This window comes from Arachis stenosperma, chromosome 6 (assembly GCF_014773155.1).
Source record: "Arachis stenosperma cultivar V10309 chromosome 6, arast.V10309.gnm1.PFL2, whole genome shotgun sequence".
Lineage (NCBI taxonomy): Eukaryota > Viridiplantae > Streptophyta > Magnoliopsida > Fabales > Fabaceae > Arachis > Arachis stenosperma.
The window spans coordinates 13,114,357-13,165,268 of NC_080382.1; the positions used below are offsets into that span (position 1 = coordinate 13,114,357).

The 50,912-nt window shown below is 27.9% G+C and overlaps 3 protein-coding genes, 1 non-coding gene and 1 pseudogene across 4 annotated transcripts; 4 read left to right on the forward strand and 1 right to left on the reverse strand.

Moving 5' to 3' along the window:
• The first annotated feature begins 1,290 nt into the window (after positions 1-1,290).
• On the forward strand, positions 1,291-2,481 carry LOC130933695 (uncharacterized). Its single transcript, XM_057863314.1, has one exon. The coding sequence runs from the start codon at positions 1,291-1,293 to the stop codon at positions 2,479-2,481; it is 1,191 nt and encodes a 396-aa protein (XP_057719297.1).
• A 165-nt stretch (positions 2,482-2,646) lies between these two features.
• LOC130933696 (ATP-dependent DNA helicase RRM3-like) lies at positions 2,647-4,299 on the forward strand. Its single transcript, XM_057863315.1, has one exon. The coding sequence runs from the start codon at positions 2,647-2,649 to the stop codon at positions 4,297-4,299; it is 1,653 nt and encodes a 550-aa protein (XP_057719298.1).
• Positions 4,300-9,985: 5,686 nt separating this feature from the next.
• Positions 9,986-11,108, reverse strand: LOC130936651 (maturase K-like; annotated as a pseudogene).
• A 16,476-nt stretch (positions 11,109-27,584) lies between these two features.
• On the forward strand, positions 27,585-27,656 carry TRNAK-UUU (transfer RNA lysine (anticodon UUU)). Its single transcript has one exon. It is a non-coding gene; the product is annotated as a tRNA-Lys (tRNA).
• Positions 27,657-46,991: 19,335 nt separating this feature from the next.
• Positions 46,992-47,892, forward strand: LOC130933236 (uncharacterized). Its single transcript, XM_057862789.1, has one exon. It carries the CDS (start codon positions 47,123-47,125, stop codon positions 47,705-47,707), a length of 585 nt encoding a protein of 194 aa, XP_057718772.1. The 5' UTR covers positions 46,992-47,122; the 3' UTR covers positions 47,708-47,892.
• The last annotated feature ends 3,020 nt before the right edge of the window (positions 47,893-50,912 follow it).

Sequence of the window (50,912 nt, forward strand, 5' to 3'; positions counted from 1 at the left end):
TTAAAAAAAATAATTAATATGATAAATTAGGACCCTCAATCGTTACTTTTTTTTAATAATAACAAAGTTTGAGAAAAAAAAAAGGCGCATGTTATGTATGTGTGGGGATTATCATTATAATAGCTACAATAGTTATACAAGCAATATTTAAAAAATATTATTAAAATTAAAATAATATATTTTTAATCGTTGAAAATACTTTACAATTTAAAAAATAAAAAAACATTGCAAAAATATAAAAAGAAAAATTACTTTAATTTAACAGCAGTTTTTAGGCGAGGGACGGATTCATATGTAAGTAAGTGGAGCCAAGTGTCCCAGTAGGGTTTAAAATTTTTTTACTTAATACATACTAATAAAATTTATTTATCCCCCTTATATAATTAAATTTGACTCCACTATAATTTTACTTCACTCATTAATTTTAATTATGTAAAAATAAATGATAATTTAAGATTTAAATAAATTTGTTACAATAACTTTTAAAAAAGAGTGAAACAATTATAGATTTGTTATTTTATAATTGTAATTAATAAATAAATTTTAAAATTTAAAAAAATTTATTTATATATTTGTGAATATCACTATTGTGTCGTGTATATATATTATACTAGTGTTAAACCCGTGCGATGCACGGACTTATATTTAAATTTGATAAGTTAAATTAAAAATAATATTTTATAATCATATATTTTTTAAATTTAGTATAACACTATCATCATCGTTATATAATAAACGTGTTAAATATGTTGTTTTATCTTTATTCAAAGTAAAATATGAATAGAAGAGTTCGAAGTTTATAATATTCTTGAACCATAAGGAGGGAGATAAAAAAAAGAACATATATAACTGTAATAATAACATGTTAATTTTACCCTAAATTTTATATCAAAAAGCTAATAAAAATTTATCGACAACCTAGTATCTTACTAACTTCATTAGAAAATCATTGGATGTTGTGCTCCTTGTTACACATTTCATTTCAAATTTGAAAAAAGAGTTATAGATAAATTAGTTATATCTATAGTAAAGATTTGTACAAAAGTGTAAATCATAACATGCTATTTAAATGAAAATAATATTATTCTTACCTAAATATTATTAAAAACCTCTTTGAACACGACATTTGTTGTTGATGACTTTGGATTGCCGTCTTCGTTTAGAATTAAAATCCTGAGGCCACTGCGACTCTTAACTCTTGACAAAGCAACATAAAGTTGTCTATGGGTGAACACTGATTTTGGCAAATAAAGCCATACATGTGATAATGATTGACCCTGACTCATGTTAATGGTCAAGGAGGGTATTTGCCAAAATCAGTGTTCACCCATAGACATTCTTTTATGGTTAAGTGGAGACCATAAGATAACAACGACAACTCAAATTGATCAATTAATATCTTCAGAGTTGCCAGATCCTGCTCAGCATCCAAAATTGTTTAGAGCTGTATCTACATATATGATTCATGGACCATGTGGTAGAGCATTCTCAAAATCTCCCTGCATGAAAGATGGGTACTGCACCAAATATTATCCCAAGACATTCAGTAAAACCACAGTTATCGATGATAGTGGATACCCATCATATAGAAGACGAGACACAGGGGTGGTTACTGAGAAGAAGGGAGTCCATATGAATAATAGGAATGTGGTTCCATACAATGCATATCTACTGATGTCTTATCAAGCGCATGTTAATGTAGAGTACTGCAACAAGTCGAATGCTATCAAATATTTGTTCAAGTATGTGAATAAAGGTCCAGACAGGGTAGCAGTTGGAGTTACAAAGGAAGCTTCCAGTGGAGAGGATGCTCAGGTTATTGATGAGATCAAACAATTCTATGATTGCAGATATTTGTCTGCATGTGAGGCTGTGTGGAGAACCTTAGCGTATGATATTCATCAAAGGTGGCCTTCAGTGATGAGATTAACTTTTCATTTGCCTGGAGAGCAAAATATCATCTTTAAAGATGATGACGATCATGAAGAAATTGTGGAAGAAGAGGAAGGAAAATGTACAATGTTCTTAGCATGGATAGAGGCCAATAAAAAATTTGAAGCAGGTCAAACTTTGACGTATGCTGAGTTTCCAAATCAATTTGTTTATGATAGAGAATCAAGGGTGTGGCATCCACGCAAAAGAGGGTATTCTATCGGGAGGTTAAATTATGTTCCACCGGGTACAGGTGATATTTATTATATGAGAATTTTGTTAGCTGTTCAGAGAGGTTGCACAACATATGAGTCTATTAGGACAGTTAATGGAATTACATATTCTAGCTTCCAAGATGCTTGCTATTCCATGGGACTACTGTGCGATGATAGGAAATTCATTGCAGCTATTAATGAGGTAGCTGAACTTGCATCTGGTCATCAATTGAGAAAATTATTTGCGATGCTACTGATATCTAATATCATTAGCAACCCAGAGCGTGTTTGGAATGCAACTTGGACATTATTGGCTACTGGAATACTATATTAGAGGAGAAAAGCTTTGAAAAACCAAGGTATTTTACTATGTCTTTTTTTATATCAAGATTGTATTCTCTTATTATCTTTATTTTTATTAAGAATATTAATAATTTTATTTTAGAATTATTTATTAAATATTTCATAAAACCACTATGTGCTTTTTCTAGGACTAAGCATGACTGATGACGACTTGAAAAACCTCTGCCTTATTGAGATTGAGAAGATACTCAACAGCAATGCGAGATCTTTAAGAGACTATCAATCAATGCCATATCCTGAGATGTCTCATGTTCGCCTTTTTCAGAATAAGCTAATAGAGGAGGAGTTAGCATATGACACAAATGAGTTGACTCATACAAACTTATATACAGAACAAAAGATGACTCATGAGCAAAGGTTAGTATTTGATGAGATACTCAATGCTGTTGTTACAGACTCTGGTGGTTTTTACTTCGTTTATGGGCATGGTGGGTGCGGTAAGACATTTATTTGGAATGGACTTTCTTCTGCTATTCGATCTAGAGAAAAAATTGTTTTAAATGTCGCATCCAGTGGAATTGCTTCTTTACTCCTACCTGGTGGCAGAACGGCTCATTCTAGATTTTCAATACCCATTACAATTACTGATGAATCTACTTGCAACATCAAGCATGGCAGTTTGAAGGCTGAGCTGCTCATCCAAAGTAGCTTAATAATTTGGGATGAAGCTCCAATGCTCAATAAAATGTGCTTTGAAGCACTTGATCGGACGCTCAGGGATCTTATGTCAGTTACCGATCAACATAAGATACATCAACCATTTGGTGGTAAGGTTGTTATTCTAGGAGGTGATTTCAGACAGATACTTCCGGTGATTCCGAAAGGAAGTAGACACGATATATTGGCATCCGCTATTAACTCATCCCATCTGTGGTCATTTTGTAAGGTTCTGAAACTGCATACGAATATGAGGCTTCTAATGTCTTCTTCGGATCAAGATGAAGGTGAAATGAAGAGATTTGCTAATTGGATACTTGATGTTGGAAATAGAAATATTGGCTCTGTTGTTGGTGATGAATCAGAAGTTGAAATTCCAAATGATCTATTGATTACAACTACTGATGACCCTCTCTCTCATTTGGTAGACTTTGCATATCCAAATTTGTTGCAAAACATGTCAGATTACAGGTATTTTCAGAGTAGGGCAATTCTTGCACCCACGCTTGAGAGTGTCGAGAAGGTAAACGATTTTGTCTTGACAATCTTTCCAGGGATGGAAAAGGAGTATTTGAGCTCTGACACAACATGTCAAGCTGATGAGAATGAAGATGTACAACAAGAGTGGTTCACACCAGAGTTCCTAAATGACATCAAATGTTCGGGACTACCCAATCACAAGTTGACTTTGAAGCCAGGAGTCGCTGTAATGCTACTGCGAAACATAGACCAGACTTCAGGTTTATGCAACGGGACAAGATTAATAGTTAACGAACTTGGCAGCAATGTAATTGGAGCGACAGTAGTGACCGGTAGAAATATTGGAGATAAAGTGTACATTCCAAGAATGAACTTGATCCCTTCAGATTCAGGATTGCCATTTAAGTTCCAACGGAGACAATTTCCATTGACAGTATGCTTTGCAATGACCATTAACAAGAGTCAAGGTCAATCATTATCACATGTAGGGCTTTATTTGTCAAAATCAGTGTTTACCCATGGACAACTTTATGTTGCTTTGTCAAGAGTTAAGAGTCGCAGTGGGCTCAGGGTTTTAATTCTAGATGAAGACGGCAATCCAAAGTCATTAACAACAAATGTCGTGTTCAAAGAGGTTTTTAATAATATTTAGGTAAGAATAATATTATTTTTATTTTAATAGCATGTTATGATTTATACTTTTGTACAAATATTTACTATAGATATTACTAATTTATCTATAACTCTTTTTTCAGATTTGAAATGAAATGTGTAACAAGGAGCACAACATCCTATGCCAATTGCTTTTCTAATGAAGTTAGTAAGATACTAGGTTATCGATCGATAAATTTTTATTAGCTTTTTATACAAAATTTAGTGTAAAATTAACATGCTATTATTACAGTTATATATGTTCTTATTTTTTTCATGTCTGCCTCCTTATGATTTAAGAATATTATAAACTTCAAACTTTTCTATTTATATTTTACTTTGAATAAAGATAAAACAACATATTTAACACGTTTATTATATAACGACGATGATAGTGTTATACTAAATTTAAAAAAATATATAGTTATAAAATATTATTTTTAATTTAACTTATCAAATTTATATATATATATTTGATTATTTGTTCAAAACAAAAGTAACTACTAATTTAATATTTAAAAGATTTAAATATAGACAAAATAATCGTTGAATGATTTAAAAATTGTGATAAAAATAATTAATAAATATTATATTTATTAAAAGTGACCAAAAAAACTTTTGTATTTGACAAATGACATATTTATTTAATCTAAATTGTTTTGCCAACGTTTGAATAAATATTTAGAAGATGCACAAAAATATTTAGAGCAAAATTTGATTTTTAGATTTTTTTATTTTTCAAAAAAAATTAATCATTCACAATAATAAAAATTTTAAAAAATTCAGTTGACATAAAATTATAAATTTTTGAGAATAAAAATATCTTATTTTTTAATATTACTTGCAAAAAATTACATCAAAATATGACATCTAAAGTTTTTTTAGAATATATATATTTAAAGTATATCTAGTTTTTCGAAACTTATTTGTTGTTAACATCTTTTAGAGTTATTTTTTATTATCAATGGAAAAATAACTATTAAATATTAATATTAAATTAAAAATGAATTATAAAAATATTAATTTTATAGTGACTATTAAATAAAAAATGGTTAAATCTATAATAATAATAATAATAATAAAATAAGAAATCAAAATAGTATTGTTTATTTATTGGTGTCTTATTTTTAAGTTAACTTTAGTTATTTTTGGAACAACATCAGTTGCAATTTTTTTTAAATATGAATATTATAAAGAATTAATTTTGTAATCGTATGAAAGATGAATTTTTAAATCGTTATTTAACGATATATATAAAAAGAGAGACATTTGATTGTATTGACAATGAAAATATTATTTAATCTTTCTAAAATATAAAAACTAAAAAAATAAAATTTTACTTTATATATTATTATTTAAATTATTATTTTAGTATTTTAATTTGTTGATTAAATAATTTAAAGATTAATTATATTTTATAATAACAAAATATAATGATAAAAATTATTATTATATTATATATATATATATTACCCTCACTCACAAAATTTTTTAAATTCGTCACTGATAACTACTGTATATTTGATGATCATGAAAGACTCTATACCTGAAAAAAATTGACATAATATATAATGTGGAACAGAATAAGAAATGTCAGTTAAACCATAAAAATAGATAGAGAGCAGCACATCTAATATAAATGTTTCATTTTAAAATTTGCTTTTATTAGCAGCATATGAAAGATAAAAATAGAAAAAGCCAAAATGTAAATATAAAAAATATATTAAACCTTTTTTAAATGATTTGATATTATAAACCCCAACAAAAATTTATAAATATTGAGCAATACAACTTAGATCTAGTTTGGATAAATAGTTAAATTAATTTTTTAAAAATAATTTAAATAATAAATGATTATATTAAAAAGTTTATAAATAAGTTATTTTTTGTTTGAGTTTTTAATTTTAAAGTATTTATTTTATAAAAATATGATAAAAAATAATAGTATTATGAGAGATAGAAGTCATTTTTTTTAATTTCTCTATAAACTCCTAAATAATTTCTTAAAAAACTGTAATCTAATTTTAAAAATTACACCGAACATTAATATTACTATTTTTTATAAATTTAAAACTCAAAAAAAGTTACTTTTAAAATTTTTCAAAAAACAGACTCTTTAAATATAGTTATTAAATATAGGTGTTAAATATAATATAATTTTAGGCATATAGCATGTTTCTAATTTCTAAACGGACAAAGGGAAACCTAACCCAATGACAAAGTTATTAGCAGTAATTTATTATGGTTATGCGTAATGATTCGGCTACCTCGTGTGCCTCTCTCAAATTATAATATATGGCCCTTCACGTAAACCCTCTTAATCATACCCTTTACCCTCCCATGCACGTAAAGAAGTAAATTCACACATGCTCTCTTTACCCACTCATTAATTACGATAGAGGGAAAAAAAAAAAAAAAGAAATGAAAACTAATTTTGTACGTCAAGCATTGAATCCACATACATTTTTCACTATTCTCTTTTAAATATTGATAATTATGTTGATTTTTAAATTTTTTATTTATAAATTAACATATTCAGATATATTGTGTTTATATTTAGGTATATTGATTTATAAATATTATTTAAAAAAAGTTAAACTAATTAATACTAAAAGATGAAAAAAGGGTATTAAATAGAGTATAAAATTTATGTGAAATGAGAATAGCGAAAATTTTAATTAGTACCTTTTAATAAGGTTACCAATTATTAAAAAATATTTAATAAACACGTTATTTTTTAGATTTAACTAATACATGTTCTAAAGTTATTAATTAAAAAATTATTATAGAAAATATGTAAAATTTAATTTTTAATGTAAATATTATATATATTTATTAAAATAAAATATTTAAAATATTTAATAATAATAATTTTAATTTATATTTTTAGGACACATATTAATTAAATTTTTATTTTTTTAATCTTTTTTCAATATAATTTTTTACGTTAGTAACTTTGGCAAATGTTCTTTAACAAATATTTTCTTTATTTTACAATTTATTCTTTTAAGATTGTGCACAAGGATTAAGGAAATAATTAACTGTTTTATTTAAAAAAAAAAGTTAAATACTAATAAGGTATTAAGAAAATTGTCTAGTTTTTAAGGTTATTAAGAAAATTTAGGTGACACTAATAATTTGTTTATTTATTTTTCAAATATTAACTCTATTAAATAATGAAAAAAGAGTAACTGTAAAGAAGGAATAAATAAAAAAACAATTAATAAAAAAATTTTAAACATTAAACTTAAATTTATAGAATTAGTTATTTAATTAATGTGAACTATTTATCTATAATATAAATTAGATAATTGTATAATAAAATATTTTTTTTATCTAAGAGGCGGCAAATTCAAAACTTTTTATCTTGGATAAAAAATAAAAAATAAAAAAAATTCTTTCCTCTATAATGAGATAATGACAATAACATGTATGACTATGAGTGGCATTTTTGTAGTTCCAACAACTAAGAGGGGCTAACTTTATAGCTTTGAAAAATGTGAAGCAGAAATAAATGAATTAATAAATAAATAAATCCAATGCAGTCTTCTTCCGCTTTCTCTATCGCGCCGCCTGCTTGGAAGTTGGAAGTTGGAACGATGCGACCCAAGTTTCGCTCGCCATATGAAATGACCATAGTACCCTCCATCGTTCTTTCAGAAAGTCAAATAGGTTACTTGGGCTCCAAAAAATTGGAATTAATTCACCACCCACCTGCCACTGCTGCTCTTCATTGAAATTTTCGATACCACCTTTTATCCCTCATCAATTATTGCTCGTGTTATTATGACTTCTTTTTTTTTATTCATACCCTTCTTTTTGGTTTTGTTTTGTTTCAACCTTTTTATTTTTTCATTGGAGGACAATCACCCCAAATCACATGCTTGGGATATAAACAATCATTAACTAAAACATCATAAGAAGTGATGATCCGTTTAAAGGGGAGTATATTCATAATTGTAATCAATTTAGATTTGGATGAATATTTTGTTCATAGAGTAAGTTATAAAAATTTAAATTTTATCTTATATATATAATGATTTATTAGGTTGTATTTATTTTTATAATAAAATAAGACATTAAAAATAAATTTTTTGATAATAAAATAAAATAAATTATACAAATTTAATTTTTTTTTATTTAAAAAATTAAGAAAAAAATATAATTATGAAAAATTAATAAGAATAATAATAAAAAAATAAGTTATGTTATTTGTTAGTATTTATGTGTTTTTTCTGTTAAAATAAACACAAAATACACTAATTTAATATCTTTAAATATAATATTTCTGTCCATATCTCATATGTCAAATACGATTTTATTTTTTGGTATCCTGTCCCTGTAAACAAATTCAATTTTAATCCACAACAAATCTTCAAATAAAACTAAAATTTGCAATGGATTAATTTTTGATATTTTAGACTAAAAAATATCGTGAAAAATAAATAAAAAAATAATTAATAATACTACTCTTTCTAGGCTAAAATTTTTATATATGAATAATTTAAATGTGAAATACAAAAATATTAGATTATTTTAGTGGTTTATACGGTTATGGTAGTAGCACAAAACGTCACTGACGTTTTACAATAAAAAAATTTTTAATCATGAAAAAATAAAACATCACTAACATTTTGTAATAAAAAAATATTATTTTAATTATTAAAATATAAAACGTCATTGACATTTTGTTAAAAAATATTATTTTACTCTGAATTATATGTATCTACGGGATTAATTTGGAAAAACAATAAGGATATCCAAGAACAAACAATTTTTATTGGAAATATTCCTCTAATGAACTCCTTGGGAACTTCTATAGTAAATGAAATTTATAAAATTGTAATCAATTAAATTTTGGAAAGCCCTGGTATCTATTATCGGTCAGAATTGGATCATAACGGGATTTTGGTCTATACTGGCACTATAATATCGGATTGGGGAGGGAGATTAGAACTAGAGATTGATAGAAAAGCAAAGATATGGGCTCGTGTCAGTAGGAAACAGAAAATATCTATTCTAGTTCTACTATCAACTTCGAGAGTCATGATGATATTACTGAGGAACGTCTTTATCAAAATATTTTTGTCGGACAATTAGCAATAATTTTTCTGTGGACTTCCGGAAATCTCTTTCATGTAGCTTGGCAAGGAAATTTGGAGACGTGGGTACAGGATCCTTTACATGTAAGACCTATTGCTCATGCAATTTGGGATCCTCATTTTGGTCAACCGGCTGTAGAAGCTTTTACTCGTGGGGGTGCTCTTGGTCCAGTGAATATTGCCTATTCCGGTGTTGGTATACAATCGGTTTACGCACTAATGAAGATCTTTATACTGGAGCTCTTTTTCTATTATTTCTTTCAGCCATATCCTTAATAGCGGAGTGGTTACACCTACAACCGAAATGGAAACCGAGCGTTTCTTTTTCGAATTTCGTATTTTTTTGAGTATATAAATAAATCGCAAATATGGTCCAAGTAATAAAGGCCCAAGTTTTCTTGGGATCCCAATTCCAATATGATCCCCATACCTCATTAGCCCTACTCCTGACAGAATACCTATCGTTAAAAAGAGAAAACCCAGACTAATAATACGATAACTCCAACGATCGAGTTGTTGAATAAACTGAGACCTGTAATAATTTCTAAAAGAAGAAAAAAAAGTTTTTTGTAAAACATTGTTCCTTTCATTCCTATTCATGTATTGGATCTCAACAAAAGAAAAGGATTCATTTAAAAAATACAAATTATTGCTTTTACCCAAAATTTGTATGACTTCTCCAAATGTAATAACTAAGATTCCTACAGATAATAACGATCCACATAAAAGAGCTGCATAGCCAAATATCATCATACTTACGTGCATCATTAATCAATGAGATTGTAAAGCGGGTACTAATATTGCAGATTGATGGATTTCGGTTAAAACACCCGAAATAGCAAAGCCTTGGGTAAAAATAACACTCGGTGCGATTATTGCACTTAAATCGTTTTTATGCTTTTTAAAACAAAAAACTATATGAAAAATAGAAAAATCCCAGGAAAGAAAGATTAGTGATTCATATTATATCAAAATCAGATGAATCGGCCCAAACGGGCTTACTAATGGGATGTCCTAGTATATTATAAAATTTCGCTTTATCTAAAGATCTAATTAAGGGAATAATTGGGACTATTGTATCAAGTTTTTCCATAACAATTTCTATTAGAAATGAATTTTCTAGCATTTGACTCCGTACCACTGAAAAGTTTAGCCGTACATTTGAAAGATAGCCCCCCAAAAAAATGAAATGAATTCTCAAATAATTTCTTTATATGGATCATTCGGGGTTGAGACCAAATATCAAAATAACATTGCCAGAAATAAATGAGATAGTATCTCCATTTATTCATCAAAAAGGCGCATTCTTTGAAGTCAGAATGGATTTTCCTTGATATCTAACATAATGAATCAAAGGATCCTTGAAGAATGATAAGGTAGACGAAAAATTATTCGAAAAGACTTCTACAAGATGCTCTATTTTTGTATAGAAATAGATTCGCTCAAAAAGAACGCTAAAAGAGTTTAATAGTAAAAAAGAGGTTTTTTTACGTAAAAAAAGGGAGATGGATTCGTGTTCACATACATAAAAATTATATAGAAACAAGAAAAATCTTGAATTACTTTTTGAAAAAGTCAAAATAAATTTTTTTTGAGTAATAAGACTATTCCAATTACAATACTCATAAAGAAACAATCTTAATAAATGAAAAAGGGGTGAATCTTTCACCCAGTATCGAAGAATTTGAACTAAGATTTCCAGATGAATAGGATAGGGTTTAGAAACAAATTAGTAGTTGTTATTAGTCGATTATAATATATGTTATTAGTCGATTGAAATATCAAATTTCTAAAATTCGATTATTTAATCTATTTAAAATTCTATCATGAAGAATTTCACTTATAATAATACAATATTAAAAAGAAAAAGTTCCTTTCTCTACAAGTGTTATTTATGAATGAAAAAATGGAGCATTATTAACATACAGTAATGAGTTTAGAAGTTTTAAATAATAAAATACAAGTAATACTTCTTCAATTTCAAAATATTAATAATTTTTTTAAGTAGGACTCTTTAAACAATCCAATAATAATTAATATTTTATCTTTTTTCTTATTTTAAAGGATAAGTATGCATTAATTAATATTTTTACTCAAAATTTTCACTTTTATATATGTGATATATGTATTTTACCTACAAAATTTTCAATATACTTTTTAGAAGTAAAAATATACAAATTTTTTAAAAATATATTTAAAAGTTTATTTATAATAATATTTATTAAATTTACATATTTTTTCTGTCAATTTAAATTTTAGAATAAATAATTTTATAATATAATATCAAAATTTTGATATGATAACAAAAAGAGTTTAATCTTTGTTATTATTTCTAAGAAAAAGAAATTCAGTATAATGTAAATTAAAAATGTCTAAGCATAATCATGCTTAAAGTTCAAAAGAAGTTTTTATACATTAAAAAATATTAAATATATAATTATTCATATGATTTTTATCAATTTAAATTTTAATGTTAAATAATTTTATAAAAATATTAGAGATAGTAAAACCCACGAAAAAAAAGTAGTAGGATTTGCTAATAATAGTGAATAGGGAAAAGAATTCTCGCAAGAGGTTGAAATAAAATAACTTCTATCTCCTAGGACTACACTAACAAAAAAGTCTATATTTTTTGCACGGGAATTAAAACTAGCAATCATGAAAGTGAATATACATTACCCCCACAGCTATAATTACGTAATAAGAATATGATTAATCTTTGAAACTATATATATTGTTCGATTATTAAATATTAAGTATGTATTAGTGGTTGATGTATGTTTGTGTATCGCAACTTCGCAAGCTAACTTTTAAAATTTAATTATTTATGGATTTTGGTCAAAAGAGTATACGTAGTAGATCAATGATTAAACCCTTAATTATATAATAATCAAGACAGTTCTTAAGCTTACGTTACTTATCATGAAAAGTTGTCATACTTTTTTTATATTTTTTAAAATTTTAAATTTTTAATATTTTTTATGTTTTTTTTTTTGTAATAATTTTTTCATGTTTCACACTTTAATATGTACCGTTAGCTAAGTTGCAATTTTTTTTCTTTTGAGAACTACGAAAAATACTCACTGTTTAAAAATCTTAATTGGTGTAGTATGGATCTTTTTATTTTTTATAAAAAAATTATATAGACATGGGTTTGTGTACTGTATGTGTTGTAATGGAAGAAACAAGACAACAATAGTTAAGGATTGGTTTAATTATTCTGTTAGTCTCTATAGTTTTACTAAATTTTTAATTATGTCTTTATATTTTTTTTTAATTGGATCTCTACACTTCTTTAATTTTGTAATTAATTTTTTTTAATATAAAAAATATTAGAATTAATTGAATATTTTTTTTACAAATTAAAAGTATTTATAAGTAAAAATTTAATTAAATGGTTGACTGTATATATTTTGATAAAAATATTATGTTAATTTTAATATTTTTAATATAAAAAAAATGTAATTACAAAATTAAAAGTAGTATATAAATTCAATTATAAAAAAAAGTATAAAAATCTAATTAAAAATCTGGTAAAACTATAAATAACAACAGAATAATTAAATCTTAAGAATAACATACACTTACTCCTATACAAGAAAACGAATTAGAAAATCATTAATGAGTATTATATTGGTTTACTTAATATATAAGATAAGATAAGGTGCCACGATCAAACAGCGTTAGTTGATATAAAAAATATTTAATTGTTTTCTAAATAATTCAGCGTTTATAAAGTCATATTTATTTAAAATTTATTATAATATTAATTAATAAATTGTTTTATATAGTAGTTAACTTATTGTTTTTTAAATATTAAGCATTTTCAATTTTAAAGTAACAAACAAAATAATTGTAGATGATTGAATAATCAAAAAACATATTATTTATACTAAAAATACTAAATCATTAACATTGCTATATTTTAAACGACACCTACCAATAATGGTAACTCGAATGTAAATTTCAATTAGTTTTTATATGTGGTCTCATAAATATAGCTTTAAAAACCAGTTTTGACTCGCTCATTATTATTGGAGTAAGAATTATAATTTAGAGTATGATAGTCTATAGTCTATACGTACGTACCAAAGTACATGAATTTCATGATCATATTCATAATTATTTCATACTACCATAAAGTTACGTTAAGGAAAGGGAAAAAACTGACAAAAAAGGTTCACCTAAAATTTGAGTACGATTCAAATGTTATAGGTATTGGATTTTAAGATTGAACTTTTTTTTTTCCGAATATCTTTTATAGTTTGAACTTTGAAGAGTCGATCCCAATAAAGTTCAATGTAGAACTATAACGAGTAGCCGATATCTAATTTATATTTACTATAGTTTTATACGTTATTATGTATTAAATGATAATTTAAATATATATAAAAATATTATTAATATAATATTTTTATGTATATCTAATTATGCATTTTAAATTATCTAAGAAAATAAAAATTAAAGACTCAAATAAAATAAAATAAAATAAATTATTTGATCTATGGAATAAGATAATCTGTTAATTGTTTAAATTTGAACAATTTTTGACAATGACACAAAAAATTTGGTGCACGAATCTCCACACTCCGTATAACTGTACCAACAAGTATATTGGGTCGTCCAAGTAATACCTGAGTGAGTCAGAGTCGATCCCACGAAGATTGTGGTTTGAAGCAAGTTATAGTTATCTTGCAGGTCTTAGTAAGGTGAAATCAAGAAGTCATTGGTTTGAAGTTGGTTGAAGGCATAAGAGGAATATTGTATAAATTACTTTTTATATTATATGGAATTAGTAATAGGAAGATGGTTAAGGATTGGAGTTGTTTTGTCTTTCTGAATTAACTCCGATATTACTTTCTCCTTTACTTGTGAATGACTTCTTCTATAGCAGGCTGTATGTGATCAACGCCGTTGGCCGTGATCATCAATCTCCTCTACTTCGGATCAAATGCCGTATGGCCGCGGTCATCCAATCTAAATGAGGGTGAAGTTCTAGCAGTTCATTTCCTTTGGTGATCCTACTCAAAACGCCACAGACAAGGTCGAATCTTCCGGAACAGAGAATGCTGCTTCTTTGAGTTCTAGCCTCTACCACAAAGACCCTAATATCCCCGTAAATCGGCTGAACTGGTGTCTTGAGAAGTCCCAACGAAGTTGTAGATTAGCCGTCTGAGAGATGTATAATCAAACTGGTTGTCAGGCACGCTGTCTTAGTATGATGAACAGAGCTGATTGTCACTGATCATCCTATTCACCATGTTGAAGAACGAATATATATCTTAGAATTAAATCAAACACATATCGAAGATAAACAGTAATACTTTTATTAATTCATAGAACTCAACAGGGCTCCTCCCCTCAACCTAGAAGGTTTAGAAACTCATACTGATAGAAAATACAATGATGGAATTCGAAATATGCTGGGAGAGATTGTAGAAGATGTAAATCTAATCTCTTAAATACTAAACAAATTATTAGTAAGGGTAAAACAATATTTTTAGTGCTAAAATCCACTTATGGGGCCCACTTGATAAGTGTTTGGGCTTAACTTTGATGAGATCCACGTGCTATGAGGCCTCTAGGGTGTTGAACGCTGGCTAGGGGGTCCTCTTTGGGCGTTTGGACACTGGTCTCTTCTCCTTGAGCGCTAGACATCTGAAAGGGGGCAGGAGACTGGCGTTGGACACCAATTTTGGGCCTTCTAATATGAAGCAAAGTATAAACTATTATACATTGCTGGAAAGATCTGGAAGTCAGCTTTTCATAGCCATTAAGAGCGCTCCATTTGGACTTCTATAACTCCAGAAAAGCTCTTCCGAGTGCAAGGAGGTCAGATTTGGACAGCATCTGTAGTGGTTTCTCTATCTCTGAATCAGGCTTTTACTCCAGCTCCTTAATTTCAGTCAGAAAATACATAAAATTGTACAAAAATACACAAACTCATAGCAGAATAAAAAAAATGTGAATTTAATACTAAAACTTATAAAAACTTAATAAAAGCTAAACAAAACTTGCTAAAAACTATATGAAAATGATGTCAAAAAGCGTATAAAATATCCGCTCATCACACATAAAAATATTATATTAATAATATTTCTATGTATATCTAAATTATCCATTAATATTATGTTATATAAACAAACAAACAAATAAAAAAGTAAGGCGACAATTAGATCTTTAAGAATTTTGACTTCGAATTAATTAATCTTAAAAAAAATCAATTAAGTCTTCTATGATAATAAATATTGGATATATATGTCGTTTTCTTAATAGATAACGTAAAACGAAATAGAGTTATCTAATGTTCATATATGTATTTTGTTATTTACAGTAGTGTGTATTTTGTTGTTGCCACATGAGATAGAAATTAAATAATGTAATTTTAGATAGTGAAACATTTATTATATTTTGAGTTTTTATATAACATTTATCAAGTGTTCTCTATTTATCACAAATCCTACCAAAACAAGTGAAATTTCGCTAAACAAGTTGTTATATATATGACGATCTTTTACAAATAAATTCGTCACAAAAAAAGTAACGGTATATATAAGCATCATTATTAAGTTTTACGTGATAAATTGATAGAATGACGTTACATGTCTACTGTTTACTATCGCAGATGACCAAATTAATATTTTTTTAGTAACTAATTAATTTGATGATGTCGAAATTTTCATAAATTTAATTATCATTTTACTCTAAATAAAAAGAAATGTTAAACACTAACATTTCTTTAATATTAGTTAATATTTTGGGTCAATATCTTATTTTTATATTATTATAATTTAAAATTTAAAATTTAATCAATAATATTTAAAATTTATTAAATATTAACATAAAAATGATAAATAAATGATGGCAGAAAAGTAAGAAAATGACAAAAGAAAAAAGTCGCCTGGATAAAGTATATCATATTTGTGTTTTAGCACATAGCTTTATTGGCATCCACTTCATTTTTTTTTTCAATTTTGAGTGAGCACACTCACTTCATCTTTTAAAAATTTTTAATTTGAGAAAATCTTGCAAGTTGGTATTGTAAAATTGGTATTGCAGTTAACATTTAGCGTAAGAAAAAAAAATATATAAAACTCTTAAAAATAAGAACATATAAAATTTAAATTAAAAGAAATATTCGAAATCCAAACTTAGCAAAAGCTAATTTTTAATGGACTTCATATGAGACTTACTTGATAACTTGCTACAGTATTGACTGAAATTAGTTACTACAGCATTAGGTCCCTATCATTAGTCTTTCAAATTAGATACTTATACCTCGTTATTTTTTTTTTTTTTTGGTTTTCCACGGTATCCCCCAACCCGATAGGTCAAGGACTAATCCGTCGCGGTACTGAGCTCCATTTAAGGGTTTACCGCTGGCCAATGGGTTGCTGCATGCACAAGGCGGGATTCGAACCCCCGACACTTGCTTAAGCGGACTAGTGAGCTAACTACTAGACCAACCCAACTTGGTTTATTTATTTATAGTTGTCACATGCATTTGTGAAAGCCTTTTTTTTTTTTTTGGTTTAATTGGAGCAAGACTTGGAGGTAATTTACTCTTTTCTTAGGGTTTGGGTTTAGAGCTTAGGCCTTAATTGTTTTTTGTCACAATTTTTAGGCCTTAAGTTCGTGGCACAATATGTTTTAGGTTTCCGTGTTTTCAGATTTGTTTCTTCGGCCCATTAATATTGGGCCTATATGTAAGCCCTGCTTTGTTCGAGTCTCATAATTATTAAGATGTGTTGATACATTTTAACATAAACTTACCAGACCCATGACCAAAAACAACTTACCAGACCAACCAAAACCGGAAAAACCATAGCAGATCAACACAAAATATAACCCGTTACCAGAAATACTTACATCCTCTGTGAATATCTATAATCCATAACTATGCATGAGTTGATGAGATCATTAACCCTCAACACAGATGGATCTCGGCAAAATGGGAAAGCTGGATCTGGTGGAGTCTTAGAAATGAGAATGGAAATTGGTAGGAGGCTTTTCATTATGTATTGGTAATTGTGCAGTCTTCAATGCTGAGATTTGGGGTATATATCTATTATATATTACTAATTTTATAATTAAAATGTGTTACATGTTATTTTTTATTGTAATTAAAATCAAATATTTTTTCCAAAATTAAAGATTTTTACCCCTTTTGCTATTAATTTTATAATCAAAATATGCCATATGTTATTCCTTGTTGTAATTAAAATCAAATATTTCCCTCCAAAATTAAAGAATTCTTTCTTTCTCCTACTAATTTTACAACTAAAATATGTTACTTGTTATTCTCTTGTTACAATTGCAATCAAATCTTTTCCTCTAAAATTAAAGAGTTCTCCCCTCCTCCCTCTCCCTTTTTTTATCCCTCTCATTCCTTCAACCACTCTATTTCTTTTATATATCATTATTAGGACTGACAATATATACTATACCCGCGGGTATTCAACCCGTTCGGGTAGGGTTGTCTACCCTATCCGTTGCGGGTAGGGTAGGGTACGGGTTTAGGGTATATCTATCCTACCCTACTCGTACCCTTAATATATTATATAATATATATGTAAAAGTTATGTATGTAGTGAAGAAAGTGAGTCTTGTACTCACAATCTTCTTCTTATAAAAACTTGAAATAATCACCAAGCTAGTTGATGATCATATTATTTGTAATTTTAAGTTGGATTTCTTTAAGATTGTATTGTTTTTATTTTTAATTTGAACTTAGTTTTTTATTTTCTATTTTATTAATATGTATGAAATTTGGAATGGTTAAATTTTATATTTATTTAAAATTTCTTTTTGTTTTTGCGGGTAGGGTCGGGTAGGGTTGGATTTAGAGATTTAGGGTGTGGGTAGGGTTAGGGTTGAGAGATTCTCAACTCGCGGATAGAGTAAGGTAGAGTTTTAAGAAAGTTTTCAATCCGTGGGTAGGGTTAGGGTAGAGTTTAAACCCTACCCTACCCTACCCTACCCATTGTCAGCCCTAATCATTATCAATGATTAATTACAAATTTAACAATCAAAATGTATGACATTCTGTAATTTTATTAAAATTAAAATATAACTATATTATATATTATATTATATATTATTATCTAATTTAATAACCAAATGTCTTACATGACATTCTCTTATTAAAATTAAGAGGAAATATTTTTCTCCAAAATTAATAAATTTTTTTCTTAAATTCTTTCATCTATTTCTCTTTCTTTTTTTATTTCTCTTTACTCTTTTCACTCTATATATAATTTATATTTTATATTAGTAATTTAAAAAATCAAAATATGTCACCCAATTTTTTATTATAATTATAATAATTTTTTTTAAATTAATAAACTCCCTCTCTTAGTCTTCATCTTTATCTTTCTCTCTCTTTTTTCTCATTCTTTATTTTTTATATCTTTTTATTTTACAAAAAATAAAATTAATAAAATAATATCATTTAAATAAAAAAATTATTATTATATATATATTTTTTAGTTTTTTATTTAATTTTAAATTTTTACTACTTATCTTTCTAATCTATATTTTTATTTCTCTTGTTTCAAATATTTATTAAATATAATTTAAAAAGAATAATAATATTATGATTAAAAGTTAAAATCAAGATTCAGTTGTTTAAAAGAAATTGATTTTGAGTTAATTTTATAACTATCAATATAGTTTTTTTATGCTAATATCTAATTATATTTTTATATACATAGAAAAAATATTATTTTTAAATAGTAAATATAAAAATTAATTATTTTTATTTGTACAACAGACTTAACACCTAATTAAAAGTATACAAGTTAAATCGTTTTAAATTTAGATAATAAATATTAAAATTAATTAATAGTAATAAATTAAACTATTTCATATGAAATAATAACTAAAAAACTTATTATTTTTATTTGCGGAGACTCTGATTTTTTTAGTCGATGAGACTTTTATCTTTTATTAATTTTTTTATAAAAATAGTTTGATTTTATAATTTTTTATATCATAATTTATATTTTTATAATGTAATTATGGATAAAAATATTAGTAAAGGTCTAAAGATAACCTAAATTATGTGCCTTAAAAGAATTATAATACAATATGTCTCAAATAAAATAATAATATTATTTTTCTTCGGAACAATCACAGAGATATGATCAATCATCCAAATACTTTAATCAGAGATATATTCACAGATTATCTCGGAAAAATTTAGAACTAAAACCTGATTTCTACTTTTAAGATATTCCTCTTAGAGACATAATTAGCATTTGGTGAAATATATGGTAAAGATGTTGTTTTAAAGATGTGCTTATGTGGCAAAATCTAAACCACACATTTTAAAACCACACTTTTAACTTAAAACCGTAACCCTTCACAAAGAAAAGCGTCACCTAATGGAAAAAAGTAAATTAGAAGATTTAAGAGAAGAAATAATTAAATTATCAAAACTAATAGATCAAAAATTAATGATTTTAACCAATGTTAATTGTAATGACACTGAATTCTTAAAATCAATACAAAATGATTTTTCTCAAAATCTTTATTTTACTATAAATTTTATTGAGGGACTTCAAAAACCTGAAAAAACTTATTTTTCACATGGAATTTCTAAAAAATGCTACCATGGAAATGATTCCCCACATCTTCATCATACTTTTAACCCACAATTAAATTCTATAGTAGATATGCTTGAAGAAATATTAGTATTTATAAAATTTCAAAGAAATAAGGAAAAAGAGAATCCCAAAGAAGAAAATTTTCAAAATATAATCAACATAACAGAGTTAAAAGTAAAACCACCATTGAAATTATGAATATTGAAGAAAAATTAGAAGAAGTTACAATGCTTTTTAAACAATTAAAAATGGCTCAAGAAAATAATATTATGGAACATGGTTTTCAAATAGAAGAAGAATTAGTAAATGATGAAAATATAGAAAATGAAGAACACATTCTAGACTATTCAAGTGACGAAGAACCAGCAATTCCAATACAAGTAAAAAATGAAGCTGGAACATCTAAGGATAATTAATCTCAATTTAAATGGGAAACAGGTTTTGATAATTATGCTTTTAAAAAAAGATTTATAAATAAAGATTCAAAATATACAAAAATACCATCAAAATACGTTCCTAAAATCCAGGAAATGGAAGGAGAAAGAATGCTCGATTTAGACTGCAAAAAGAACGAAAAAGAAATTTTCGAAAACTGGTTGAATTCCTTCTTATTAGAAGCCTTTACTAATCCAAAACTTAGTGAATTGTCTGGAAGAGACATTTGGAATTACATAGGATTTCATACTAAAGGAACTATAAGAGATTATATGACATCAATAGAAAACCAAATAATAGAAGAATTAGAAACAAAAACAACAGCTTATGATAAGATATTATATATAATGATGATTCTATATAAAGAATTTTTTGGAAAAAATATTATAGATCATAGACAAGAAGTCTATAATAAAGAATATCAAGAAGCAAAAAATCATTTAGCTAATATTCAGATATATGATTTATGTAATGTGGAGTCTTATATATGTGAATATAGAATACATTATTACAAATTAAAAGAAGAAGATAAAATCATTATCTCAGTATGTATATAACAAAACTTCCATATCCTGCTAATGAATTTATAATGGGAAGATTTATAAGAGAAATAAATAGAGGAACAATTGAAAATAATTTTGGTGGAGCAACCTCTGCAATAAGAGAGGAAATAAAAGAACGTTGTATGCAAGAAGCAACTCAAAAAAGATTTGCAAATATAATTAGAATTTGCTGTCAGGATAATGAAGAGATACCTCAAAAATATGGTCTTAATAAAAATTTTCAAAGAAAAAGAAAATATCAATTTAGAAGAAGAAAATACTATCCAAACTGGAGAAAAAAGAGATATTTTAGGAAAGAAAATAACAATAAAAACAAAAGACAAAGAAATAACTATTGCCCGAATAAAAAAGAAAATTGTAAATGTTGGTATTGCCAAGAAGGACACTACGCAAATGAATGCCCAAAAAAGAAGGATAAAAAGGATCTTACTAAACAAATAGAAATTGCTAAATCTTGTCTCATGGAACCATTAGAAGAATCTGATGATAACTTAGACTATATTTTTGAATATGTCTCAGAAACAGACTCAGAGACTGAGTAATAATGCTACATTTATTACTATAAAAATAACAGAAAAATTTATAAATGCTTTCATAGATTCTGGAGCAACACAATGCTTTGCTAGTTCAAATATAAAACTTGATTGGAAAAAATTAAAGAAACCATTAAGAGTTAGAATAGCTGACAAATCAATACATAAAATTGACCAAAAAGCAGAGATGGTTGAAATTTTTATTCAAAATTATAGATTCATTGTTCCATCTATATATATGTTAGATTCTGGAATGGATTTTATCATAGGAAATAACTTTTTAAAGCTATATCATCCATTCATTCAAGAATTAACATATATAGTTTTAAAAGCTCCACACGATTCTTCAATAAATCAAAAATCAAAACGTATAAAAATACCAACTACTACTATAGATAAGATCTTAAAATTTAAAATATTTTCTATATTAGAAACATGTTATTTAAATCTATACTTTCAGATAAATATTCCAAAAAATAATCTTGAAATAAAGATAGAAGAACTTTTGAATGAAATTTGTGCTGAAAATCCTTTAGATATTAAAAATACAAATAACGAATTAGTAAGCATTAAATTAAAAGATCCCACAAAAGAAATAAATGTTCCAAATAAAATTCCTTATTCCGCAAGAGATAGAGAAGAGTTCTCACTAGAATGTAAAGATCTTTTGGAAAAAGGAATTATAAGATTAAGTAAAAGTCCTCATGCGGCTCCAGCTTTTTACGTTGAAAACAATAATGAAATTAAAAGGGGAAAACGAAGAATGGTAATAAACTATAAGAAATTGAATGAAGCAACTATTGGTGATGCTCATAAACTTCCAAGAAAAGATTCTATTTTAGAAAAAATCAAAGGAGCAACTTGGTTTTCATCTCTTGATGCAAAATCAGGATATTGGCAACTTCGTTTAGACGAAGAAACAAAAAAATTAACTGCTTTTACTTGCCCAACAAAAGAATCAACAAGTGTGTTGCTCTATGAATGGAATGTATTACCATTCGAATTAAAACAAGCCCCAGGTATTTATCAAAGATTTATGGAAGAAAATCTAAAGGAGTTAAATGAATTTGTTTTAGTGTACATTGATGATATACTAATCTTTACAAAACAGGATAAAGAATATCATCTTCAAAAATTATTAATAGTTTTAGAAAGATGTAAAGAAAAAGGATTAGTTCTTAGCAAAAAGAAAGCAAGAATAGCAAAACAAGAAATAGAGTTTCTTGGATTAATTTTATCCACTGAAGGAAAGCTAAAACTACAACCAAATGTTCTAGAAAAAGTAAATTTATTTCCTAATAAAATAGAAGATAGAAAATAATTACAAAGATTTTTAGGGTGTATAAATTATATTTCTGATCAAGGATTTTTAAAAAATATAACAGAATACACTAAAAGCTTATTTCCAAAAATAAGTACTAAAAAAGAATGGAAATGGGATGAAAAAGATAGTATGCAAATTCAAAGAATTAAAGAATTATGTGAAAAACTTCCAGAACTTTATATTCCAGAAGAAAATGACTACTTAATAGTAGAAACAGATGCCTCAGACATAACCTGGTCAGGATGTCTAAAAGCTAAGAAAGCTATAAAAAGCTTAGAATAAGAAAAAGAATCACTAGATTCTAAATATCCCCCAAAGGAATTACTTTGCAGGTATATTTCAGAAACTTTTACTCCAACAGAACAGAGATATACCACTCATGAAAAGGAAACTCTGGCAGCAATTAAATCTCTTAAGAAATGGAAAATCGATTTACTACCCAAAGAATTTACATTAAGGACAGATTCAAGTTACCTAACAGGTTTTATACGATATAATTTAAAAGTTGATTATAATCATGGACGATTGGTAAGATGGCAATTATTTTTGTTACAATATCCAATAAAAATTGAATACATTAAGGGTGACAAAAATGTTATTGCAGATACATTAACAAGAGAATAGAGTTCGTCTACAACGCATTAGATCAAGAAATTCAAAAATACGAACAAGAACTCGAAAAATGCAAGCATTGTCAGCAAATAAGGATACAGATCCAATCCCTCAAGAAGGCCATCGAAGCAATGAAATCAACACAACAACCAAAACCATCAGAGTTCAGCCAGCTAAGCGTGGTGGACAAATCAGGTGAAGAAAAAATTTCAGAAAACAAAACAATTGCTGAAATTATCAAAAAATCCACCCAAGATAAAAAATATTATGTAATTTATAATGGCCCCATGAAAGGAGTATATGATGCCTGGGAAAAAGCAGCACCATTTACACATCAATCAAGGATAATTCATAAAGGAGGGTTTTTAACACTGGAAGAAGCAAAAGAATCCTTCAGGGAATATGAAGCTCTTCATCCAGAGCAAACCTTAAAAAGAGCAGATAAAGCTCCAATTCAAACCCAGAGAACAGGGATAATAAGAAACATTCCTACAAGGGCTGAAATCAAGGAAAAGAAAAGGATCTGTAGATCAAATCTCAGAGAAACCCTTAACATAGTCCTAAATTGGACTGAAGAAAAAAGGGCAATCTTGGGATATTATCCTATTGCCAAAGAACAGTTAACAAAGCTGGTTATATTTCCAGATGCTTCCCCATCTGACACCTATCAGTTTTTTCAGTATGGATTAATTGATACAATTTTAATTTTTAATGATTTAAAAATTATTAGTGAGTTTCCTGCAGGATTCGTTGATGCAGTAAAGAGATTTAAAAATATGATTGACAACGTAAATCCAAGGGATATATCCCTAAAATTTACGAATAGTCAACCTATTTTTAATGAAGAAGAAGAATGCTTGGTTCCAGCACATCAAGTAATCTTCATGTCCGTCTTCCCAGGAAATTTTCAACCAATTAATCAAGTTCAAGATTTAACAATCTACAGTCATGAAGGAAGACTAGCCAGCACACTAGCAAGGGTCTTCGAAAGAACTCAAAGGATAACAAGGGAATCTCACACAAGAATCAATTATAAAAGCAGAAATACTTTGCTTGTATCCAGTAAAAAGAATGAAATTGAAGAAAGAGAGATGAGACTCTTAGTGGAATTTGAATCAGCATTCTACAACTTATCTGGGCTCTTAGAAAAGCTCCCCGAAGGGATAAAGAGGAATCTCTGCTATTTGATAAAAGACAAAGAAGACCACAAGTGCCAGCTATGTGTCTCAGAGTTATCTGAAGAAAGCAATAATGAAACGGAATCAACCCACATGATAAAGGAAGGAGACAACGCATCTGAAGGCCACATAATGAAAGAGGAGGACAGCACATCTGAAGCATCTCTCAACATTATTGCATAATGACGTAAGCGCTTAGGTCATAGAGCACCAACAATGTAGCTGATGCAAGATAATAAACAATGACGTAAGCAATGACGTCATAAGAAGGGTAAGGATGGGAATTGTCCATCAGACCCAACCATTATAAATAGGTTGCTTAGGCAATTGTAGAGATCATCAAACCATAGAAAGCAGGAGGCTAAGAGTACTCATATGCTAGGAGAGCAAGGAGGAAGCTGCCGAGGCGATTCTATAGTTTGAAGAAGAATTCCCTTAGGAAAAACCAATTCTAAACTCCCCTCTGGAGTTAGTATCTACAATCTCCCCTCTGGAGATAAAAACATCTTATGTAAAATATTCTAAATAAAAGAAGTTTTTCTCCAGAAAGGTACGCCTTTATCCTAATCTCTTAGTTATGAATTATTTAGAAAGTTTAGAATTAACGGAAGAATCTGACTATTATAAATTATCTGCATTATTAGATAATGAAAAACAGGCTGTTCTAAAAACAGAATTAAATCTCAAATCAAATGAAAATTTTAATAAACAAAATCTTTTAAAAGAAGTTTTTAATAGAAAAAATATAATATACTATGAAAAAATTCAACTTGAAGCCCCTATAAAGATAAAATCTGCCAATGGAGAACTTGAAATAGCTTTGATAAATGATGAAGAATTGAGTAAACAGATTGAGAAAATTAAGGATCAACAAAAAAGATCTAAAATTGGATGGATTCATATTAGTACTATACAAGTCTTAATCAAATCCACATATATGAAAGGAATTAATTCACCAATAAGCTTAGCAATCTGTGACAAAAGAATTACTGATGACCCAATAGATCAAATAATTGGAATTGTTCATGAAAACTTGGCAAACGTAAATGTTAAATTCAATGCCCATCTTGGATATGCTATACCTTTGTCAACTGAAAATCTTGGAAGATCTATAAGTTTGGCTTATAAATTTCACAGAAAGAATCTAATGGAACAAGATGATGAACCATTTTCAATTACATATGCAATAAATTATGCTTTAACAAATAGCCATCATAGTATAATATTTAAAAACAGAGAAAGAATTTATGTTGATGAATTATTTCAGAAAATTGTAAAGACAGAAATACCAAAATATAAAGCTATTGAAAACCCAGTTCTTTTACTAAAAGAACCATCAGGAAAATTAGTTTCATCGAATTTTCAAATAAGAGAATCCAAAATTAATAGCCCTTTAAGTTTATCTAAGTTAAAGTCTAAAGAAGAAAATTCTGAAATAAAAGAATTAACAAAAAAGGTCGAAAAATTAAATGAAACCCTAAACACTAAGTTATGACAATAAATAAAGAAAAAATATATGTAACCTATCAAGACAAGAAACAAGAGCTCTTTGAAAGAGAAAATCGGTTGAATTATTTACAGTTTTCTGAAATAAATCAAGGAGCATTTAAAGCTCTAAAAATAATCTATGACAAATTGAAAAGAGAAGTTGAAGAGTTAGAAAAATTAATAGAATCTCTAGAAAATAGTGATGAATCGATGATAGAATTTGCAGAAATACTAAGATAAATAATGAAGTATACAAAGATTGAAAGACCAGAAAACAAAATAAAAAGAAAAGGGCGAAAAATTAAAAAGTAAAATAAAGGAGTATAAGAGGGAATTAAATAATCTTCAGTTCGAAATTAATGACCTTATAATAAAAAGGATAGAAATAAGAACAAATATAAACAAGTTGGAGCTAAACTTAAAAAATTTATAAATGCCTGAAAAACCATATTATGACTTAAAAGAATTAAAGTTGTTAAAAGAAAAAATGGAGAATGAAGTTGAAAAATTAAAAAGATATTTAGAAACAACAGAAAATGTAGAAATAAAAGAAGTTTTTGAAGATTTAAAAAATTATATTAAAGAAAAAGACAAACAGATAAAAGATTTTAATCCATGCAAAAAAGAATATTATAAACTAAAACAAGATTGAAAAACTATAAAACTGAAATCAGAATTAGTAATAATAGAAATGGTTAATACTTTTGATTATGAAATTGTAAACTATAAAGTATCACCAACCAAATTTATACAAATTATAAACTCATATGAAAAGTTAATGGAAATTTTGAAAAGAGTTAATGGAAATTCTGAAAAAGATATTAAAAAATTGGTATCAGAGCCAAGTTAACGATTAAGGGTAACACTTTTTCTTTAAGTAACACTTTTAGTGACACGCTTTCAAAACCATAAAAGACAAAAGTCTTTACAAGTGCATCTGTACACTAGATGCCCCTTAGCATTTTAATTAATGATGAATAAAAGATTACTTTATTCCCACTGGTTTGTATCGAACTTTAACCCCATTTTAATCTAAAATAAAGTTAATAATAAAAAGATGTACAACCCATCACGACAAGACAAAAAAGCAAGTAACATAAAATTGGTTGTTATTAATTGCAAATTTCAATACATATCTGGATCGCATTTTATCCCAAAAAAACTTGCTCTAAAAGCATCATATCATGATTGTTTATATATATATACACGGTTAGATTCATCTTTCTAGTTTCTAATCTCTTTATGACTCTTTCTTTTCTTTATTGGTCAACGGTATCTTGCCTCTTATGCGCTTATAAATTAGTTAAAAGGGATAAAGATTATCATTGTTTTATTTTTATATGGTTGCACATTAAATATGTACATTAAATGTGCCAAGGTTAACCCAAAAAAATATGTTAATAAACTAACTTATATTTAGAATAATTAAATCCAAACAACATTAGCCGTCTTAGCTCAGCGGTAGAGCGCGTGGCTTTTAACCACGTGGTCGTGGGTTCGATCCCCACAGACGGCGTTTATTTATCAAAACACCCAATAAAATATAAAAGTAACAACAACACGTGAAGGAAAAAAAATATCATTTTGACTCTAAAATCTCTCACATCATTTCTTTTACGTTTTTTTATGCTTTCAGATTATTTAAAAAAGCTAAATAAAAATAAATCACGGGACCAAAGTTGAATGGACTTCAGTTCTTGATTCGTTTGGCGGTGATCGAATCCTTCACGTTTGTAACTACTTGTAAGGCATCGTTGATATATATTAACTTCCAACACGTAATTATTATTAACGGTACTATTAAATTCCTATAATTGTTACATTTCTAAGTAACAATACAAATGATGAGAATTGACAATGTAATTTAACTTTCAATCTTAGTCAAGAAACATGTCATGCAATCAGATTTTGTTTGAAACGGAAGAAAATGTCAAACGAGCATGTCAAGTTTTCTTATGAACGATCATGGTCACGGACAATGAATTATATATACAACGTATATAATTATTTTTTTAACCAAATTTAATTAAATTGGTGCAAAATTCAGCAGAAAAATGCATATATATAGCACACAAATTTTTGAAGCATAACACATAAAATTTTGTACATAATACAAATTTATCGATAAAACACGTAAATCTTTGCATATAACACACAAATCTTTATACATAGTATAAATTTTAGTTGCGAATGTATTTTATTAGTTAGGTGAGTCAATATTTTAGATATGTAGTCTTCCAAGAATTTTTACACTGCACATAAAAATTTCTACGCTATACAATAAAATTTTTGTGTTGCTCATCACAAAAATTTGTGTTGAGTGTTAATATTAAAAATGGTTGTATTTTATACTAAAATTTGTGTGCTATGCATCAAAATTTATGCGATGTACTTTAAAATTTTTGCATTCTAGTGTTCTAAATATTTATAAGATAAGAAGAATATGAAGACGACGAAGACGATGATAATGATAACAAAAGAAAATGAGAAAGAAAAAAAGATAAAAAAATTAAACAACAACAACATCAAAAACAAGGAGTGGTGGCGATAGCGATAATGACGACGGCGATGGCAACAATGATGAAGACAATAACGTTGAAGGAAGAAGAAACATAAAAAGAAGAAGAAGAAGCAGCAATGCTCATTAAAGTAGAGACAAGTGTCGCACGAATAGTTTTTATTTTTAAATAACTTAATTAAACTTGGTTACTCAAAACTCAAAAAACTTAAATACCTAGCATTTTTTTTTTAATTTTAACAAGAACTAGCATTTTATGATGAGTTAATTGCTCTACGGGATGAGTATATTTAACTTGAGTACGTAATAAAAATAGATTGATTCTAGATTGAGCATTACAAAAAAAATACTGAGTACTGTTGAATTTAATGTCACACATTAGTATCAGTTAAATTATTACTGATGGATTTTCGTTTCCGACAATAAATTCATCGGTAATAGTTAAAGAAAAAATGAAAAAAATAAGTGTGAAATGTAGTGTAAAATTTACCGGCAGAAAAATTTATTGGTAAACCTATTTTAGTGGAACGCTGCGTTTTAGTGACCGTAATGCGTTACCATCGGATTTATCCGCCGATAAATCCAATGGTAAGGAGCCTTAAAATTCAAAGCGCGAACTCCGTCCCCCTTTATTTCGAAATCTCCTCTCTCTACTCATCTCCTCTTCCTGTCGCTCCATCAGCACCACCTCCGTCTCCCTCCTCTTGTTGCACTATCCTTTCTCCGCAACGAGAGAGTTCACTACAAAAAAATAAGATTAAAATGGCATTAATTTTATGGCGGTTTTATAGAAACGCCATTTTTTTCGGTAATTTCGGCGGTCTTACCTTCTGCCAGAATATTTGTGGTTTTTGTGGCTGTTTTAGTCTATTGTGGCGGCCACTATCATTTTTCTTTTGTTGTATTCGACTATACCAAAGACTTAGAGTGATTAGCGTGGTTTCTCAATAAAAAGGGGAATGACGAACCCTAATCCCTTGTCTCTGTCATTCATCTCCTCGCTGCCGCTCATCCTCTCGTCGCAACTCATATCCTTGCCGTTGCAAGAAACGTCGTTGTTGCCTTCAGCGAGTTTCCGATATGGTTCTCAATCTGGCCTCGATCTGATGGTTTGTCGCGGCCGCTTATTTCACCGCCATCTTTCATCTCCTCGCCGTCACTCATCCCCTCTCCATATCAAGCGCCTTCAATGAGGTTCTGGCTTGGATCTGAAGGTTAGTCACCGTCGCACCTCTGCTTCGTGAAAAATCTGCACCGCCTCGCCACCGTGACGAGAAGTCTGCTACGTCGATGGCCACCTTCTCCATTTCAAGTAAGTTGGCCGTTTCTACCATTAATGTAGATTTTGCTGTGAAATTAGTTTTAATATATGTTTTATGAATAAATTGACTAAATATCTCTGAATTTGAGGTTTTGAGTTTAAATTATGTTCCCGTAAAATTAGGTTTAGGATTTGAAATTGATTATTGTGAAATTGGGTTTAGGATTTAGATTTTATTACTTTAAGATTTTGTAACAACTCAATTAATCATTTAATATTATTGATCATAATATGATAATAAAGTATGTTATTTCGTTGTATTTATATTAATTATAAATTTAATATAAAAACAAAAATGATTTGCTCTAGGAATACGACTTTAGTTATTTGAAAAAATTGATGGATTTTTATGTAAGGATATCAAACAAAAATAGTTCTATTAAAAAAATTAGTATAAGACCTCAAATATAAACATGAGAATTTGATTATAATACTAGTATATTTATTATTTGCTATGTGTGTATTTTTGATAAATTATTTTTGTTATTTAATCTATAAATTATAAAATTAAAATAAAACTTTTTTTTAACTATAATTTCTAGCTGGCCATTAAGAATAAATAGTTGAATTTTCATTTTGCACAAACCTAATCTTATAACAATTCAATTGTGTTTTATAATAATGCGTTTTCATGTGATATAGGTCATTACATTTACAAGTTTAAATAACAATTTATTAGACACATCTTTGTAGATTGAATTGCTAAGTTACAGTAATTCATAGTACAATTTCACTCACTTAATCAAATTCATACTTACAGTTTTGTATATTATTTTTATATTAAATTTATACATATTACATCTTATTGTATTTGATTATGTTAATTTGTTGATTAATTGTAAAAGTAAGCAAAACTAATTATTCTCAATCTAAAAGTTTTAGAATGTTTGAAATGAAACTTGTGTTTATAATTTCATCTATATATATATATATATATATATATATATATATATATATATATATATATATATATATATATATATTAGTACCATATTTATTATGTTGTTAATCATGCATCAATATAGATACTCTAGATTTTAAATTAGTCCAATTTATTTATCACTTTAAGTTATAAGACTTTGGTCCTTTACCTTACATATTATATCTCTAACCCTTATGAGATTAAGGATTATTGCTTTGAATTCGAATTATGAAGGCTCCTTTTTTAATTGAGTTTAATTGTTATGAATTTAATTGAATTTTGACTGATGCTGTGAATTGAGGTTAGTTTGATCTGTGAGAAACGTAAAAGTAGATATATGTTCAATTTTAGCAGAGGTTATGTCAAAATTTTTTTGAAATAATATAAATATTGAAGAATTTATGTAGTATATATGTTGACTAATATTAATAATATATTCTCTTTGTAGACATGATAACAGATAGCAGAAATAAATTGAGTGGGTCTCATGGTAGAAGGAGGGTTTTCACCAATGTTCTAAAAATTGAATTGGACCGACCGAGTCAACCGGGTTAACCGGAAACTAGTCTTTTAGCTGATCCGGTTGACATGAAAAATCACCTGACAAAAAATTAAAGAAAAAATCGATCAAACTCTTCTCGTCAGCCAAAGGGTGCCGTCACGCCGGCAGTGATGGATAGAGGGTTAGCTCGAAGTCTTTGGTCGTTGATCCTCTTTTCCTCCACACCGTCGCCTCTGGACTTGCATGTCGAATCTCGTGGCCGTCTTCTACTCTTCTCTACGTCATTGTCGTAGCTCGTTGATAAGCCTTTATGAAAATTTATAACAAAGAAAGATAAAATTGAAGCAAAATTTGGTGGCTAATTCATGGTGGTAAAGCAAAATTTCTTCAACCAATTGCTCTTAAGCTACTAGGACAAACATCTTCATCTTCTTGTTATGAAAGGAATTTGGAGCACTTATTCTTTTATCAATTCCCTAAAAAAAATAAGTTAAAACCTAAACGTGCAGAAAATTTAGTATTTGTCCACACTAATCTTCATATTTTTTTAAGAAAAACTCCACAATACAATAAAGAAGAAACTATGATGTGAGATATTACTGGAGATACTTTTTCACTAATTGATGAGAAAAATTGTGTTCTTGAAGTTGCTCACATTTCTCTTGATGAACTTGGGTTGGAAAGAGTGAATTTTTCTAATGATGAAGATATTAACCATATATGATAGAAAAATAGTATGATTTTAAATAATTTTTTTTTGTGTACATGTGATGTACAAAATTATTACTAACTCTATTAAAACATAGGAGTAGTTCAGGATTTTATCTTTTAAATACCAATACACTTTAGAAAGAAATGCATATAATATGATTGTTTTTAAAAATACTTATTGGTTTAATATTAATGAATATATTATATTATTAATATATGCGTGTCCCAAATCCGACAACATTTTAGAATATAATTCGTGTATCGCCGTGTCACGTGTCGTATCGTGTCCAGTGTCCGTGTTTGTTAGGGGTGGCAAAACGGGTCGAGCCCGTCGGGCCGATCCGCTAAACCCGCTAAAAAGGCGGGCCGGACTAGGATTTGGAGCCCACCAAATTAAAAAAACCCGTCAAACCCGCACCGCCAAATTGGCGGGGCGGGGCGGGCCGGTCCGCTGGGGCGAAGACTTTTTATTTTATTTTTTTTAATTAAATAAAAGAGTGATTACTATTATAAAATTAATAATTATAGAATTTTAAAACTTATTTTTTATTTTTTATTTTTATTCTTCTTTTAGTTATTAACTTTATTTATTTTATTTTACAATTTCGTATATATGCTCAAATTATGTGACTTATTTTTTAAAATAAAGATGATTCTATTGACAAATATTATTTTGAACAATTTTATTAAAGTTAAAAATTTAAAAAAATAGTAAAAAAATTATATTATAATTTGACTATTTTTTATTTGTATTTGATTTTTTAATTATTATTTTTTGGTTAATTTTAAAGAATTTTATTTTTCAAAAAAAAAAGAGTCAAGCGGACTAGCCCGCCAATCCGCCATAAAGTGGGATGGGCTTGCATTTTGAACCCATTTTAGTTGGCGAAGCGGGCCGGTCCGCCCCATTTATGGGGCAGGGCGGGTTGGGGCGGACCGACCCGCTTTGCCACCCCTAGTGTCAGTATTTGTGCTTTATAACTTGTCAATTATATATTTTTCTTTTATTAAAAATACTTATATATTTGAATCATTTTTAAGGAGTAGAATTTAATATGTTTAAATTTATACTTTTTAATGTTTTTAAATAATATTGAATTATAATCATGTTCAGTTTAGGCTTAAGTACGATTTTGGTTCTTGCTAAGACATATGTTGAAAAATTTTTTCGTCTCTAACCTTTTTTTGCATACAAAATCATTTCTAAAGTTTAACTTAGTTTTAAAATCGTTCTTTTTACCAAAATTTTAAATTTTATTTCCAAATTATTCTAACCAAAAAAATTATAAAATAAAAAAAAAAACGAACGAAGAAAGAACGCAAAAGGTAAGAGAAGGGGAGGGGGAAGAAGAAGAAGGGGAAAGAGAAGGGAAGAAGAAGGGGCAGCTCCCCCTTCAGCGTGGTTTTTTCCCTCAGTTGCTCTCTCCGAAACTCGCTGTCTTCTTCGTCCTTCTTCTTGCTGAACTTAACGGCGGCGGTTTGGCAAGGGCGTTAGAAGCTCGATGATGGCGCAGCGGCCATCTTCTCCTTCTCCCATCTGTTCTCCCTCTTTGCCCTTTCTCGCTCTGCTCTACTCGTCTCCCTCACGGTGCTCGACGGTGACTACTCCGCGCCACTATTTAGGGTTTCAATTCTGCTTCATTTTCTGATTTACATTGTTAACCACATTGATTCTGATTTTGCTATTCTATTGTTTCCAATTCTGATTATGTTAATCCATTGTTAATCACATTGTTTTCAATTCTGATTTTATTTCTAATTTTGTTAATCTATTGTTCTTCTATTTCTGTTCCTTCTGCTTCTATTTTTGATGCTTCAAATTCTGCTTGTGTTTGTGTTGTTATTTCTATTTTCAATTATGCTTTTGCTTCTGTTTTTAATTATGTTTTTGCTTCTGTTCTTCTTCTTCTTCTTCTAATGTTACTTCTGTTTTCTACTTCTTGTTGATGATGTGAATTGCAATTTTTTTTCATTTTTTAATATTGATTTGTTAATTTTGTTGTTCTTTGAAATGCAAATTTTGTTGTTCATTTTAATTTTATTTCTGCTTGTTGATGTAAAATTTTTATTGTTGTTTGCTGTTTTCTTGTTTGTGGGTTCTATTTTAAAATTTTCATTGTTAGAGAGTAGTTCTAATGGAAGTGGCCACTAAATTAGTTGCTAGAGATGTTGAGGTTGAAGTTGGAATTTGTTGTTCATTTTTTTTTTGTGATTCTTTGAAAAAGAGAGAAAGAAAGAAGAGAGGGGGAGAGGGAGAGGAGAAGCCGAGAAGCGGAGCAAGATCGTGACAGGTGAGTTAGATGGTGATAGGGTGAGGTGAGGGTATAATTGTCCAAAGAACGATTTTAAAATCAAGTTGGACCTTATGAACGATTTTGTATATAAAAAAAAGTTGAAAACAAAAAAAAATGTTCAGCTTATACTTTAAAGACCAAAATCATACTTAACGCTTCATTTTATTATGTTATATATATAAAAATGCGATTTAATGAAATAAGTTCAAGAAAATATTATAATTTACTATTTTAATTTAATAAATTATATTAATACTTAATTAAAAGTGGTCTACGTTAGTGGCCGTTGAGACGCCAGTAACAATAATAATGGATCAACACACTTATAAATTCAGTGATGAATCCATTGAATTTTAATTGCGAGGACAAAATACATATATAAAATGAAATAGAACAAGAGAAGCATAGCATGTGAGATTAAATTTAATAATATAATAATGGAGACAATATACATAATTTTTATGTACAATTTAAAATATTTTCAAATTCTAGTGAGAGTAATCTTGCCTCCACAATTATATAAGTGCATCCTTCTTGGCTTATATATATAATTGAGACTATTCTTTTTTAATTTTATCATTTTTGAGCAATCAAGTGCAATAAGTTTAAAGTTCAGAAATCAGAACACAATTAAGAATGAGAGAAAGGCTAATGAATGAGTAATTTATATATATGTATATATAGAATTTAATTAACTAATTAATTAATTAATTAATTATGTAATATGATAGGTGAACATTTAAAGCTAGAAAATAAATTCCCACCATGCATGCACGCAGCAGCCTGTGCACCCAAAAAAAAAAAATCCAGAAATTAATTAAAGGACAATTGGCAGTGACAATTAATCATGTCCTTACAAAGAGATTTAATCCTACCTACATACTTAATTATCTAACCCAAAATTCAGACATAGTCTTGCATAATTCCGTTTTGTTTTCTTTATCGAACCTTAATGAATAATAATAATCGCTTTCGAAAATGGTTGCTATCACAATAAGGTATAGCCAAATAGTTGATGGACCATATAGCATTACTGAATGGAAAGTGCCAAGTTCTAGTGCCAATAATGGTACGATATATATAACAAAGTTACAAAACATGCTGGGGAGAAAACATCATATATATCTCTGTCTGTGTTTGTGTTTGCCGTGGCTGAGGGGAATGAATTAACGCCACGGTTTTTGTTTGCTTATGTACTTAATTATGTGCAATCTATGCTTATTATTCTAGTCTTCTATGTGATGAATAACTTAATTGAGCTCCTTTAAGTGGTTAATAGTAGTTATTTTCCCCTCAATATGTAATTGATATTTATATAAAGAATTTAATTTTGTTATATATTCGTACATCTAATTAATTATATAATGTTACCTTAATAAAAAAATGAATATATTCAATAACTGTTTAAAAGATTTTATAATGTCAATGTATTAAAATAAACTTTTATATAAATTGTGCAAAATACAATGATTCCCGTGTTTTCTGTCAATCTATATAAAAACTTTGTTTAAAGTGAGTGTAAATTATAGTGATTAATATATATATATATATATATATATATATATATATATATATATATATATATATACATTTTTTTACTCTGAATGAGTTGTTTGGTGTGAATATTATATATATATATATATACACACGCTCTGTATTTAATCTGAATTTTATTCAAAAGTTTTTGGTTGTCCTGTTATGATATCTTTTTTTCTTCTATTTCTCTTATATTAATTTTTTTTATTTGGCGTTAACAAGGATTAAAATCTATATATTTTTAAGTTATAAAAGCTCTAATACTATATTATATGATATTGATATCTCATTTTTTAAAAGTTTAAATTGTTAATATAAAAAGAGGCACACAAATAATTGTATCTCTAATATTAATGAATTACTATATACAAAAAAAAAAACAGAATTTAAAATTTTAATACTTATTTAAACAAATAAATAAGTTCATTGTTCCACCAATTTAAATTTGTTGAGCAAAAAGTTAACTAATATATAAACCAATTACACATGTATGTATTATTGTTTGGTGAATATATAAAACCATCTAGGTGTGCTTATTTAACCACTTGAATTTTATGAAACAATGATTTATGAAATAATAATATTATCAGAACTATTATAATTAAAAAATTTAGAGTTTAGTCGTTTTTATTGTAAAAGTAAAATTTTAACATAAAGAAAAAAAATAGACTTATAAGTTATTATCTACGCATCCTAAAAAAATGGTATAAAAATATTTATTAAATATAGAATCATTCATATGAATCTAATTGTTTTTAAGTTATAATAACTATGATAAAAGAAAAATTGCTTGATAAGATTTTCGTTAGGACTTTCTTTAAGGAGCTGTTGACTTTATTTGACTACTAAGTTTATATAGTTGAAAAATAAAAATATTATTTTTATATTAAAATCAACTACTAAAAATAATTATTATTTATTTATATATAAATATATATTATTTAATATATATGTTATATTAATAACGAGAATTTTAGTGTCCACTTAACCTCACTAATTTAAAAAAATTGAACGGATAATGTTGATAAATGATAAATAACGAAAAGGAAAGAGAATTTAATGGATATAGAGAGAGAGGGGACCACACAGGGTGCTATGTATGGAATCATCAATGTCAATCTTCTTCTTCTTCTTCTTCTTCAAGTATTTATGCACTTTGATATGATATTGATATACAACCAAAGCAACTTGCCATATATTTATTTGTCCTTTGCCTTGCCAGCCTAATTATTAAGTACTCACTTTAAATAATAATAACCATATGATGATATCTTTTTAAAAAAATTAAAATATATATACAATTTTTAACTTGATTGAAGTAATATAATGTTCTTAAAATAGCGGTAGTTAATTAATATTATAATTGAGCATTTAAGTGTACTATGGGCTGGGCCGGGCCGGCCCGTGGGGGGAAAAGCATTATTATTCCTACACACGTGTGTGTAGCTTTCAAATGCACAGGGCCAGGAACGATCACATTCTTATGGCCACAGGCTAAGATATTAAGATATTTGATATTTCCTTCACATAAATGATTAAATAATGACACAAATTTAAAGCTGTTATTTAATTATATTATGTATGTATGAGTTTATTTAATTATATTATGTATGAGTGAGAATTAACCTTACTCTTACTCTATACTTGCCTTTCCTCCTATGAGGCTATGATTAACCCGAGACTCAATTTAACAACCCTAAAATAAACCCAATTTGGGATAAAAAATTAGTTGAAAATTAAACTGTGAGTAAAATGCGGCGAAGTTTAATGATATATGAATTTTGCACATTAGTTAAGCATATTATAAAAAATTTTTTTAAAAACATTGGTTAAGCTTAATGATACATTTTCTTTTATTATAATATACTTAACCAATGCCTTTAAGATAGAATAACAAAACCCATTATATATATTGCTCTTGCTTTCCGATTCTTAGTCTTTATTTGTTGTCTCTTTTTAATTTAGTATTTGTAAATGAATAAATAGAGAAAATTAATTTTTAATTATTTAATATTGGATACTTTTTTATTATTTAAAGTTATTTTTTTTAATTCTTAATTTTTAATTTTTTATGTATTTTTTCAATTAGTTTTTATTGTGTCAATAAATTATTTGACCAATTTAATTGAACTTAATTATCAAAATAACTTGTCATGTAGTATTATTGTAAATATTTTACTTTCAATGATATGTTATAGAGTAAAATATATTTTTTATTCCTAATATTTGTGGTTTTCTTTTAAAACTGCCTCTAACATTTAATTTTATTTAATTTTGTCCCAACATTTTTTATTTATTTAATTTTATCTATAATATTTTTTTATGTGTCAAAACTATGCCTAAAAATTTTTAATTTTGTCCCTATTATTTTATATGGAGTTAACCTTTAAAATTTTTTTGGCATAAATAAAAAATAATATTAAAAATAAAATTAAATACAACTAAACGGTAAAAATATTTTTAAACAAATATAAACATTAAAAACAAAAAAAATATATTTTATCCCACATATTATATCATATCATATCCGTTTAATCTAGATAATGAATTAGTTAGTTGTGTCCGTATATTTCCAAACATGTGCTTTAAACATTAGTGGGGGATTCAATTATTCAAAAGATATGTATGTTTTGCCTTTTATTTTGATTTCTTTGGTTTTGAAAATTGGTTACCGTTGACTCATTTTGGTCTAGTTGTTATCATGGCTTTTTGTTCATTTTAATTGATATAACAATTCGATCGAAATAAGGTGAAAATTAAAGTGAAGTCGACTTTACGTGAAGTTGATATTTGAGAGCCGTTAAATGAAAATTTAGTCAAATCAGTCAAATCATCTAACGGCTCTTAAGTATCAACTTTACGTAAAGTCGCCTGAGTTTCCACTTCAAAATAATCACTGTTTACATAAATAATTTGAAGAGTGCAATGAGTGAATTGTACACGTTGGTGTAATCCATATAGATAGAGTAGCTTTTATAACAATGTTCAAATGCCCATCAACGGTAACAGATCGATCTAGACTCTCCAAGACGATGATCGACCACCCAAGAGCGTCATGCTGATGCCGATGACGATGAGTTTTTGGATGAGAACTACTAGCTATAGTCATATTTGTTTTGTTAATACTATTTTTTTTATGACATTATAACATTTTGAACCCTAATTGAACTTATGGGTTAACTACGATTTCGATATCCCAAAAATTCAATTTCTGATAAAAAGGTCTTTTGACAAATGTTATAGATAAAATAGTTTTTGAATAATTTAAAAATAGAATAAAAAATTAATAAATATTATATTTTTTGTAAATAATAAAAAAATTATATTTAGTAAAAGATTTATTCATTAGATTTAAATTTTTGTGGTAATATTTAATAAATATTTAAAAAATACACACAAAAAAATGAAGTAAAATTTGATTTTTAGATTTTTTTTATTTTTTTTAAAAATATATATGATCATTCATAATAATTTTTTTTAAAAAAAATTACTTGACAAAAAATTACCAAATTTTAAGAATAAAAAATCTATTTTTTTAATAATAATTACAAAAATTTACATCAAAATATTTAATCTCTAAAATCATTTTTAAAATATATATTTAATATTTAATTCTTTTTGTCGTGTTTTTAAATTTTTCGAAGACTTATTTGTTGTTAGTATTTTTTGTAGTTCGTTTTGTCAGCGATGTAAACTTTTGAATAGTATTTTAGTAATTTACTCTTGAACTTATTTACTTATATTATCACAATTGTTACAAAATTTTAATTATTAACAAATTAATAAATCTGATATTTTTCAACTTTATAATTTATTCTATTTTTATTAATTAAAAACTCAATTTGTTATTTGCAGACAATACAACTGCCATCAAATTTAAAAAATTAAACATTATTAATTAATATTACCTCAACTTTACTATTGGCATGTTATTATAATTAGTAAAATTGTTGAATTTTATCAATAAATTTATGAATAATGGAATTTTTTATTTTACCAAAGATCTAACTATGTGTTAATTTGATTAGTGTTGATAAGATCGTGGATAATACTTAATATTTTTGTAGTGCAACGAAGGTGAGTTACATAAATTAAAAGAGTGAATATTCGTGACCCAAATTCAGTTGGTGTTTTTGTAATCAATGGAAGAAAGAGGAGTAGGAGATAGGGAAAGAGAAGATCGAGAGAGATCAAAAGAGAATGGAGTGGTGTTTTTCAATGATAATGATATCAAGGAATGGCCGGAGATATGTGGAAAAAGCCTGATAGGTCGAATTCTGTTTGATAAATTCTTTTTAATTGCCACAATTGAATATACTATGTTTGCTAGCTATATGGCGATAGCCTGAAGGTTTTTATGTCATTGATCATGAAAACAACACTTTCGAATTCTTCTTTGATAACGAGCATGATTTAATTAGGGTAGAGAAGGAGGTTCTATGGCTTCTCAAAAAATTACATACTCAATATCAAAAGATGGAACAAGGAGATGTGTATTAATGCTGAAGAGTTTTTCCTTGTTCCAATATGGGTGCAACTATGGGGCCTCCCAGAGTATTGTAAGACAATTACACTAGGAAGGAAAATTGGAGCATCTATTGGTGATGTGTTGGATGTGGGAGTGTTTATAATAAAAGGAAGGGAATCAAGAATTGTGAAAGTGCAAGTCAGCCTTGGTGTCACTTAGAAACTAAGAAAATCTGTGAAAATTGCAGGGGTAAATGGTCGAGTTATGGAGGTAGATTTGAAGTATGAGCGAATAGGGTGTTTCTGTTTTTATTGTGGCCATCTGAGGCACGAGGTGAGAAGCTGCAACACACTGCTAGATGACACGGTGAAGAAAAAGAAGGTGGAGAAATACTGGGGAGAGTGGATGAAGACAGAACAAATAGGTAAAAGGGTTACACACTTGAAAGAGAACCCACAAACAAATCAGGGTTCAAACTCAAGTGACTGGAGGAATAAGTCCAAAAAACCCACTCCATTTAATCTTCTTAGGAGTATGGCAGCATTATCTGTAAACGAGAAGAAAAACAAGAACAACGCTAACATGGAAAAAACGAGAACAAGTAGAGGGGAGGTTTTGATTATTGCCACAAAACCTCTAGCAGAATTGAATTGTGCCAATGAGGATGAAGAGAATAATAGGGAGGAGCAGCCAATTGTGTGTGTTGGAAGTTCTCTAGAGAGTTAAAAAGAAGAAAATTCTATTATTGATGTACATAACTGTTAGCAAATTGGAGGAACCAATTTGAAGGTCGGGCCAATTAGTAAAAAGTCAAAAATTAAACACTTGGCTAGGAAGACTGATTCTAATTCTCATATTACAGTGGGTATTAAAAGGAGGTCAAAGGAAGCTGAGGATGAAACTTGGTGGAGGCAGGAAGACGTTGAAGATTTGAATATGGCTAAATCGAGGGAGGATGCCAACCTGCAATTGGCACTCCAAAGCCAATAAAGATGATGATGTGAAACTGTCGGGGTTTGAGGAAGACTCTGACAGTTCACAACATACAAGGGATCAAAAGATCCCATTATTCCGAGGTGAATTTTTTATGTGAGACAAAAAATACCTCTTCATTTGTTAGGAGGCAATGTGAAAGATTTCGGTTTGAAGAAAATTTTTGCATGGAACCGCAAGGTATGGTGGGTGGATTAGTCTTGGCATGGACTTATAACGCTCAGGTAACAATTATTGATGTAGGAAGCTACTTTATTCATTTTCATTAGCTAGATAAAGGGAGGAACATATCGTGGGTAGTTATTGCTGTCTACCTTCACAGCAAAGAACAGCAACGTAATGCGCAATATTTGGAAATTCTTCGGTGACTTGAAGGCATTGGAGAATATTATCTACTGATTGGAGACTTCAATGCAATTTTGACTCAGCATGAGAAAGAAGGAGACAGGCACAAATCCACAAATTTTGTAACAGATTTCAATGATTTCATTAATGCGGGAAGGTTAAGAGACATTGGCTATGAAGGCTGCAAATTCACTTGGTCAAATAGACAATTTGAAAAAAATCTAATAAGAGAGAGGCTGGACAGATGCTTAGTTTCTAACAGATGGTTGGCAGAGTACCGTAATGCAAGGGCTCTATACCTAGAGGATATGGGTTCTGACCACCATCCAATCATTATTCAGACCGATCAGCAAGTTCAGAAACAAAAGCAACACTTCCAATTTCAGGAAAGGTGGTGTGAGTTGGAAGAGGTTCAAAACATTATCAAGGAAGCTTGGCAACAAAATTTCTCAGGGTCACCAATGTACATTCTATTCAGCAAATTAAAAAACTACCGCCATAAACTTGTTAAATGGCAACATACCAATCATAATAACTCGGCTAGGCTAATTGTGGAGCTTAATCAGAAGCTAGAAACTAAAAAACAGAAAGGTCAAGTAGCAGATAAGCACCTCATTTTAAATCTAGTAGATGATCTCCAAGAGACTTATGAGAAGGAGGAGAGATATTGGAAAGAAAAGTCCCGCGTGAAATGGTTACGGTGCGGTGGCCAAAATACAAAGTTCTTCCATGCAAAGTTTCATGCTCGGAATAGACAGAACAGGTTAGAGAAACTGATAGACGAAAACGGGTTGTACCGGACTGATGTGGAAGGTATTGGGGAGGTAGCCGAATTCTTTTTCAAGAAGCTCTTTTCTACTTCAAATCCTAAAAACCCCAAAGATGCTCTAGAAGGTTTGGAAAGAAACATAGATGATAGAATGAACCGCATACTCACTAGACCCATCACGGAGGAAGAGGTTAAAAAGTTGTTTTCTCTGTCAATCCTTTCTCAGCACTAGGTGAGGATGGGTTCACAACAAGGTTTTTCCAATTCTATTGGGAGGTTATCAAGAATGAAGTCTTTCAAGTATGTGCTAGCTTTTTTTCTGGAGGTAAAATGTTTCGCTCCCTGAACCACACACTAATTTGTTTAATACCGAAGATTACATGTGTTGATTCTATGACCCAGATTCGACCTATTAGTCTGAATACGCTGTTTTATAAGGTAATTTCAAAGCTTCTGGTTCATAGAATGCGGTTTTATATGGATAAAATCATCAGTATGAATCAAAGTGTGTTTATTAAGGGTAGGTTGATCAGTGATAATATACTTATAGCCTATGAATTTATGCACTATTTGAAGAACAAGAGGCAAGGTGATTTTGATATGGCATTAAAGTTGGATATGAGTAAAGCCTATGACTGAGTTGAGTGGAATTTTGTTTGGGAAATGCTCAAGAGGATGGAATTTTGTTAGAAGTGGATTGGCTGGATGCAGGAGTGTGTGACTACGGTTTCCTACTCAGTTCTTGTGGATGGGTTCTCTCACGGCTTTTTCAAGCCTACTAGGAGTCTTCGGTAGAAAGACCCCCTTTCTCCCTATCTATTTCAGGTTTACGGTTAAACCGGCGATGTCCTACCATTAGTCACTTGTTTTTTATAAATGATTCTATTATATTTGGAAAATCCAACGCTCAAACATGTCAAAATCTACTTCGACTACTTCAGGAGTATAGTGAGATTAGTGGTCAAGTTACTAATCTGAACAAATCCTCAGTTTTCTTTAGTTAGAACACGCCTGAGGAGCTGAGGAATGAGATTGTGGAGATTTTGCAAGTTCCGCACGTTGGTTCACAGAATAAATATCTATGCCTCCCTGAAATTGTGAACAAATCAAAAAACACTACTTTTAGCTAAATTGAAGTTAAGGTAACCAAGAAACTTAATCAATGGAAGCGATCATTATTATCATCTAGTGGTAGAGAAGTTCTTATTAAGACTGTATTTTCTGCTGTGCCTATATACATCCTAAGCTGCTTCAAACTATCAGAATCACTCATAGACAACATACAAAAAAAATGATGCAATTCTGGTGGAGTCAGAGGGTGAATGAAAGAAAATTTCAATGGATTAAGTGGGACATTGTGTGCAGAAATAAAGACCAGGGAGGATTGAATTTCAAGAACTTTAAAGCCTTTAATTTGGCAATGTTGGAGGATATTAAAGAAAATTGATTCTTTGCTGCACCGAGTTTACAAAGCCAAATACTTTTTCTATTCTCCCATTATGAATGCTCAGATTGGTCAGAACTCCTCTTGGATTTGGAGGAGCATTCTTGAAGGCAGAAACGTGTTCGAAAAAGGTTTGAAATGGCAAATCGGACAAGGTACTCAGGTCTGTATCTATGAGGATGTTTGGGAAAACAATAAAGACAGAATTTAGAGATAATCGATGAATGTTTTAAATAATAACCTAACATGGGTCAATTAGCTAATGCTTCCTAATGGCACATGGAATGAAGACCTAATATGTAGCACTTTCATAGATATAATAGCTCAAAACATCTTGCACACTCCTAGAACTGGTGAACAAGATAAGCTTATATGGGAGAAGGAAAAAAAAAAGGCTCTTACTCAGTAAATGTCAGTTATCAGATTAGCTTCCAATTCTTTCATCCAGCTCAGGAGTACCTTCCATAAATTTTCCACAAGAAGAAGCTATGGCACTCAATTTGGGGACTTAGGTATCTAGCTAAGGTTAGGCTCTTTTTCTGAAAAGTGGTTCATGGTGACATACCTGTAAGAAAAAATCTGCAAGTTAGAATCCCTACAGCCCTATCAAATTGTCCCAAATGTCAAATTAAGGAAGAAACTGTTCTGCATTGTTTAATTACATGCCAACACTCATCTCAAGTATGGTCAGAAATTGGAATTGCTAACATACCTGGAGATTATGACGAGTTGTGGAAATGGTGGGTCTTGAATATGAAGAACATGGATTCAGGTAATAGTGGTATTTGGAGGAAATGTCTCTCTGCAATAACCCTCTGGGCTCTGGCAAATTTGGATAGCTCAAAACCTAAAGGTATTTGAAAACAGAAACTCCTTAAACTTGGAGATTGCTCAAGCTACCATTAGAGCCAGAGACGAGTTTTGCGGAGTTACCTTCTGCTAGTTCTCAATTTTAATTTTTTTTTTAGTTCCTCTCAGTGCTCTTTAGTCAATGAATTGTTTGTTTTGGTGAGTGCCACCTCTTCAGTTTTGTTATCCTTTTGAGGACCACCCAATTTTTTTTATTTAATAAAATGAATGTGTTTGAGAAAAAAAAGTGAATATTCAATCCAATTTTTTATAATTTTTTTGAATGATTACGAAATTTTCAAATAAAAAATATATTTTTTTAATTTTTAATTCTTATTTTTATGAGACTGATTAGTTTCTAAAAAATATTGAAAAAAAAACTAATCAATCTCATAAAAATAAATATAAAAAGCCAAAAAAATATGTTTTTAGTAAAAGTTTTATTATTTTTTGAAATAATCGTAAGACAGTTTAGTATTTTTTCTCAAATAAAAATGACACAAGATGAATAAATTATTATTCAAGTAAACTTCTAATGAAGCGTTAAAAAGTGGACACACCTAAAATTTCATTTTTTTGTTTGTTTGTTTGCGTTTGTTCATGTTTTTCTTTTTTTTTTCTTTTATCTCTTTCTCTACTTCCTCTTCTCTTCTTTTATTGTCGCATCTGTAATTTTTTTGGTTTTTGTTTTTTCTATTTTTTTTGTTTTTGCTCTTGACTAAAAATATTCATGATATAATTTGAATCAATTAAAAAAAAATTAATTAAATTCAAAAATTATATAATTTGTTACGGTTTAAATTGAATAAGTTTAAGTTTATTTTTAAATTTGTATAATTTAAATTGATTTTGTTTATTCAGTGTTTAAAAATAAAATTTTAACTTTTTATTATTAAAAAAATAACTTTAAATTGGTAAAATAAATAAATAAATAAATCTCATTTTATTTTTATAAATTTTTTATTAAATAATAATAATACATAAATAAAATAAAAATATGTATCAAATTAAATATAATATATGTAAAATTTACATTTAATAATAAATAATAATATTATATTATATTTTATAATTGTTGAAAAGTGGATAATCCATATAATTTTTTAAAAATAAAATTCAAACTAATTTAAATTAGTGCTTTTTTTAATCGGTTTTCAATTTTGATTAGATTAAATGAATAATTTTATTTGTGTTGATTGAGATTGAACACACCTACTTTTAACATAATTTTTTTCTTGTATATATTTTTATTTATACAGACATTTGTGTTTTCACTAAAAAATTCTCTTCGATATAAAAAGCTTTTGTATTTATCTCATAAAGTATATAAGTTCTATTATTAAAAAAATAACAATTTTAAAAAAATTAATTGAAATTTAACTAAAATACTTTAATTAATATATTTTTTAACAATGTTACATGTTGAATAAATATTATTATTTGTTATCAGGAATAATTTATTCTCGTATTTATAAAAATTTTGTACACAAAAAATATATAATTTATATAAATATTTATTAAAATTTTATACACATAAATCAATATAATTTATATTTATATTTTTTAAATTTTATACATATAAATTAATAAAATTATTTATTAAAAATAATTTAATATTTATACTAATCAAATAATAACAAAAAATATTAAAACATTACTAATTCCAAGGGCTTTTCTTTTTTTTTTTTATAAAAAAATGTTTTTCCAATTTGGAAATGGAACAATTATCGAAGCCGAACCCGCTTTGCTCCACTGAGCTTCACTTGGCAAGTGGCAATCCAACTTTCCATTGGTGACGTCATCTACGGTCCCTCCAACAACGTCATCACATCTAGATCGCCCCTTCAGCGACGGCCACGTGTCGTCATCATTGAAATCCCTAGATCATGATAATGCACCCCCAGGCAAAGACTCAGCGCGTGCATTCCACGCATCTTAATGGCCCAACAGTTTTCACTTCAAATTACTATACACATTTATTGTTCACCAAAATTAGATACAAACGGACCAATAGAATCTTTGTATGCTTTGCCACAGCTCTAAAAAGGACACACGCGCCTAGTGTCGGCTGAGATACTTATCATATTTCTACACTAAATTAATATATGATTTCTTATTAATTAAAATATCAAACAAATGTAATAATAATTTATTAATTATTAGCAGTTTCTTTTATAGCTAAAATCTTATTCTTTTCTCTTTTTATTTTTCCACAGAGAAGTAGAGAGCTATATTACTACCCACCCTATAATTTGTCCAAAAAATCTTGGGTACCAATAGCCTTCACTTGTGATCTTAATTTTCAGGAGCATGGATAGCCTTGGGAATTCTTCTTCAGCCATGAATGGTGTCCAACAAAAGACACCAACTAAAAGAAGCAATAAGCAGAAGAAGAAGAACAACAATAATAACAAGAAGGAAATCAAGGTTGTGTACATATCCAACCCCATGAAGGTGAAGACTAGTGCCTCCGAATTTAGGGCTTTGGTGCAAGAGCTCACCGGCCAGGATGCTGAATTTCCTTATGACTCTTCTAGATTCAAGGGTTATGGCAGCGACGACGACGGCGACGGTGACAGCAATAATAATAATACTAATAATTGTACGGATAAAGTTGGTTATGATGAAGTAAACGATGATACACTTGTGGTAGTACCTCCTCCTCCTCTTCCTCCTTCTCTTCTTCTGCCGGAAAACCCTAATTATGAAGGAAAAATTGTCGGCGAAGGAGGAGAAAGAGGAGGATCTTCGTCAATAGAGAGCTTTGAGCCGTTTGATGAAGTTTTCACGCCTCAGATGATAGAGAGCATCTCGTCCTTCATTCCATCAAGTGTCTACTATGAATCTCCCCAACTTGATCAAGTGGTGATGCACTGCAATTATGTTCATCAATGATGAATAATTATCTCAAGGCAAGTTTTAATTTATTGTTATTGCCAAATAATTGTTGCTTTAATTTTAATTCAATGTGTTGATTTTCGGGCAAAAATATTTGGGATCAAATGGTTAATGTTACTTTGTTGCAGCTTGTCTATAATTAACTATCATATAATAATTACATTATTATTACTTTATAATAATTAGTTAATTATCTGTACTCCTAATTTCTTCAAGTTGAATGTGTGTGATGTGTCTATATATATGGCCAAGTTGATGGAATAGAATTTAGATAAATATTGTGATGATGAGGATATATTTAATTAGCATAGGGTAGCTCTAGGATAATATTGCATGCTAGCTTAATTTTATTTGAGCTAATTATTTCTGGAAATAGTTTGCGTCTTTTGGGTGTATTCGGGTTTTGTGTGATTAAAAAGTTACTTAGCAAGTTGCAAGAAACTGAATTTTTTTTTTTTTTTTTTTATATTTGGGGGAAAGACTTGAATTTGATGTTGAAAATAAAAAAAGCGTGGAAAGAGAAATGGGGACCAAACTCACGCAAAACAGACTTGAATGACCCATTTATTTTTAGTACATTTAATAATTCAAATACGGAAGGCTGAAACGGTAGGTTCTGGATATGATGAAAAAATAAGAAACTTTTTTTGATTGTGTGCCAAAATGTACGGCCTTGATTTGAATGAAGAGTATTAATTACACATTACAAATACATATATCGTTGCGGCAGTTTGTTTCCAAACTTTTGATCTTCAGACTTTACTTTGTTAAAAAATATCTGATAAAAAAAAAATAAAAATAAATAATAGTTAGAATTTGTTTTATTTAATATTTATTAATTATTATATAAAAATTAATCAATATTAATAAATCAAGTTTTAATTTTTTGTTTCTTTAATATTATCGTTGTACTTTGTTGTCGTCCAAAATATTAAGCACAACTATTTATATTTAGAAGATAGATAATTACTTTTTTTAATTAATATTAGTTCATTTTTTAAAAAATATTTTATTTATTTTATATTTTATATCTTAAATCATAAATTTTTAATTTTACATTTTAAATTATAAACTCTAAACTCTAAAGTTGGTTAATATAAATAAAAGTTTGTTTTCTATATTCTTATATTTTTTTTATATTTATATGTAAAACAAAGGAAAAAAGCACACTAAAATTTAGAAATGTTAAGTAGTCAAATTATTTTGATAACCAAATTCAACCAAATTGGTTTCAATAACTTAAGGACTAATAACAAAAATTTTAGTTAAAGAAGAAAATGAAAAAAATATTAGCATCGACAGTTTAAAATAATATTTATTTACTAAATCATGCTAAGTGTACAATTAATAAATTAGTTAGATGTAAAAGCAAAATTGTTAATTTTGTTAAATAATTTTAGATTAGTTAAGTCACTACTTACAGAAAAAATCTATTTGGACTTAATTACTAACTTATTCATCTAACATTTTCCTCCAAAATGTCTTAAGGATAAGTGAAATTTATGAAGACACTAATAAAAGAAAGCTAAGATTAAATTTGTATTTAGGGTTAATGTATATTTTAACAATGTAATGCTCTTCATAATTTATCATAATATATTGACTAGAAAAAAAAGTATTAATAAAACCCAAACACAAAGGCAACAAAATGATATCAACGAAAATAATTGTTAAAAGAAAATTACAAATTACTTAATGATGAGGAGATTTAAGTTAATGAACACCAACTTCCCCGAATATTCTTATATATATTAGTAGATATAATATTTTATTATATGATCAGTTCTGATTAGATACACTTCATTTTTCATATAAAACAGTAAATAATTAATCAATGCAAATTGCCTATATATTAAGATATAGATCACAAAATAAAGGATAAAGTTTCCTCATTAGGCTTGTTTATCACTGCCTCAAGCCTTTGGAAGATTAATTAGCTTGTCCACTTTAATTTATTCAATCACTAACTATATCTTTCTTTATGATTTTATATTCACTAAGCGTCTAAGCCCATATATATATAGAGAGAATTTACAGAATAAGCCTTATAGCTATATATATGGATAAACTAAACATTATTATTGCTCCTCTGATCTTGTATTATTATTAATATCAATTTCTGAGGATGAGACAGTTATTTCAGAAAATGACGAGATCAGGAAACAATATATATGTTATAATTAAGAATAAAGTTCAATGAGTTTTCTTCTGATAACAATTAGTATATAATAGGCCAAACATGGAAAAAGGTGAAACCTATACATATTTAGAAAAAGCTTTAATTTCTTTGGGAAAGAGAATATATATATATATATATATATATATATATATATATATATATATATATTGCTATCATCATCAATGTAAAGTGTAGCAAGACTAATAATTGATGAGCATATATATATATGCATGCAGATTGATTAAGCATTCCCACGAGAATATCATGGATACATATACTGTTATATAGTTAATGACAAATAATGCTATATGGTACCTACTTGTTTTCGTACTTTTGTTCTTTCAACACATGAGCACATTATTATTATTATTATTATTATTATTATTATTATTATTATTATTATTATTATTAGCTGTCTCTTCAAGCAATTACTTCACAAAATACTGTATTTTAAGATATAAGTTAAATAAAGAATAAACATTGGGACTAATTTTTAATTAGTAAATTAAATATTAATAATTTTTTATTAAAAAATATCATTTTAATTATTATTTTTTAAGGATTTAAATTTTAAAATTTAAAATTTAATATTTAAAATTTAAAATAAAAAATAATAAAAAATTAACTAATATTAATTAAAAAATAATTAGGCTTTAGATAAACTCTAAAAGATACACTATTTTTTTTTGTATATATAAGAGATAATAAGGATCTTAAATATTTCTTTTCTTTTAATATGATACTATTTTTTTTAGAAATTTAAGTAGATACATATAAGTAGATACCCGAATGATTATATCTTTAATATATCTTTTTATGTAATAGTCTTTTTTTTTTATTTGTGTGAACTTTTTTTTTTCTTGCATAGACTTTTTTTTATTTGTCTTGTCAATAATAACAAAGATCAAATTGTAGACTTTCTAGTCATATAAACTCTGATACCATATTATAAAATTAGAATAAATAGTCAAATTCATTTTTGAAAGACCATTTATTTTTTAAAAATTTTTTTTAATCAAATTC

Coding starts and splice junctions, on each gene's coding strand:
- LOC130933695 (XM_057863314.1), top strand. CDS start 1,291: ATGGTCAAGGAGGGTATTTGCCAAAATCAGTGTTCACCCATAGACATT.
- LOC130933236 (XM_057862789.1), top strand. CDS start 47,123: ATGGATAGCCTTGGGAATTCTTCTTCAGCCATGAATGGTGTCCAACAA.
- LOC130933696 (XM_057863315.1), top strand. CDS start 2,647: ATGACTGATGACGACTTGAAAAACCTCTGCCTTATTGAGATTGAGAAG.